Below are 72,089 nucleotides of genomic sequence, written 5' to 3' on the forward strand. Positions count from 1 at the left end.
ACACACAGTCTCACAGAGATCGACACACACACACAGTCTTACAGAGACCATGACACACACACACAGTCTTACAGAGATCGACAGACACACACACACACAGTCTTACAGAGATCGAGACACACACAGTCTTACAGAGATCGACACACACACAGTCTTACAGAGATCGAGACACACACACAGTCATACAGAGATCGTGACACACACACACTGTCTTACAGAGACCGTGACACACACACAGTCTTACAGAGATCGTGACACACACACACAGTCTTACAGAGACCGTGACACACACACAGTCTTACAGAGACCGTGACACACACACATAGTCTTACAGAGACCGTGACACACACACACAGTCTGACAGAGATCGAGACACACACACACAGTCTTACAGAGATCGAGACACACACAGTCTTACAGAGATCGTGACACACACACACACAGTCTTACAGAGATCGAGACACACACACAGTCTTACAGAGATCGACACACACACAGTCTTACAGAGATCGAGTCACACACACACACAGTCTTACAGAGACCAAGACACACACACAGAGTCTTACAGAGATCGACACACACGCACACACACACACAGTCTTACAGAGATCGAGATACACACACAGTCTTACAGAGGTCGAGACACACACATACACACACACAGTCTTACAGAGATCGAGATACACACACAGTCTTACAGAGGTCGAGACACACACATACACACAGTCTTACAGAGATCGACACACACACACAGTCTTTCAGAGATCGAGACACACACACAGTCTTACAGAGATCGAGACACACACACACAGTCTTACACAGATCGTGACACACACACACAGTCTTACAGAGATCGAGACACACACACACAGTCTTACAGAGATCGACACACACACACACACACAGTCTTACAGAGATCGACACACACACACAGTCTTACAGAGATCGAGACACACACACAGTCTTACAGAGGTCGAGACACACACATACACACAGTCTTATAGAGATCGCCACACACAGTCTTTCAGAGATCGAGACACACACACAGTCTTACAGAGATCGAGACACACACACAGTCTTACACAGATCGTAACACACACACACAGTCTTACAGAGATCGAGACACACACACACACAGTCTTACAGAGATCGACACACACACACACACACAGTCTTACAGAGATCGACACACACACAGTCTTACAGAGATCGAGACACACACAGTCTTACAGAGATCGAGACACACGCACAGTCTTACAGAGATCGACACACAAACACAGTCTTACAAACATCGAGACACACACAGTCTTACAGAGATCGAGACACACACGCACAGTCTTACAGAGATCGACACACACACAGTCTTACAGAGATCGACACACACACAGTCTTGCAGAGATCGAGACACACACACAGTCTTACAGAGATCGAGACACACACACAGTCTTACAGAGATCGAGACACACACACACACACAGAGTCTTACAGAGATCGAGACACGCACCGTCTTACAGAGATCGACACACACACACAGTCTTACAGAGATCGTGACACACACACAGTCTTATAGAAATCGTGACAGACACACACACAGTCTTACAGAGATCGACACACACACACAGTCTTGCAGAGATCGAGACACACACAGTCTTACAGAAATCGTGACAGACACACACACAGTCTTACAGAGATCGAGACACACACACAGTCTTACAGAGATCGACACACACACAGTGTTACAGAGACCGTGACACACGCACACACAGTCTTACAGAGATCGTGACACACACACACAGTCTTACAGAGGTCGACACACACAGTCTTACAGAGATCGAGACACACACACACAGTCTTACGGAGATCGTGACACACACACACACAGTCTTACAGAGATCGAGACAAACACACAGTCTTACAGAGGTCGACACACACACACAGTCTTACAGAGATCGACACACACACACAGTCTTACAGAGATCGAGACACACACACACAGTCTTACAGAGATCGTGACACACACACACAGTCTTACAGAGATCGAGACACACACAGTCTTACAGAGATCGAGACACACACAGTCTTACAGAGACCGTAACACACACACAGTCTTACAGAGATCGAGGCACACACAGTCTTACAGAGATCGAGACACACGCACACAGTCTTACGGAGATCGTGACACACACACACACAGTCTTACAGAGATCGAGACAAACACACAGTCTTACAGAGGTCGACACACACACACACACACAGTCTTACGGAGATCGTGACACACACACACAGTCTTACAGAGATCGAGACACACACAGTCTTTCAGAGACCGTGACACACACACACACACACAGTCTTACAGAGACCGTGACACACACACACAGTCTTACAGAGATCGACACACACACAGTCTTACAGAGATCGAGACACACACACACAGTCTTACGGAGATCGTGACACACACACACAGTCTTACAGAGATCGAGACACACACACAGTCTTACAGAGATCGAGACACACACACAGTCTTACAGAGATCGACACACACACAGTGTTACAGAGACCGTGACACACGCACACACAGTCTTACAGAGATCGTGACACACACACACAGTCTTACAGAGGTCGACACACACAGTCTTACAGAGATCGAGACACACACACACAGTCTTACGGAGATCGTGACACACACACACACAGTCTTACAGAGATCGAGACAAACACACAGTCTTACAGAGGTCGACACACACACACAGTCTTACAGAGATCGACACACACACACAGTCTTACAGAGATCGAGACACACACACACAGTCTTACAGAGATCGTGACACACACACACAGTCTTACAGAGATCGAGACACACACAGTCTTACAGAGATCGAGACACACACAGTCTTACAGAGACCGTAACACACACACAGTCTTACAGAGATCGAGGCACACACAGTCTTACAGAGATCGAGACACACGCACACAGTCTTACGGAGATCGTGACACACACACACACAGTCTTACAGAGATCGAGACAAACACACAGTCTTACAGAGGTCGACACACACACACACACAGTCTTACGGAGATCGTGACACACACACACAGTCTTACAGAGATCGAGACACACACAGTCTTTCAGAGACCGTGACACACACACACACACACAGTCTTACAGAGACCGTGACACACACACACAGTCTTACAGAGATCGACACACACACAGTCTTACAGAGATCGAGACACACACACACAGTCTTACGGAGATCGTGACACACACACACAGTCTTACAGAGATCGAGACACACACAGTCTTACAGAGGTCGACACACACACACAGTCTTACAGAGACACACACACACACACACACAGTCTTACAGAGACCGAAACACACACACACAGTCTTTCAGAGACCGTGACACACACACACACAGTCTTACAGAGACCGTGACACACACACACAGTCTTACAGAGATCGACACACACACACAGTCTTACAGAGATCGAGACACACACACACAGTCTTACTGAGATCGTGACACACACACACACAGTCTTACAGAGATAGAGACACACACACAGTCTTACGGAGATCGAGACACACACACAGTCTTACAGAGATCGAGACACACACACACACAGTCTTACAGAGATCGAGACACACACACCGTCTTACAGAGGTCGACACACACACACAGTCTTACAGAAACACACACACACACAGTCTTACAGAGACCCAAACACACACACACAGTCTTTCAGAGACCGTGACACACACACACACACACAGTCTTACAGAGACCGTGACACACACACACACACAGTCTTACAGAGACCGTGACACACACACACAGTCTTACAGAGATCGACACACACACACAGTCTTACAGAGATCGAGACACACACACACAGTCTTACAGAGACCGTGACACACACACACAGTCTTTCAGAGACCGTGACACACACACACACACAGTCTTACAGAGACCGTGACACACACACACACACACAGTCTTACAGAGACCGTGACACACACACACAGTCTTACAGTAGATCGAGACACACACACAGTCTTACAGAGGTCGACACACACACACAGTCTTACAGAAACACACACACACACAGTCTTACAGAGACCCAAACACACACACAGTCTTTCAGAGACCGTGACACACACACACACACAGTCTTACAGAGACCGTGACACACACACACACAGTCTTTCAGAGACCGTGACACACACACACACACACACAGTCTTACAGAGACCGTGACACACACACACAGTCTTACAGAGATCGACACACACACACAGTCTTACAGAGATCGAGACACACACACACAGTCTGACAGAGACCGTGACACACACACACACACAGTCTTACAGAGATCGAGACACACACACAGTCTTACAGAGATCGAGACACACACAGTCTTACAGAGATCGAGACACACACACAGTCTTACAGAGATCGAGACACACACACACAGTCTTACAGAGATCGACACACATACACACAGTCTGACAGAGATCGACACACACACAGTCTTACAGAGACTGTGACACACACACACAGTCTTACAGAGACCGTGACACACACACAGTCTTACAGAGATCGACTCACACACACAGTCTTACAGAGATCGTGACACACACACACACACTCTTACAGAGATTGAGACACACACAGTCTTACAGAGATCGAGACACACACACAGTTTTACAGAGATCGAGACACACACACAGTCTTACAGAGATCGTGACACACACACACAGTCTTACAGAGACCGTGACACACACACAGTCTTACAGAGACCGTGACACACACACACAGTCTTACAGAGACTGTGACACACACACACAGTCTTACAGAGATCGAGACACACACACAGTCTTACAGAGGCCGTGACACACACACACACAGTCTTACAGAGACTGTGACACACACACAGTCTTACAGAGATCGACACACACACACAGTCTTACAGAGATCGAGACACACACATAGTCTTACAGAGATCGAGACACACACAGTCTTACAGAGATAGAGACACACACAGTCTTACAGAGATCGAGACACACACACAGTCTTACAGAGATCGTGACACACACAGTCTTACAGAGATTGAGACACACACACAGTCTTACAGAGATCGTGACACACACACACTGTCTTACCGAGACCGTGACACACACACAGTCTTACAGAGATTGTGACACACACACACTGTCTTACAGAGACCGTGACACACACACAGTCTTACAGAGACCGTGACACACACACATAGTCTTACAGAGACCGTGACACACACACACAGTCTTACAGAGATCGAGATACACACACACAGTCTTACAGAGATCGAGACACACACAGTCTTACAGAGATCGTGACACACACACACAGTCTTACAGAGATCGACACACACACAGACTTACAGAGATCGAGTCACACACACACACAGTCTTACAGAGACCATGACACACACACAGAGTCTTACAGAGATCGACACACACTCACACACACACACACAGAGTCTTACAGAGATCGAGACACACACACAGTCTTACAGAGATCGACACACACAGTCTTACAGAGATCGACACACACACACAGTCTTACAGAGGTCGAGACACACACATACACACAGTCTTATAGAGATCAACACACACACACAGTCTTACAGAGATCGAGACACACACAGTCTTATAGAGATCGAGACACACGCACAGTCTTACAGAGATCGACACACACACACAGTCTTACAGAGATCGTGACACACACAGTCTTACAGAGATTGAGACACACACACAGTCTTACAGAGATCGTGACACACACACACTGTCTTACCGAGACCGTGACACACACACAGTCTTACAGAGATCGTGACACACACACACTGTCTTACAGAGACCGTGACACACACACAGTCTTACAGAGACCGTGACACACACACATAGTCTTACAGAGACCGTGACACACACACACAGTCTTACAGAGATCGAGATACACACACACAGTCTTACAGAGATCGAGACACACACAGTCTTATAGAGATCGTGACACACACACACAGTCTTACAGAGATCGACACACACACAGACTTACAGAGATCGAGTCACACACACACACAGTCTTACAGAGACCATGACACACACACAGAGTCTTACAGAGATCGACACACACTCACACACACACACACAGAGTCTTACAGAGATCGAGACACACACACAGTCTTACAGAGATCGACACACACAGTCTTACAGAGATCGACACACACACACAGTCTTACAGAGGTCGAGACACACACATACACACAGTCTTATAGAGATCGACACACACAGTCTTTCAGAGATCGAGACACACACACAGACTTACAGAGATCGAGACACACACACAGTCTTACACAGATCGTGACACACACACACACACAGTCTTACAGAGATCGAGACACACACACACAGTCTTACAGAGATCGACACACACACACACACAGTCTTACAGAGATCAACACACACACACAGTCTTACAGAGATCGAGACACACACAGTCTTACAGAGATCGAGACACACGCACAGTCTTACAGAGATCGACACACACACACAGTCTTACAGAGATCGACACACACAGTCTTACAGAGATCAAGACACACACACAGTCTTACAGAGGTCGACACACACACAGTCTTGCAGAGATCGAGACACACACAGTCTTACAGAGATCGAGACACACACACAGTCTTACAGAGATCGAGACACACACACAGAGTCTTACAGAGATCGAGACACGCACAGTCTTACAGAGATCGACACACACACACAGTCTTACAGAGATCGAGACACGCAAAGGGACAGTCTTACGGAGACAGAAACATAGACATAGAGACAGACAGACACGCACACAGGTACTGTCTTAAAGAGACTGAGACACAGAGAAACAGAGATAGAGATAGACACATACAGACTCTTACAGAGACCCAGACACGCACACAAACAGAGATAGAGACAAACACATATAGGCTGTTAGAGATGAGGACTCACACAGAGATAGAGACAGACACATACAGATTCTTAGAGAGCGAGACACACAGAGAGACAGACAGATGCACGCAGAGTCTTACAGAGACAGAGAAAGAGAGAGACAGGCACACACCGAGCCTTGCAGAGACTGAGACACACACGGGGACAGAGAGAGAGAGGAGGGGGAACACGCCGAGAAATAAACACAGACAAAAACCGATTTCTTTGGGGGGGGGGGGGGTGTTATGAATGATAAACATTTTGAAACTTCTAGAAACAAGTTAATCGCGTGTCTCCTTCGCCTCAGTGATTGTTTAAATCGTTTCATTTTTTTTTCTCCTCTGGACGTCTCAAAGTCACCCCTTACCCTGAACCCAGCTACCCCTCCCCAGCCTCCACCAAGAAGGAATAAAGGAAGACAAATTAAGAGGGGCATAGGTTTGGGGTGAGAGGGGAAAGATATAAAAGAGACCTCAGGGGCAACTTTTTCACCCAGAGGGCGGTACGTGTATGGAATGTGCTGCCAGAGGAAGTGGTGGAGGCTGGTACAATTGCAACATTTAAGAGGCATCTGGATGGGTGTATGAATAGGAAGGGTTTGGAGGGATATGGGCCGGGTGCTGGCAGGTGGGACTAGATTGAGTTGGGATATCTGGGTCAGCATGGACGGGTTGGACCGAAGGGTCTGTTTCCACGCCGTACATCTCTATGGCTCTAACCGAAGCGAAAATAGAGCAGCGAGGGTGTGTGACCAAGTCCTTTGGTTTGCAGGTGAGAGGCTGCCCATGGGAGGGGACCCGGGCTCAGGGACCCCGGGCTGTCCCTACTCCAAGTGCCAAAACCTGGAGTTGGAGAAACAGTTGCCGTGCAGCCCGTACTTAACGCGGGACCGGCGGGGGGGGGGGGGGGGGGGGGGGGCAGGGGGCGAGGTCGCCCGCTTCCTCAACCTGACCGAGAGGCAGGGGTGAAAATCTGGCTCCAGGACCGGACCATGAAGATGAAGAAGGCGGGCAGAGAGGAGGGAGACCGACCCGAACGGAATTTGGGGGGTGGGGGGGGGGGGGGGGCACTGAGACACAAACGGGTGGTTAGCCTCACAGCGCCGGAGACCCGGGTTCAATTCCCGCCTCGGGAACTGTCTGAATGTCTATTTATCTATCTGCACATGCCTCTGTCGGTCGACTGGTGGCACAGTGGCTAGCCCTGCTGCCTCCCAGCGCCAGCGTCTCAGGTTCGATTCCAATCTGTGTGGATTTTTGCACATCCTGCCTGGGTTCCCTCCCACAATCTAAAAATAAAAAGGGTGAATTGGCCATGTTAGGTTGCCCTTGGTGAAGGGGTAAATGTAGGGGAACGGATCTGGGCGGGTTGCTCTTCGGAGGGTCGGTGTGGACTTGGTGGGCCGAAGGGCCTGTTTCCACACAGGGGAACGAAGAGGCAATGGGAGGGAGGGAGGGAGAGATCTACCCAGTCAAACTAAGACTCGCGAACAACATAGATGTTGGGGGAGGGGATGAGGTGGAAACAGGGGATCTGAGCGGAGGGGTGTGTGTGGGAATTATCCTTGAACGGAGTTATATTACCACAACGGTGAACACGAGCAAATCCCCAACCTACTTGGACTTGGACGCCTCTGTGTTCTCTTTGCCGCTATTAAACCATTCCGGCGCTATCTGAGTTTAGGCCAATACAGATCTCCAGCAAAAACAAAACCAACTTATTTGAATTTCTATTGCTGGATGGTGTGAGGTGTGGAGAGATACCCATTGGCAAAGCTGTTCTAGGGCGCGTTAAGTTAAATATTATGTCTAATTTATGTAAATGTCCGTGTGTGAGATGCATGCTCCTAATTTAAATTCGTGCGATTTACATTCGAGAATGGAAAAAAAGGTTTGTGTGGGCGTGTGTGTGTGTGGGGGGGGGTGTCTAGGAGGGTGTGTGTGTGTGTGTGTAGGAGGGTGGGTGGGTTGGTGTGTGCGGGGTATGTGTGTGTCTAGGAGGGTGTGTGTGTAGGAGGGAGGGTGGGTGTGTCTGTGTCTAGGAGTGTGTGTGTGTAGGAGGGTGGGTGTGTCTGTGTCTAGGAGGGTGTGTGTTTGTAGGTGGGTGGGTGGGTGGGTGTTTGTTGTCTTGGTGTGTGTGTGCGTGCAGGGTATATGTGGGTCTAGGAGGGAGGGTGGGGTTAGTGGGTGTGTCTGTGTCTAGGAAGGAGTGTGTGTAGGAGGGTGGGTGGGTGTGTGTGTGTAGGAGGTTGGGTGGATGTTTGTGTGTCTAGGTGTGTATGTGCGGGGTATGTGTGGGTCTAGGGGTGTGTGTGTGTAGGAGGGAGGGTGGGTGAGTGGGTGTGTCTAGAAGGGTATGGATGTGTGTGTGTCTAGGAGGGTGTGTGTGTGTGTACGAGGGTGCGTGTGTGGGTGTGTAGGAGGGTGGGTGGGTGTGTGTGTCCAGCAGGGTATAGATGTGTGTGTGTCTAGGAGGGTGTGTGTGGGTGTGTGTGTGTTGGTGGTTGGGTATGTGTGTGTGATTGTGTCAGAGGGTGGGTGTGTGTGTGTAGGAGGGTGGGTGGGTGTGTCCAGCAGGGTATGGATATGTGTGTGTGTGTGTAGGAGGGTGTGTGTGTGTGTGTGTAGGAGGGTGGGTGTGTAGGAGGGTGGGTGGGTGTGTGTCCAGCAGGGTATGGATGTGTGTGTGTCTAGGAAGGTGAGTGTGGGTGTGTGTGTGTTGGAGGTTGGGTGTGTGTGTGTGTGTGATTGTGTCAGAGGGAGGGTGGGTGGGTGGGTGTGTGCCCGCTTATGAGATTCAGCGTTTCTTTGTAAAACAGAGAGAGAAAAAACAATCGAATCTCGTTCAACCTGTACTCTGAGGGCGATATTTCATAGAATAAAGTAGATGATAACTGTCAAGTCTCAACTGCGATGTGAAATTTTGATGGCACAAAATTCAAATATACGTGAGATTCAATTGGAGCAATTTTGCATCGCTCTGATTTTTGTGTGTGTGTCAGTGAGTGTGTGTGTCTCTGTGTGTCTCTGTGTGTAAATGTGTGTGTCTCTGTGTGTGCCTGTGAATGTGTATGTGTGTAAATGTGTGTGTGGATGTGAGTGTCTGTGTGTGTGTGTAAACGAGTGTGTCTCTGTGTGTAAATGTGTGTGTCTCTGTGTGTGCCTGTGAATGTGTATGTGTGTAAATGTGTGTGTGGAAGTGAGTGTATCTGTGTGTGTGTAAATGTGTGTGTCTCTGTGTGTAAATGTGTGTGTCTCTGTGTGTGCCTGTGAATGTGTATGTGTGTAAATGTGTGTGTGGATGTGAGTGTCTCTCTGTGTGTGTAAACGTGTGTGTCTCTGTGTGTAAATGTGTGTGTCTCTGTGTGTGCCTGTGAATGTGTATGTGTGTGGATGTGAGTGTCTCTATGTGTGTGTAAACGTGTGTGTCTCTGTGTGTAAATGTGTGTGTCTCTGTGTGTGCCTGTGAATGTGTATGTGTGTAAATGTGTGTGTGGATATGAGTGTCTCTGTGTGTGTGTAAACGTGTGTGTCTCTGCGTGTAAATGTGTGTGTCTCTGTGTGTGCCTGTGAATGTCTATGTGTGTAAATGTGTGTGTGGATGTGAGTGTCTCTATGTGTGTGTAAATGTGTGTGTGGATGTGAGTGTCTCTATGTGTGTGTAAATGTGTGTGTCTCTGTGTGTAAATGTATGTGTCTCTGTGTGTGCCTGTGAATGTCTATGTGTGTAAATGTGTGTGTGGATGTGAGTGTATCTGTGTGTGTGTAAATGTGTGTGTCTCTATGTGTGCCTGTGAATGTGTATGCGTGTAAATGTGTGTGTGGATGTGAGTGTTTCTGTGTGTGCCTGTGAATGTGTATGTGTGTGTCGATATGAGTGTCTCTATGTGTGTGTAAATGTGTGTGTCTCTGTGTGTAAATGTGTGTGTGTGTAAATGTGTGTGTCTCTGTGTGTAAATGTGTGTGTCTGTGTGTGTGTGTAAACGAGTGTGTCTCTGTGTGTAAATGTGTGTGTCTCTGTGTGTGCCTGTGAATGTGTATGTGTGTAAATGTGTGTGTGGAAGTGAGTGTATCTGTGTGTGTGTAAATGTGTGTGTCTCTGTGTGTAAATGTGTGTGTCTCTGTGTGTGCCTGTGAATGTGTATGTGTGTAAATGTGTGTGTGGATGTGAGTGTCTCTCTGTGTGTGTAAACGTGTGTGTCTCTGTGTGTAAATGTGTGTGTCTCTGTGTGTGCCTGTGAATGTGTATGTGTGTGGATGTGAGTGTCTCTATGTGTGTGTAAACGTGTGTGTCTCTGTGTGTAAATGTGTGTGTCTCTGTGTGTGCCTGTGAATGTGTATGTGTGTGTGGATGTGAGTGTCTCTATGTGTGTGTAAATGTGTGTGTGGATGTGAGTGTCTCTATGTGTGTGTAAATGTGTGTGTCTCTGTTTGTAAATGTATGTGTCTCTGTGTGTGCCTGTGAATGTCTATGTGTGTAAATGTGTGTGTGGATGTGAGTGTATCTGTGTGTGTGTAAATGTGTGTGTCTCTGTGTGTAAATGTGTGTGTCTCTATGTGTGCCTGTGAATGTGTATGCGTGTAAATGTGTGTGTGGATGTGAGTGTTTCTGTGTGTGCCTGTGAATGTGTATGTGTGTGTCGATATGAGTGTCTCTATGTGTGTGTAAATGTGTGTGTCTCTGTGTGTAAATGTGTGTGTCTCTGTGTGTGTGTAAATGTGTGTGTCTCTGTGTGTAAATGTGTGTGTCTGTGTGTGTGTGTAAATATGTGTGTCTCTGTGTGTAAATGTGTGTGTCTCTGTGTGTGTGTAAATGTGTGTGTCTATGTGTGTAAATGTGTGTGTCTCTGTGTGTAAATGAGTGTGTCTCTGTGTGTGCCTGTGAATGTGTATGTGTGTAAATGTGTGTGTGGATGTGAGTGTATCTGTGTGTGTGTAAATGTGTGTGTCTCTGTGTGTAAATGTGTGTGGCCTTGTGTGTGCCTGTGAATGTGTATGTGTGTAAATGTGTGTGTGAATGTGAGTGTCTGTGTGTGTGTGTGTAAATGTGTGTGTCTCTGTGTGTAAATGTGTGTGGCTCTGTGTGTAAAAGTGTGTGTCTCTATGTGTGTGTAAATGTGTGTGTCTCTGTGTGTGCCTGTGAATGTGTGTGTCTCTGTGTGTAAATGTGTGTGTCTGTGTAAATGTGTGTGTCTCTGTGTGTGTAATTGTGTGTGTCTCTGTGTGTAAATGTGTGTGTCTCTGTGTGTGTGTGTAAATGTGTGTGTCTCTGTGTGTAAATGTGTATGTGTAAATATGTGTGTCTCTGTGTGTGTGTAAATGTGTGTGTCTCTGTGTGTAAATGTGTGTGTCTCTGTGTGTGTGTAAATGTGTGTGTCTCTGTGTGTGTGTAAATGTGAGTGTCTCTGTGTGTAAATGTGTGTGTCTCTGTGTGTAAATGTGTGTGTCTCTGTGTGTGTGTATCTGTGTGTGTAAATGTGTGTGTCTCTGTGTGTGTGGAAATGTGTGTGTCTCTGTGTGTAAATGTGTGTGTCTCTGTGTGTGTGTAAATGTGTGTGTCTCTGTGTGTAAATGTGTGTGTCTCTGTGTGTGTGTAAATGTGTGTGTCTCTGTGTGTAAATGTGTGTGTTTCTGTGTGTAAATGTGAGTGTCTCTGTGTGTGTGTAAATGTGTGTGTCTCTGTGTGTAAATGTGTGTGTCTCTGTGTGTGCCTGTGAATGTGTCTGTGTGTAAATGTGTGTGTGGATGTGAGTGTATCTGTGTGTGTGTAAATGTGTGTGTCTCTGTGTGTAAATGTGTGTGTCTCTGTGTGTGCATGTGAATGTGTGTGTGTATAAATGTGTGTGTGGATGTGAGTGTCTCTGTGTGTGTGTAAATGTGTGTGTCTCTGTGTGTGCCTGTGAATGTGTATGTGTGTAAATGTGTGTGTGGATGTGAGTGTATCTGTGTGTGTGTAAATATGTGTGTCTCCGTGTGTGTCTGTGAATGTGTATGTGTGTAAATGTGTGTGTGAATGTGAGTGTATCTGTGTGTGTGTAAATGAGTGTGTCTCTGTGTGTAAATGTGTGTGTCTCTATGTGTGCCTGTGAATATGTATATGTGTGTGGATGTGAGTGTCTTTGTGTGTGTAAATGTGTGTGTCTCTGTGTGTAAATGTGTATGTCTCTGTGTGTGCCTGTGAATGTCTATGTGTGTAAATGTGTGTGTGGATGTGAGTGTCTCTGTGTGTGCCTGTGAATGTCTCTGTGTGCGTGTAAATGTGTGTGTCTCTGTGTGTAAATGTGTGTGACTCTGTGTGTGCCTGTGAATGTCTCTGTGTGTAAATGTGTGTGTGGATGTGAGTGTCTGTGTGTGTGTGTAAATGTGTGTGTCTCTCTGTGTGCCTGTGAATGTGTATGTGTGTGGATGTGAGTGTCTGTGTAAATGTGTATGTGTGTGTGGATGTGAGTGTCTCTGCGTGTGCCTGTGAATGTGTATGTGTGTGTGGATGTGAGTGTCTCTGTGTGTGTAAATGTGTGTGTCTCTGTGTGTAAATGTGTGTGTCTCTGTGTGTGCTTGTGAATGTGTATGTGTGTGTGAATGTGAGTGTCTGTGTGTGTGTAAATGTGTGTGTCTCTGTGTGTGCCTGTGAATGTGTATGTGTGTGTGGATGTGAGTGTCTCTGTGTGTGCCTGTGAATGTGTATGTGTGTGTGGATGTGAGTGTCTCTGTGTGTGTAAATGTGTGTGTCTCTGTGTGTAAATGTGTGTGTCTCTGTGTGTGCTTGTGAATGTGTATGTGTGTGTGAATGTGAGTGTCTGTGTGTGTGTAAATGTGTGTGTCTCTGTGTGTGCCTGTGAATGTGTATGTGTGTGTGGGTGTGAGTGTCTCTGTGTGTGCCTGTGAATGTGTATGTGTGTGTGGATGTGAGTGTCTCTGTGTGTGTAAATGTGTGTGTCTCTGTGTGTAAATGTGTGTGTCTCTGTGTGTGCCTGTGAATTTGTATGTGTGTAAATGTGTGTGTGGATATGAGTGTATGTGTGTGTAAATGTGTGTGTCTCTGTGTGTAAATGTGTGTGTGTCTGTGTGTGCTTGTGAATGTGTATGTGTGTGTGGATGTGAGTATCTGTGTGTGTGTAAATGTGTGTGTCTCTGTGTGTGCCTGTGAATGTGTATGTGTGTGTGGATGTGAGTGTCTCTGTGTGTGTAAATGTGTGTGTGTCTCTGTGTGTAAATGTGTGTGTCTCTGTGTGTGCCTGTGAATTTGTATGTGTGTAAATGTGTGTGTGGATGTGAGTGTATGTGTGTGTAAATGGGTGTGTCTCTGTGTGTAAATGTGTGTGTCTCTGTGTGTGCCTGTGAATGTGTATGTGTGTGTGGATGTGAATATCTGTGTGTGTGTGTAAATGTGTGTGTCTCTGTGTGTAAATGTGTGTGTCTCTGTGTGTGCCTGTGAATGTGTATGTGTGTAAATGTGTGTGTGGATGTGACTGCATCTGTGTGTGTGTAAATGTGTGTGTCTCTGTGTGTAAATGTGTGTGTCTCTATGTGTGCCTGTGAATGTGTATGTGTGTAAATGTGTCTGTGGATGTGAGTGTCTGTGTGTATGTGTAAACGTGTGTGTCTCTGTGTGAAAAAGTGTGTGTCTCTGTGTGTAAATGTGTGTGTCTCTGTGTGTGCCTGTGAATGTGTATGTGTGTAAATGTGTGTGTGGATGTGAGTGTATCTGTGTGTGTGTAAATGTGTGTGTCTCTGTGTGTGCTTGTGAATGTGTATGTGTGTGTGGATGTGAGTGTCTGTGTGTGTGTAAATGTGTGTGTCTCTGTGTGTAAATGTGTGTGTCTCTGTGTGTGCTTGTGAATGTGTATGTGTGTGTGAATGTGAGTGTCTGTGTGTGTGTAAATGTGTGTGTCTCTGTGTGTGCCTGTGAATGTGTATGTGTGTGTGGATGTGAGTGTCTCTGTGTGTGCCTGTGAATGTGTATGTGTGTGTGGATGTGAGTGTCTCTGTGTGTGTAAATGTGTGTGTCTCTGTGTGTAAATGTGTGTGTCTCTGTGTGTGCCTGTGAATTTGTATGTGTGTAAATGTGTGTGTGGATATGAGTGTATGTGTGTGTAAATGTGTGTGTCTCTGTGTGTGCTTGTGAATGTGTATGTGTGTGTGGATGTGAGTGTCTGTGTGTGTGTAAATGTGTGTGTCTCTGTGTGCGCCTGTGAATGTGTATGTGTGTGTGGATGTGAGTGTCTCTGTGTGTGTAAATGTGTGTGTCTCTGTGTGTAAATGTGTGTGTCTCTGTGTGTGCCTGTGAATTTGTATGTGTGTAAATGTGTGTGTGGATGTGAGTGTATGTGTGTGTAAATGGGTGTGTCTCTGTGTGTAAATGTGTGTGTCTCTGTGTGTGCCTGTGAATGTGTATGTGTGTGTGGATGTGAATATCTGTGTGTGTGTGTAAATGTGTGTGTCTCTGTGTGTAAATGTGTGTGTCTCTGTGTGTGCCTGTGAATGTGTATGTGTGTAAATGTGTGTGTGGATGTGACTGCATCTGTGTGTGTGTAAATGTGTGTGTCTCTGTGTGTAAATGTGTGTGTCTCTATGTGTGCATGTGAATGTGTATGTGAGTAAATGTGTCTGTGGATGTGAGTGTCTCTGTGTATGTGTAAATGTGTGTGTCTCTGTGTGAAAAAGTGTGTGTCTCTGTGTGTAAATGTGTGTGTCTCTGTGTGTGCCTGTGAATGTGTATGTGTGTAAATGTGTGTGTGGATGTGAGTGTATCTGTGTGTGTGTAAATGTGTGTGTCTCTGTGTGTGCTTGTGAATGTGTATGTGTGTGTGGATGTGAGTGTCTGTGTGTGTGTAAATGTGTGTGTCTCTGTGTGTGCCTGTGAATTTGTATGTGTGTAAATGTGTGTGTGGATGTGAGCGTATGTGTGTGTAAATGGGTGTGTCTCTGTGTGTAAATGTGTGTGTCTCTGTGTGTGCCTGTGAATGTGTATGTGTGTGTGGATGTGAATATCTCTGTGTGTGTGTAACTGTGTGTGTCTCTGTGTGTAAATGCGTGTGTCTCTGTGTGTGCCTGTGAATGTGTATGTGTGTAAATGTGTGTGTGGATGTGACTGTATCTGTGTGTGTGTAAATGTGTGTGTCTCTGTGTGTAAATGTGTGTGTCTCTATGTGTGCCTGTGAATGTGTATGTGTGTAAATGTGTGTGTGGATGTGAGTGTCTGTGTGTGTGTGTAAATGTGTGTGTCTCTGTGTGAAAAAGTGTGTTTCTCTGTGTGTAAATGTGTGTGTCTCTGTGTGTGCCTGTGAATGTGTATGTGTGTAAATGTGTGTGTGGATGTGAGTGTATCTGTGTGTGTAAATGTGTGTGTCTCTGTGTGTGCTTGTGAATGTGTATGTGTGTGTGGATGTGAGTGTCTGTGTGTGTGTAAATGTGTGTGTCTCTGTGTGTAAATGTGTGTGTCTCTGTGTGTGCCTGTGAATGTCTATGTGTGTAAATGTGTGTGTGGATGTGAGTGTCTGTGTGTGTAAACGTGTGTGTCTCTGTGTGTAAATGTGTGTGTCTCTGTGTGTGCCTGTGAATGTGTATGTGTGTAAATGTGTGTGTGGATGTGAGTGTCTCTGTGTGTGTAAATGTGTGTCTCTGTGTGTAAATGTGTGTGTCTCTGTGTGTGTCTGTGAATGTGTATGTGTGTAAATGTGTGTGTGGATGTGAGTGTCTGTGTGTGTGTGTAAATGTGTGTGTCTCTGTGTGTGGGTGTGTGTGAATGTGTGTGGACGTGAATGTCTCTGTGTGTGTAAATGTGTGTGTGTAAATGTGCGTGTGGATGTGTGTGAATGTGTGAGTGTCTCTGTGTGTGAATGTGTGTGTGTGTGTGTGTCTGTGAATGTGTGTCTGTGTGTGTGAATGTGTGTGTCTCAGTGTATGGTTGTGTGCGTCTGTGTCTGTATGTTTCTATGTGTGAGTAATTGTGCATGTTTGTGCACGTGTTTTTTGTGTCTGTGTGTGTGTATATCTTTGTGTGTCAGAATGTGCATATGTGTGAGAGAGAGGGAGCGACTGTGTGAATCTGTTTGGATGTGTTTGTGAGAGTGTGTGTTTATGTACCTGCCTGTGTTCGTGTCTGTGTGTGTGCCTCTGCGTTGTTTGTGTTTCTGTGTGCATGTCCATGCATGTTTGCGTCTATGTGTGTTTGGTTGTATGTATCTTTGTGTGTGTGTGTGTATGTTTGTGTCTGTGAGAGAAAGAGCGATTGCGTCTGTGTGTGTGTGGTCTCTTGAAAGGTGGCGGAGTAAAAGAGCAAATTTATTGCAGCACTTTTAAAAATTACATATGTTTTTACTCTGCAAAAATTTTACATTCAGTGCACACCCCATTTTAGCAGTGCCTGTTAATTCCCCACCCCCCTTGGCATCCAGCACCCCTCCTGCAGAAATATTCCTCACCAATGCACGCAGAATATTGTATATTTTCCATTATTTTTAAAAGCAGTTTTCAAATTCTAGTAATCGAAGCTACCCCAAGCCCCCTTCCTCCAACTCCCCTTCCCACCTCTCCTCAGATACCTATGAAAAGTCGAATTGTTTGTGGTAGACAGACAAACAGACACACACACACACACACACAGACACACATCGACATACATATACTCACAGACACACACCAAAATACATTAATTCACGTGCACACAGGCGCGCACACACGCACACACACAGGCGCGCGCACACACACAGGCGCGCGCGCACACGCACTCACACACAGGTGCGCACACTTGCATTCACACACAGACACACATAGACACACACAGATTCACACACAGACACACACACACATTCACACAGAGACATGCACAATTACAGAGATGCATACATACAGACATACATGCACTCGCTCACTCACACACTCTCACACCAAAACGCACCCACTCACTCATACACAGACACACACACACGCACTCACAGACAGATGTACATAGACACACACAGACACACTCACACCAAAACACATCCATTCTCGCACCCACACAGACGCACACACACTCGCACGCACGCACAGGCGTACGCCCACACACTCACACAGACATATACTCACAGACGCACACACACTCGCACGCACGCACAGGCGTATGCCCACACACTCACACAGACATATACTCACAGACGCACACACTCACACACAGACACACACACAGATACTCAAACACTCACACGACAAGCACACACACAGAAACACACTGACATGCACGCATTGACACACTCACAGACACACTCATACAAACATACACACACAGACACACACGCGCACAGAAACACACACACTTTCGTCCTTTTCCTGTGAGCAGGGCAGTGAAATATCGCGTTCACTTCCGCCTCTCCCGGGCATTAAGACCTCTCAACGCTTACAGAACATTCCAGAAAACACGCTACAAACGGGAGTGGAGGGCGTTGGGGCTGGAGAGGGGATCCAGAGGTGGAGGCCCGCTGTTGCTGCACCCTCTCAGTCGATAGGGTCGTCTGACGAACAGGAATGCGGATGAGCACAGAAACAGATGGAGTGACATCAGATGGGACTGATCTGGAAACAGACCCCACAGACCCCCAACACACACCCACATACAGATAGATGCACACAGGCTGAAATATACGCACAGAGATACACACACACACAGACACTCAGAGACAGACACACCCACATACAGACAGATACGCATAGACTGAAATACAGGCACAGAGATATACATACTGATACACACACAGAGACAGACACACCCATATATAGACAGATATGCATAGACTGAAATACAGGCACAGAGATACACACATAGATACACACACAGACAACACACCCACAAACAGACAGATGCACACAGACTGAAGGACACGCAGAGAGATAAGCGCACTGACACACACACATAGTTACACACACAGATATACACATATTGAAATACACACAGAGATATACACATGGAGATACACACAAAAACATATACACACATTGAGATACATACATACAGATACACACATTGAGACACACGCACACAGGTACACACGCAGACACATGCACACTGAGGTACACACAAAAATATATGGACACAGTCTGTGGTGCAAACAGAAATATACACACAGATGCACACCAAAATACACACACACAAAGATGCACAGAAATATAGACGCACATACATACACACAGAAACATACACACATAGATACACACAAAATATGCACACACTGGGATAAGCAGAAATATACACACAGATACACAGAGAAATATATACACATAGATACACACAGAAATATATGCACACTGATTATCACAGAAATATACACACACATAGATATACACAGAACTACATACACACAGATACACTCAGAAAGATACACACACATAGATACACACAGAAATATACACACACACGTAGATATACACAGAAATATATTCGCCCACAAATACACACAGAAATATAGACACACACGGAAATATATACATACTCAGATACACACAGAAAGATGCACACACATAGAAACATGCAGAAATATATATACAGACAAGAAATATACACACACTGAGATACACAGAAATATACACACAGATACACACAGAACGATAAACACACATAGATATACACAGATATATATATACACACAAAGATACACACAGAAATATATGCACACAGAGATACACGCAGAAATTTACACATTGAGGCATACACACACACAAATATACAAAAAACTGAGAAACACACAGAGAGATGTAGACACATTGAAATACAAACAGATGTACACACAGGTGGGTACACACACTGAGATATACACACACGCAGAGATACACACACACACTGAAAGAGACACACACAAATGCTGAGACATACACCTGAGATACACACACACCCAGATACACACACATTGAGACACATGCGCTGTCAATGCACGTGTCTCTGGGTTTGTGAGGGTATGTGCATGTGTTTTAATGTGAGTGTATGTGGTCACTTTGTGAGTGAGTGCGTGTGTCTGTGTTCTTCATGCATGAATGTGATTGGGGAACTGCGTAAGCATGTGAGAATGTATGTATGCATTAATTGTATGTGAGAGGACACGTGTGTATGAGTGCATGTGAGCTGTACGTAGATGTGTTGCGTGTCAGCAATTGTGTGCAGCATTTGATTTTGAGAGAGCATTAAGCACAATTATGCATTGTGTAGGTGCGTGAGACAGTGAGTATATGTGTGTTTCAGAGTGTGAGAGACTGTGTGTTTCTGCGTGTGTGAGGGAAAGAGAAAGTGTGTCTGCACGGAAATATGTGTGCTTGTAAGTGTGCATGTGATTGTGAGGTATGTGCGAGAGAGGGAGAGTCAGTGACTGTGTGTTAAAAAGAGACAGTGTGTGTGCGTGTGCGTGTTTGTGAGAGTGTGTGATTGTGTGTGTGTGAGAGAGAGAGACAGTGATTGTGTATGCGTGCCTGTGTGTGAGAGAGAGCCGAAGAGAGTAAGTTTATTTTAGAGATAGAGTCTATGTGTGCATGAGAGAGTCAGAGTAAGTGTGTGTTCGTGAGAGAGGGAGACAGACAGACATACTGTGTCAGAGAGAGAGAGAGGCAAAGAGTGTGAGAGTGTGTGTTTGTGAGAAAGAGACATAGAGTGTGTGCGTGCGTGTGTGTGTGAAAGAGAGAAAGTGAGGGTGTCTCTGTGTGTATGTGAGTGAGGGGCAGAGAGAGAGAGTGAATGTGTGTGAGACAGAGAGTAGAGAGAGTGAGGGTGCGTGTTTGCGTGAGAGAGAGACATAGCGAGTGAATGTGCGTGAGTGAGAGAAAAATAAACAGAGAATATGCCTGAGTGTGTATGAGGGAGACAGAACTATATCATTGTGTGTAGTTGGGAGAGAGAGGCAGAAGGAGTGGATGTGTGTGTGTGAGAGAGAGAGACAATGTGCATGTGAAAGAGCAACATAGAGAGTGAGTGCGAGTGAGTGTGTGTATGACAGAAGTAGACAGATACCGAGATGAGCGTATGTGCGAGAGAGAGGTAGACGAGTGGGCATTTGTGTGTGAGAGAGACACAGAGAGTGAACGCGTGAGTGTGGGGTGGTGGTGAACAGAGAGTTAGAGAGAATGTGCGTGCATTTGAGAGAGCAAGGAGAGAGCATGTCTATGTGTGAGCGAGAGGCGTAGAGAGTGAGAGTGCGTGCGTTTGAGAGAGAGACAGAAACTGAGTGTGTGCGTGAGAAATTGACAGACATAGAGAATGAGTATGCGTGTGAGAGACGCATAGAGATTGTGTGTGTGTGTGAGAGAGAGACAGAATGAGTGAGTGTGTATGTGAGAGGCAGAGTGGGCATGTTCGAGAGAGAGTGAATGAGTGTGTGTGCGTGTGAGAGAGAAACATAGAGAGTGTGTGAGGGGGAGAGAGAGAGACAGAGAGAGTGGACGAATGTGCGTGCGTGTGCATGTGTGTTTGTATGAGACTAAGAGAGTGAGTGAGTGTGTGTCTGTGAATGTGAGAGAGACTGAGTGTGAGTGCATGCATGCAAGAGAGTGTGTGTGGGGGGTGTATGCGTGGTGTGTGTCTGTGTGAGTGAGTATGTATGTGGGTCTCTGTGTGTGGTGTGTTTCTGTGTGTGCGAGAGAGAGTGTAAGTGTGTGTATGTGTGTGTCTGTGTGTGGTGTGTGTCTGTGTTTGTGTGAGAGAGAGTGTGAATATGTGTGTGTATGTGTCTGTGTCTGTGTGTGGTGTGTGTCTGTGTGTGTGTGTGTGTGTGTGAGTGTTGTGTGGGTCTGTGTGTGCGAGGGAGTGTTGTGTGGGTCTGTCTTTGTGTGTGTGCGCGCGCGTGGGCCTGTCTGTGCGTGTACGTGTGAGAGAGAGAGTGTGAGTGTGTATGTGTGTATGTGTGTGTCTGTCTGTGTGTGGTGTGTATGTGTGTGTGTGAGAGAGAGTGTGTGTGTGTGTGTATGTGGGTCTGTGTGTGGTGTGTGTCTGTGTGTGAGTGTGAGTGTGTTGTGTATGTGTGTGTGTCTGTGTGTGGTGTGTGTCTGTATTTGTGAGAGAGAGAGAGTGTGAGTGTGTGTGTATGTGGGTCTGTGTGTGGTGTGTGTCTGTGAGTGTGTGTATTGTGTATCTGTGTGTCTGTGTGTGTGTGGTGTCTGTCTGTATTTGTGTGTGAGCGAGAGAGAGTGAGTGTGTGTGCATGTGTGTGTGTCTGTGTCTGTGCGTGTGGTGTGTGTTTGTGTGTGTGTGTGTGAGTGTTGTGTGGGTCTGTGTGTGCGAGGGAGTGTTGTGTGGGTCTGTCTCTGTGTGTGCGCGCGCGTGGGCCTGTCTGTGCGTGTACGTGTGAGAGAGAGAGAGAGTGTGAGTGTGCATGTGTGTATGTGTGTGTCTGTCTGTGTGTGGTGTGTATGTGTGTGTGTGAGAGAGAGTGTGTGTGTGTGTGTGTATGTGGGTCTGTGTGTGGTGTGTGTCTGTGTGTGAGTGTGAGTGTGTTGTGTATGTGTGTGTGTCTGTGTGTGGTGTGTGTCTGTATTTGTGAGAGAGAGAGAGTGTGAGTGTGTGTGTATGTGGGTCTGTGTGTGGTGTGTGTCTGTGAGTGTGTGTATTGTGTATCTGTGTGTCTGTGTGTGTGTGGTGTCTGTCTGTATTTGTGTGTGAGCGAGAGAGAGTGAGTGTGTGTGCATGTGTGTGTGTCTGTGTCTGTGCGTGTGGTGTGTGTTTGTGTGTGTGTGTGAGTGTTGTGTGGGTCTGCCTGTGTGTGTACGTGTGTGTGTGTGAGAGAGAGAGTGTGAGTGTGTGTCCGTCTGTCTGATGCTGATTGGAAATGTGAATTGTTCCGAATGTCGGTGGAAGTTGAGGTGTGATAATGAAACGTCTTTTGTGACTCGCAGAGGGATAGTGTTCGGAGGGCTGTGGGGTGCAGTGGGGAGCGGTGTAGAGGGAGGGGGAATGTGCAGACGAATTACCCTGGGCCGCCGACCCATATATAACTCACAAGGTCGTTAACAGTTGCCTTAATCTGGGTCTCTGCGCGCTTGGGACATCCTTTGATATCCCAGGGTGAAAATTTTTGTTCTATCTTAGAACAGTCGCCTTGGAGTTGAGGCGGTGGGGCTGATTAGGGGGTGGGGGAGAGGAGGTGAACGGCGGAGTGGGATAGGTGGGGGAGGAGAGGGGAGGGGGTGGTGGAGGAGGGGGTTGGTAATAGGGGTTGTGTGGAAGAATGAGGCGTCAATTTTGTTTTGGCCTCAGGGGGTTTTACCAGGACGTGCGCGCTTTCATTCCACCACCATCACCACCCCCCACCCCCCCCCCCCCAAAAAAAAAACTCCCCTTAGAGACCGAGAAAGAGACACCGAGAGGGTGGGAGAGAGACAGGAGGAAAACAGCAAGGTTCCGGAATTAAATTGAAAAGAATTTACAACACCCACCACCCACCCCACCCCACGCAAGTTATAAACCAGTTGTCTGACTTAAATGATTTTATGGTTGGGCAACGATAGAGGACCATTCCCTCAGATTCCCAGTGGGTTTTATTTTAAGAGTTCCTCTGTCATTTCCTTTGTGTGTGTGTTTGAGTCTGCAGACTGGATGAAACGGAAGCGGTCTGACCATACCAGAGAACCATTCCAGGTTCATATATCGGAACTCTGTGTGTGTCTGTGTCTGGGTTTAGATGCGTGTGTGCGAATAAATGTGTGTGAATAAACGTGCATCAATAAATGTGTGCCTGTGTGTGTTTAAATGTGCATCAATAAATGTGTGTGCGAGTGTGTGTTTAAATGCGTGTGTCTGAATAAATGTGGGTGAATAAATGTGTGTGTGTGTGTGTGAATAAATGTGTGTGTGTGTTTAATGCGTGTGTCTGAATAAATGTGGATGAATAAATGTGCGTGTCTGTGTGTGTGTGAATAAATGTGTGTGTGTGTCAATAAATGTGTGTGTGTTTAAATGCGTGTGTCTGAATAAATGTGTGTGTGTGTCAATAAATGTGTGTGAGTGTGTTTAAATGCGTGTGTGTGAATAAATGTGCGTGTCCGTGTGTGTTTAAATGGGTGTGTGAATAAATGTGTGTTTAATTGTGTGTGAATAAATGTGTGTGTGTTTAAATGCGTGTGTGTGAATAAATGTGTGCCGGTGTGTGTTTAAACGTGCGTGTCAATAAATGCGTGTGTTTAAATGTGTGTGTCTGAATAAATGCGTGTGTGCTTGTGTACCAACATAAAACTTTTTCTATGTAGCTACAATCATGGATTCATCAAACAAACCTGGCGCCCATTTATGACTGTGTGTGTGAGAGAGAGAAAGAGAGAGAGAAAGTGTTGGGGGGAGCTCGTATTTGATTGAGTCTGCACGTGTGGCAGTGTGAATGCGAGGCCGAGTGTGTAAGAGAAACTCTTTGTGCGTGGAAGCGTGTGGGAGACTGAGTCAATGTGTGCGTGCGTGTGAAAATGTAAGTGTGAGTCTGTGTGCATGGGAACGATTGTAAAAGACTGAGTCAATGTAAGTGTGTGTGTGAGAGAGAGAGACTGTAAGAGTGATACCCCGTATGAGAGCGAGTGTGAAACGGAGTCAGTGCGTGTCAGTGTAAGAGTGCGAGAGTGAGTGTGAGACTGAGTCAGTCTACGAGAGCGTGCAGCGAGCAAGAGTTTGAATGAATGTAAGACTGCGAGTGCGTGTGGGAGTGGGTGTAAGAGGTTGTGTCTGTGCGTGTGTGTGTGAGAGAGAGAGAGAGAGACAGTATCTGAACGAGTCTAAAAGTACGAATGTGAGAATTGAGTCAACGTGTGTGTGTGTGTGTGTGTGTGTGTGTGGGGGGAGGGGGGTGAGACCGTAAGGGTAGGAAATGACACCAGGTGGCGCTCTTGCTCAAATAGTGGATAGAATCTCTCCACTTCCCGGACCAACCCAGCCCCCTACCTCAAACCACCCGCCATCACCCCATCACCACCCGCACTCCCCAGCCCCCCCACCCCAACACGCACTTCCCCCGCCTCACTGGCAGACATTTCCTTCCTAATCGAATCACCATTTTGTTGAGCTGGGGGTGATTGGGACGCGCCGCCAGTGGACTGGACTAGTGATATTGTTTGCAGACTCTCTGGGGTGGGGTGGGGGGCAGGAGGGGTTTACACTGAGAAACAGGTGGATGGAAGTTTGAGGTAGCGATGGGGAGAGTAAGGGCTGTGGGACTGAAGGTCAGGGAGAGGGTGCGAACACTGCACGCTTCCGGCCTGCGGTTTCGATTTTTGAGGAGCGTTTGCGGTTTCACTGGCGCTTGGGATATTTCAGTCGGCCAAGATTTTACAGAAACGGCAAGTGGGTCGGGAGAGGGAGAAACACAGAGACGTGTGTGTCTGAAATCGCAGCCTCCAAGTGGACATTGGTTTGACCTTAATAAGGAGTCCCGTCAATAGAACACAATCCCCTTTCTTTGTCTCTCTCTCTCTCTCTCTGTTTCTCTTTCGATCTTCCTCTTTTTACCTTGATCTCCAGGTTTCTCTCTATGTGTCTGCCTGTCTTTCTATCTATTTGTCTATCTATCTATATCCATCGATTTTTTTATTTATGTGTTTGAATCAATCCATCCATCCTTTTTTATTTATAAGTTTGTGTCTGTCTGTCCATCTATTTATCTGTCTGCCTATCTATCTGTCGGTCTGTCTGTCGGTCTGTCTATCATCCATCTCTCTTTTTACGTATTCGTTTGCACCTATCCATCCATCCTTTTATTTATCCGTCTGTGTCTGCCTCTATCTTTCTATCTATCTATCTATCTATCTATCTATCTGTCTGTCTGTCTATCTATCTATCTATCTATCTATCTATCTATCTATCTATCTATCTATCTATCTATCTATCTATCTATTTATCTATCTATCTGTCTGTCTGTCTGTTTATCTATCTATCTATCTATCTATCTATCTATCTATCTATCTATCTATCTATCTATCTATCTATCTATCTATCTATCTATCTGTCTATCTATCTATCTATCTTTCTATCTATCTATCTGTCTGTCTGTCTGTCTGTCTGTCTATCTATCTATCTATCTATCTATCTATCTATCTATCTATCTATCTATCTATCTATTTGTCTGTCTGTCTGTCTGTTTATCTATCTATCTATCTATCTATCTATCTATCTATCTATCTATCTATCTATCTATCTATCTATCTATCTTTCTATCTATCTGTCTGTCTGTCTATCTATCTATCTATCTATCTATCTATCTATCTATCTATCTATCTATCTATCTATCAATCTATCTATCTATCTGTCTATCTATCTATCTATCTATCTATCTATCTATCTATCTATCTATCTATCTATCTATCTATCTATCTATCTATCTATCTATCTATCTATCTATCTATCTATCTATCTATCTATCTATCCATCCAACCATTCATCCATCCATTCATCCATCCATCTATCTATCTATCTATCTATCTATCTATCTATCTATCTATCTATCTATCTATCTATCTATCTATCTATCTATCTATCTGCCTGCCTGTCTGTCAGTCTGTCTGTTTGTCTACCTATCGATCTATCTTTTCTTTCTATCTGTATTTTTAACTTATCCATTCACATCAATCCATCCATCCTTTTAAAAAAAATATCTGTTTTTGGCTATCTATCTATCTATCTATCTATCTATCTATCTACCTATCTATCTATCTATCTATCTATCTATCTATCTATCTATCTATCTATCTATCTATCTATCTATCTATCTATCTGTCTGTCTGTCTGTCTATCTATCTATCTATCTATCTATCTATCTATCTATCTATCTGTCTGTCTGTCTGTCTGTCTGTTTATCTATCTATCTATCTATCTATCTATCTATCTATCTATCTATCTATCTATCTATCTATCTATCTATCTATCTGTCTATCTATCTATCTATCTTTCTATCTATCTATCTGTCTGTCTGTCTGTCTGTCTATCTATCTATCTATCTATCTATCTATCTATCTATCTATCTATCTATCTATCTATCTATTTGTCTGTCTGTCTGTCTGTTTATCTATCTATCTATCTATCTATCTATCTATCTATCTATCTATCTATCTATCTATCTATCTATCTTTCTATCTATCTGTCTGTCTGTCTATCTATCTATCTATCTATCTATCTATCTATCTATCTATCTATCTATCTATCTATCTATCTATCTATCTATCTATCTATCTATCAATCTATCTATCTATCTGTCTATCTATCTATCTATCTACCTATCTATCTATCTATCTATCTATCTATCTATCTATCTATCCATCCAACCATTCATCCATCCATTCATCCATCTATCTATCTATCTATCTATCTATCTATCTATCTATCTATCTATCTATCTATCTATCTATCTATCTATCTATCTATCTATCTATCTGCCTGCCTGTCTGTCAGTCTGTCTGTTTGTCTACCTATCGATCTATCTTTTCTTTCTATCTGTATTTTTAACTTATCCATTCACATCAATCCATCCATCCTTTTAAAAAAAATATCTGTTTTTGGCTATCTATCTATCTATCTATCTATCTATCTATCTATCTATCTATCTATCTATCTATCTATCTATCTCTCTCTCTCACTTTATCACCATTTCGCTCAGTCTCTCTCTCTCTCTATCCCCTTAATCTGTGTGTATGTCTGAGAGTAGGAGGAGTGTGTGCGAGTGAGTGCATGCGGGTGACTGTGAGAAAGTGTATGTGTGTGTGAGAGAGAGTGTGTGTGTATGCGCGAGGGAGAGTGTGTGTATGTTCGTGTGTGTATGTGAATATGTGTGTATATGTGAATGTGGGTGTATGTTCGTCTGTGTGGGGGGGGAGAGAGTGTGTCTATGTGAGTATGTGTGTATGTGTGTATGTTCATCTGTGTATGTGTGTGTGTGTGTGCATGTGCATGTTCACGCGTGTATGTGAGTATGTGTGTTTATGTGAGTGTGTGTGCATGTTCATCTCTGTGAGAGAGAGAGACAGAGAGATTGTGTGTGTGTATGCATGCTCGTGTGTGTGTGTGTGTATGTGTATCTGTGTGCGTTACGTACGTGAGTGAGGAAATATACGGGTGCCCATGTGAGTGTGTCAGGAAAGGGAAATTTAAATAAAACACAGAGGAAAATACGTGTCAGGGTTAGCGCAAAAAAATCCACAGGGGTTACCGGGTGAAACCCACACCCACTCCTCGCTGTACCCGGAAATTCGGAGGTTCGCATCGTTAAAATACCTCATATGAATTATTAACTTTTTTAAAAAATCACAGTGGGTCGTGAGAGTGCAGGAGGAGATGGGACATTGTGAGATTACCCCGCTTGTGTTTTCTTTGGCCTGGGGATTATGGAATTTTACTTGTAGACGTGTACGGAGTCAAAAACGATTCGATAAATTAACGAAGGGGGATTTAAATTATCAATTTTACGCAAACATGCATTTTTTTGAAACTGATGGGTCAGAGGTAAGGAGTCAGAGAAAGAGAGAGAAATACATATGGGGGGACAGAGAAGGAGAGAGAGAGTGAGAAGACGGGGAGAGGTGGAGAGAGAGAGACAGAACAAACGAAATACAGAGACATAGAGGGATAAACAGAGAGAGAGAGGCAGGGAGAGACAGAGAGACGGAGACAGGGAGAGAGAACGGCACATAGAGAGAGAGAGAGAGAGACTGAGAGATATGGGGTGGGGGCGAGAAATAGAGAAACAGAAACAAAGAGGGGAGAGAGAGAGAAAGACACACACACACACACACACACAGAAAAGCTGAGACAGAGACAGGGAGAAATGGAGAGCAAGAGACGGGGAGAGACGGGGGGGTGGGCGACAGAAAAGGAGACAGACAGAGAGAAAAGGATGGAGAAAGAGAGACACTGAGAGGGAGAGAGACAGACGGGGTGGAAGAGATAGAGAGAAAGAGAGAGGCAGACAGATAGATACAGAGATAGAAGAACGGAAAGAGAAATAGAGAAAGGGGAGGGAAGGGGGAGGGTGCAGATAGAAAAGTAGAAAGCGTTTACTTTTTTCTGTTAATAGTGAAATTCCCCCTCCTTCCTTCCCGCTTCCCCGAGGTTGAAAGAGGGTTGTGTTTTGTGTGTGTGTGTGTCTGTGTTGGGGGTGTGTTCAGGAATTTTAATCAATCCCACTACAGCCCACGCCCGCACACCTCCCCCCACCAGCCCCTGCCCGACTTCTCTCTCTCTCTGTCCATCCCTGTTCCTGTGATTATCTCTCTCTCTCTGTCCGTCCCTATCCCTGTGATTATCTCTCTCCCTCTCTCTGTCCGTCCCTATCCCTGTGATTATCTCTCTCTCTCTGTCCGTCCCTATCCCTGTGATTATCTCTCTCTCTCTCTCTCTGTCCGTCCCTATCCCTGTGATTATCTCTCTCTCTCTCTCTCTCTGTCCGTCCCTATCCCTGTGATTATCTCTCTCTCTCTCTCTGTCTGTCCCTATCCCTGTGATTATCTCTCTCTCTCTCTCTGTCCGTCCCTATCCCTGTGAATATCTCTCTCTCTCTCTCTCTGTCCGTCCCTATCCCTGTGATTATCTCTCTCTCTCTCTTTCTCTGTCCATCCCTGTCCCTGTGATTATCTCCCTCTCTCTGCCCATCCCTATCCCTGTGATTATCTCTCTCTCTCTCTGTCCGTCCCTATCCCTGTGATTATCTCTCTCTCTCGCTCTCTGTCCGTCCCTATCCCTGTGATTATCTCTCTCTCTCTCTGTCCGTCCCTATCCCTGTGATTATCTTTCTCTCTCTCTCTCTCACTCCCTCTCTCTCTCTGTCCATCCCTGTCCCTGTGATTATCTCTCTCTCTCTGTCCGTCCCTATCCCTGTGATTATCTCTCTCTCTCTCTGTCCGTCCCTATCCCTGTGATTATCTCTCTCTCTCTCTGTCCGTCCCTATCCCTGTGATTATCTCTCTCTCTCTCTCTCTGTCCATCCCTATCCCTGTGAATATCTCTCTCTCTGTCCGTCCCTATTCCTATGAATGTCTCTCTCTCTGTCCATCCCTATCCCTGTGAATATCTCTCTATCTCTCTCTCTGTCTCTCTCTCTCTCTCACTCCCTCTCTCTCTGTCCATCTTTGTCCCTGTGATTATCTCTCTCTCTCTGTCCGTCCCTATCCCTGTGATTATCTCACTCTCTCTCTCTCTCACTCCCTCTCTCTCTCTGTCCATCCCTGTCCCTGTGATTATCTCTCTCTCTCTGTCCATCCCTATCCCTGTGATTATCTCTCTCTCTCTGTCCGTCCCTATCCCTGTGAATATCTCTCTATCTCTCTGTCTCTGTCTCTCTCTCTCACTCTGTCCATCCCTATCCCTGTGAATATCTCTCTCTGTCCATCCCTATCCCTGTGAATATCTCTCTCTCTCTGTGTCCATCCCTATCCCTGTGAATATCTCTCTTTCTCTCTCTCTGTCCATCCCTGTTCCTGTAATTATCTCACTCTCTCTCTCACTCTCTCTCACACTCTCTCTCTCACACTCTCTCTCACTCTCTCTCTCACTCTCTCTCACTCTCTCTCTCTCTCTCACTCTCTCTCTCTCTCTCTCACTCTCTCTCTCACTCTCTCTCACACTCTCTCTCTCACACTCTCTCTCACTCTCTCTCACTCTCTCTCTCACTCTCTCTCACTCTCTCTCTCTCTCTCGCTCTCTCTCACTCTCTCTCTCACTCTCTCTCTCACTCTCTCTCTCACTCTCTCTCACTCTCTCTCACTCTCTCTCTCACTCTCTCTCACTCTCTCTCTCTCACTCTCTCTCTCGATATTTCCCGACTTTTGTAAAATCAAACGCACAGATTCGAGCCCGTCGATTCCTTGCATGTTCTTGCTTTGTTTTAAGGATGTTAATTTTACTCGGGCTGTGAGTGGGAGGGGTATAAATGAGGGAAGCGGTTGGGGGAGAGATTAGATTCCCTACCGCGAGGAAACAGGCCCTTCGGCCCAACCAGTCCACACCGATCCTCCGAAGAGTACCCTAACCTGGCACTATGGGAAAATTTAGCGTGGCCAATCCACCCTGACCTGCACATCTTTTGGACTGTAGGAGGAAACCGGAGCACCCGGAGGAAACTCACGCAGACGCGGGGAAAATGTGCAAACTCCACGCAGACAGTCGCCCCGAGGCTGGAATTGAACCCGGGTCCCTGACGCTGTGAGGCAGCAGTGCTAACCACTGAGCCACCGTGCAGCGTGCAGTGAGGGAGGGAGGGGGCGGGGGAGGGGGTTTCCCGATTGGTTTCCGCTCCTGCGGAGTCTCTCACACACAGACTCTCTCCTCTTCTCTCTCTCCCTCTCTGCCTGTCTCTCTCTTTCTGTCTCTCTCTCGCTCTGTCCCTCCCTCTCTCTTTGTCTCTCTCTCTCTCCATCTCTCTCTGTAACGCTCTCTGTCTCTCTCTCTCCCCCTCTGTCTCACTGTCTCTCTCTGTCTGTCCCTCCCTCCCTCTGTCTGTCTGTCTCTCTCTCTCCATCTCTCTCTGTATCTCTCCCTGTCTCTCTCTCTCTGTCTGTCGCTGTCTCTCCCCCACCCCCGTCTCTCTCTCTCTCTCTGTCTCTGTCTCTCTCCCCATCTGTCTCTGTCTCTCTCTCTCTGTTTCTGTCTCTCTCTCCCCCCTCTCTCTGTCTCTCTCTCTGTCTGTCTCTGTCTCTCCCCCCGCCCCGTTTCTCTCTCTCTCTCTCTGTCTCTGTCTCTCTCTTTCCCTGTCTGTCTGCCTCTGTCTCTCTCTCCCCCCTCTCTCTCTCTCTCTCTGTCTCTGTCTCTCTCTCTCTCTGTGTCTGTCTGTGTCTGTCTCTGTACTCATTCTCTCCCATTTCCCGAACTATCCCTTCCCCAGTAAGAGAGAGAAAAATATTCTGAACGAAACTTGACCACCCTCCCAGCTAAAAATATTTTATTTCTCTCTCTAAGCCACTGCAGGTATTCTGAACATCGCTGTTCTTTCAAGTGAGGTTAGAGGGCTGGTGCGTGTGTGTCTGTCTGTCAGTATAATTTGTGCACGGGTATAGTGGGGGATGGGGGTGCTGGTGAGTGGATGCAGGCGATTAGCCTGTCTGTGCTTTGCCGCAGGTAGACCCTGAGGGACTGTGTCCGTGCAGTGTGATATGAGAGAGAGACAGTGAGGGATAGAGAGAGAAAGCGCGTGTGTCTGTGTGTGTCTGTGTATGTGTGTGTGTGTGAGAGAGAGAGAAAGAGACACAGAGAAAGTGTGTTTCAGTGAGACCGAGTGTTTGAGATGGACAGACAGATTACGTGTGCATGTGAGAGTGTTTGAAAAAGACGGACTGTTAATGTGAGAGAGAGAGAGTTTGAGAGAGATAGATTGTGTGTGTATGTGTGTGAGAGAGCGAGACGTACAGAGTGTGTTTGAGACAGACATTGTGTGTGGTGTGTGTGAGACAGAGAGAGAGAGAGAGAGAGACAGAGTGCGTTTGAGAGAAACAGACAGATTATGCGTGCGTGTGAGAGAGAGTGTGTGTTTGAGAGAGATAGAGACTGCCAGTGCGTGTATGAGAGCGGTTGAGAGAGACATTATGTGTGTGTGTGTGTGTGTGCGACAGAGAGAGAGACAGACAGACAGAATGTGTGTGTGTGTATGTGTGTATATATGTGTGTGTGTGTGGGAGAGAGAGACTGCATGTGTGAGTGAGAAAGGGGAGGGGCCAGAATGAGAGATAGAAAGAGTGTGGATAGAGAGAATATTTGAGAGACAGACTGTGTGTGTGTGTGTATACGTACGTGTGCTTGTACACGCGTATGTGTGTATATATGCACGTGCGTACACGCATATGTGTGTGCACATGTGATTGTGTGTGTGTGCTTGTGAGAGAGAGGGAGGGAGGGGGAGAGAGAGCTCAGTTCTCAGGCTAGATGTTAAACAGTGATGTACTGAAGTACAATAAAGAATTACTAATGTTTGGGATAATGTGGACTGCTGGAAAAGGAGACCACTCAGCCCCTTTGAGCCTGTTCCACCATTCAACAGGGTGGCGTCCAATCTTATGACTCAATAATATCCCTTACCCCCTGTCTCCCTTCCCCCGCCTTGTTGATTGAGAGTCCATCCTTCATTTTAAAAACATGTTCATTTGCTGCCCTTTCCAAGATGAGGTCAAAACACTTCAAGATCTCTGAGAGAAAGAAATAAAAACACACTATCTCAGTGTAAAAAGAGATCTGTGGTCTTAAAATTAAACAGATTTTGGCGTTAGGTCAGCAGTGTTATTTGTGGGTCGCTGCATTTTCCCATTGTCCATGTCTATCTGTGTATGCCTGTCTGTGTGTCTGTTTGTGTATGTCTGTGTGTGTCTATGTGTGTGTGAGTATGTGTGTCTGCCTGTCTGTGTTTGTCTGTCTATTTCTGTGTCTGTGTCTATGTCTGGGTATGTATGTCAGAATGTGTGTATGACTATGTGTGTCTATGTGTGGGTGAGTGTGTATGCGTGTGCGCCTGTCTGTGTTGTCTCTCAGCCTATGTCTGTGTGTCTATGCCCGTGTATGTATGTCTGATTGTGTGCATGAATGTGTGTATCTATGTTTGTGTTTGCATGTCTAAGTGTGTGTCTATGTGTTTGTAGTATGTTATGCCTGACTGTGTGTCTATGTGTGTGTGTTTCTATGTCCATGCATGTATGTCTGGGTGTGTGTCTATGTCTGTCTGAGTGTGTGGCTCTGTGTGTGTGCGTGTATGTCTGTGTATGATGCCTGAGTGTGGGTCTGTGCGTGTGTCTGAGTGTGCGTGTGTATGATGTCTGAGTGTGTCTGTGTGTCTCAGTGTGTCTGTGTATGATGTCTGAGTGTGCGTGTGTATGCATGTGTATGTGTGTGATGTCTGAGCGTGGATCTGTGTGTGTGTCTGAGTGTGCGTGTGTATGATGTCTGAGTGTGTCTGTGTGTCTCAGTGTGTCTGTGTATGATGTCTGAGTGTGCGTGTGTATGCATGTGTATGTGTGTGATGTCTGAGCGTGGATCTGTGTGTGTGTCTGAGTGTGTCTGTGTATGATGTCTGAGTGTGTCTGTGTGTCTCAGTGTGTCTGTGTATGATGTCTGAGTGTGCGTGTGTATGCATGTGTATGTGTGTGATGTCTGAGCGTGGATCTGTGTGTGTGTCTGAGTGTGTCTGTGTATGATGTCTGAGTGTGTCTGTGTGTCTCAGTGTGTCTGTGTATGATGTCTGAGTGTGCGTGTGTATGCATGTGTATGTGTGTGATGTCTGAGCGTGGATCTGTGTGTGTGTCTGAGTGTGTCTGTGTATGATGTCTGAGTGTGTCTGTGTGTCTCAGTGTGTCTGTGTATGATGTCTGAGTGTGCGTGTGTATGCATGTGTATGTGTGTGATGTCTGAGCGTGGATCTGTGTGTGTGTCTGAGTGTGTCTGTGTATGATGTCTGAGTGTGTGCGTGTGGGTGTGTGGGTGTTGCGTGTGTGTCCTGAGTGTGTGTAGATTTTGCAAAGTAAAGGATTTTACTGGGTTGGTTTGCCAGGTGCTGCATTCTGCTGTTTAATTCCCTGCATTTCACATTTCGGTATTTTCCTGCAGGTTTGGGTGGGGGGAGGTGCTGTGGTTGTGTAACAGAAGGACTGACCGCGTGAACCTTCACCCCTGGGCTCCGGGAAAATGACCCCTTCAATGAGCTCCTCATCAGCAGAGGCGAGGGAGGGCTGATTATAAAGCCCCCAACTTCCTATAATTGCCTTCCTTATTCAGCTGTATATGAGTGTGTGTGTATATGTATGTGTGGGAAGGATGGGTGAGGGAGAGGGAGAGAGAGAAACTGACTGTGTGCGTGCGTGAGGGGGCGGAACCGTGAGGGTGAGAGGGAGAGAGAGTGTGTGCATGAGAAAACGTTTGAGAGTGAGAGAGAGAATGTGTGCGTGTGTGAAAGTAACTGTGCGAGAGAGATTGTGTCAGAGAGTACGCGTGAAACCGTAAGTGTGTGAGGGAATGCGTCAGAAAATGTGAGGGCGAGTGTGTGGCCGAGAGAGGGAGTGTGCGTGTGAGTGAGTGTGTGTTTGATCACGTTCCTGAGTACGTGAACGTGTGTGTGTGTGAGAGAGAGAGAGAGAGACGGGTGTGTGGGTGGTTATGTGTCTGTATTTCTGTGTGCGTGAGGAGAGAGACATGGGTGTGTGGTGAATAATAGAATTCCTACAGTGTGGAAACAGGCTATTCGGCCCAACAAGTCTACACTGACCCTCCGAAGAGCATCTCACCCAGAGCCATTCCCTAGCGCTGCATTTGCCACAGACAATACCACCCTAACCTGCACATTCCTGGGCACTATGGGACAATTTAACACGGCCAATCCCACCCTAACCTGCACATCCCTGGGCACTATGGGGACAATTTAGCACGGCCAATCCCACCCTAACCTGCACATCCCTGGGCACTACGGGACAATTTAGCACGGCCAATCCCACCCTAAGCTGCACATCCCTGGGCACTACGGGACAATTTAGCACGGCCAATCCCACCCTAACCTGCACATCCCTGGGCACTACGGGACAATTTAGCACGGCCAATCCCACCCTAACCTGCACATCCCTGGATTGTGGGAGGAAACCGGAGCGCCCTGATGAAACTCACACAGCCGCCCTGGGTGGTTGGGGAATGTGCAAACGGTACACAGACAGAAGCCGCCCGAGGTTCGGATTGAACCCGGGCCCCCGGTGCGTGATGCAGCAGTGTTAACCCTTGAGACACGGCGACGCTCATAGCTGTGCATCTTTCTATTTCTCTGTGTGTGTGTTTGCGAGAGAGAGAGGCTGGTGTGCGTGTCTGTGAGTGTGTGTGTGTGAGAGAGAGAGAGGCTGGTGTGCGTGTCTGTGAGTGTGTGTGTGAGAGAGAGAGAGACTGGTGTGCGTGTCTGTGAGTGTGTGTGTGAGAGAGAGAGAGAGACTGGTGTGCGTGTCTGTGAGTGAGTGTGTGTGTATGTGAGACAGAGAGAGACTGGTGTGCGTGTCTGTGAGTGAGCGTATGTGTGTATGTGAGACAGAGAGAGAGAGACTGGTGTGCGTGTCTGTGAGTGAGTGTGTGTGTGTATGTGAGACAGAGAGAGAGAGACTGGTGTGCGTGTCTGTGAGTGAGTGTGTGTGTGTATGTGAGACAGAGAGAGAGAGACTGGTGTGCGTGTCTGTGAGTGAGTGTGTGTGTGTGTGAGAGAGAGAGAGACTGGTGTGCGTGTCTGTGAGTGAGCGTATGTGTGTATGTGAGACAGAGAGAGTGAGAGACTGGTGTGTGTGTCTGTGAGTGAGTGTGTGTGTATGTGAGACGGAGAGAGAGAGACTGGTGTGCGTGTTTGTGAGTGAGTGTGTGTGTGTATGTGAGACAGAGAGAGAGAGAGAGACTGGTGTGCGTGTCTATGAGTGAGTCTGTGTGTGTATGTGAGACAGAGACAGAGAGAGACTGGTGTGCCTGTCTGTGAGTGAGTGTGTGTGTGTGTATGTGAGACACAGAGAGAGAGAGAGACTGATGTGCATGTCTGAGTGAGTGTGTGTGCGTATGTGAGACAGAGAGAGAGACTGGTGTGCGTGTCTGTGAGTGAGTGTGTGTGTGTATGTGAGACAGAGACAGAGAGAGACTGGTGTGCCTGTCTGTGAGTGAGTGTATGTGAGACACAGAGAGAGAGAGAGACTGATGTGCGTGTCTGTGAGTGAGTGTGTGTGCGTATGTGAGACAGAGAGAGAGACTGGTGTGCGTGTCTGTGAGTGAGTGTGTGTGTGTATGTGAGACAGAGACAGAGAGAGACTGGTGTGCCTGTCTGTGAGTGAGTGTGTGTGTATGTGAGACACAGAGAGAGAGAGAGACTGATGTGCGTGTCTGTGAGTGAGTGTGTGTGCGTATGTGAGACAGAGAGAGAGACTGGTGTGCGTGTCTGTGAGTGAGTGTGTGTGTGTATGTGAGACAGAGACAGAGAGAGACTGGTGTGCCTGTCTGTGAGTGAATGTGTGTGTATGTGAGACACAGAGAGAGAGAGAGACTGATGTGCGTGTCTGTGAGTGAGTGTGTGTGCGTATGTGAGACAGAGAGAGAGACTGGTGTGCGTGTCTGTGAGTGAGTGTGTGTGTGTATGTGAGACAGAGAGAGAGAGAGACTGGTGTGCGTGTCTGTGAGTGAGTGTGTGTGTATGTGAGACAGCGAGAGAGAGAGACTGGTGTGCGTGTCTGTGAATGAGTGTGTGTGTGTATGTGAGACGGCGAGAGAGAGAGACTGGTGTGCGTGTCTGTGAGTGAGTGTGTGTGTATGTGAGACAGAGAGAGAGAGACTGGTGTGCGTGACTGTGAGTGTGTGTGTGTATGTGAGACAGAGAGAGACTGGTGTGCGTGTCTGTGAGTGAGTGTGTGTGTATGTGAGACAGAGAGAGAGAGACTGGTGTGCGTGACTGTGAGTGTGTGTGTGTATGTGAGACAGAGAGAGAGAGATTGGTGTGCGTGACTGTGAGTGTGTGTGTGTATGTGAGACAGAGAGAGACTGGTGTGCGTGTCTGTGAGTGTGTCTGTGTATGTGAGACAGAGAGAGAGAGACTGGTGTGCGTGACTGTGAGTGTGTGTGTGTATGTGAGACAGAGAGAGAGAGACTGGTGTGCGTGTCTGTGAGTGAGTGTGTGTGTGTATGTGAGACAGGAAGGGTGAGAGACGGCTATGTGCGTTTGTTTTGTGTGTGTGTGTGAGAGAGAGAGAGAGAGACGGGTGTGTCAGTGGTTGTGTGTCTGTCTACTTCCGTCTGTGGACTGTGTGTAGATTCGCGCGGACATGTCAGTGTACGGATGTCCATCCTCTCTCTCTCTCTCTCTCTGTCCACTATTTACCACTGGGCACCTTCTGGTACGCGCCCTTTATCTCCCCTCATCCCTCCCTCCCCAACCCCATTCTCCCCCCTCTCTCTGTCTCACCTCTCTCTCTCTCTTTCTCCCCATCCCTCTCTCTATAACTGGCGCGCACACACACATACAACGTAATCTAATGGCTGATCATTTGAGCTTTGGCAACGCTCAGGAAGCATCTTTCGCTCAGGCAAGACGGGAGCTGACGTGAACATTTCCCCTTGCTTCCTCTACCTCTCTCTCTATCTTTCTCTCTCCATCTCTCTCTCTCTCTCTCTCTTTCAATCTCTCATTCTCTCTCTCTTTCTCTCATTTTCTCTATCTCTCACCCTGTATATTTCTCATTTGCTCTCTCTCTCTGTCTGTCTCTCTCTCTCTCCATCTCTTCTCTCTCTCTCTCCGTCTCTCTCTCTCTCTCTATAATTGGAGTTTTCAACCGGGGAAAGCGTTTGTGAGGGAGGGAGGCAGGGAGGGAGGGAGTGGGAGAGAGGGAGAGAGAGAGAGAGAGAGAGAGAGGTTCCGTGCTCTGAGGGATACATAGAGTCGGCTCCCTAATTCTTTAGGACAAAGACGGACGCTCCCTCTTCTCGATTCCCCGGGAGCAGCTTTCAGTGCGACTCCCTATTCGTCTTCCGTGTGTGGGTCTCTCTGTCTCTCTCTCTTTACCTCCTCCTTCTCTCTCTCTCTCTCTCTTCCTCTCCTCGCTCTGTCTCTTAATCTCTCTCTCTCTCTTTGCCTTCTCTTTTGCTCTCTGTATCTACATCTCCCTCTCTCGCTCCTTCTCCTCCCTCCAGCCCTCTCTCTCTGCCTCTCCCTTTACTTTTCACGGCCTCCATACCCCCTTCTCCCTCTGTCTCTCTCAGTCACTCTGTCTCTTTCTCCTCCTCTCTTTCGGGCTCTCTCTCTCTCTCCTCTCTTAGTCTTGATCTTCTCTCTCTCTCTCTTTCTTTCTCTCTATCCTTCTCTTTTCTTTTCCTCAGTCTTTCTCTCCCACTATCTCCTTTTCCTCTATCTCTCTCCCCTCCTCTTTCTCTCTCAATCCGACTCCTTTCCACCCTTCTCTCTATCTCTTCCTCCTCCTCTCTTCCTATCTCGCTCTCTCTTCCTTTTCTATCTTTTTCTATCCCTTTCTTTTCCTCTATATCTCTCTCCCTGCCTCCTCCATCTTCGGTCTATCTCTTCTCTTCTCCTTTCTATATTTCTCCTTCTCCTCACTCTCCTATCTCCTCTTCCTTTTCCATCACTACCTCACTCTCTCTCCCTTTCCTGCTCTCTCTCTCTCCCCTCTCTGTCTATCACCTCCTCCCTCCCCCTTCACTTCTCTCTATCTCCCCCTTCTCTATCTCGCTCTCTCTCTTTCTCCTCTCCGTCTATCACCTCCTCTTTCTCTGACTCCTTCTCCACCTCCCTCTCCACACTCTCTCTTTCGCCTCCTGTTTCTCCTTTTCTTCTCTCCATTTCCTCCTCACTCTCCTTCTCCGCTCTCTCTCTCTCTATTGCCTCCTCTCTCTCTCCTTCGTTTCTCTCTATCTCCTTCCCTGTCTCTCTCACCTCCACTCTCTCCTTCTCTATCTCATCCTCTCCTCTATCTCTCTCGCCTCCACTCTCCCCTTCGCTTCTCTCTGTCTCTATCTCCTCCTCCTGTCTCTCTCTCTCTCGCCTTCACTCTTCCTTTCGCTTCTCTCTCTCTCTCCTTCTCTCTCTCTCTCCTTCTCTATCCCTCTCGCCTCCACTCTCCCCTTCGCTTCTCTCTGTCTCTATCTCCTCCTCCTGTCTCTCTCTCTCCTTCTCTCTCGCCTCCACTCTCCCCTTCGCTTCTCTCTGTCTCTATCTCCTCCTCCTGTCTCTCTCTCTCTCGCCTTCACTCTCCCTTTCGCTTCTCTCTCTCCCTCCTTCTCTCTCTCTCTCCTTCTCTATCCCTCTCGCCTCCACTCTCCCCTTCGCTTCTCTCTATCTCTATCTCCTCCTCCTGTCTTTCTCTCCTTCTCCCTCTCGCCTCCACTCTCCCCTTCGCTTCTCTCTATCTCTATCTCCTCCTCCTGTCTTTCTCTCCTTCTCCCTCTCGCCTCCACTCTCCCCTTCGCTTCTCTCTATCTCTATCTCCTCCTCCTGTCTTTCTCTCCTTCTCCCTCTCGCCTCCACTCTCCCCTTCGCTTCTCTCTATCTCTATCTCCTCCTCCTGTCTTTCTCTCCTTCTCCCTCTCGCCTCCACTCTCCCCTTCGCTTCTCTCTGTCTCTATCTCCTCCTCCTGTCTCTCTCTCCTTCTCTCTCTCGCCTCCACTCTCCCCTTCGCTCCTCTCTGTCTCTCCTTCTCCATCACCCCCACCCCTCCCTTTCCCCTCTCTCTCTCTCTCTCTCTCTCTCTGTCTCCGACATACCACGGCCATGAGCTCCTACTTCGTCAATTCGCTGTTCACCAAGTACAAACCTGAGGACAGCGTGGATCCCAACAGTTACTACGATTGCCGCTTCCCCCATGGGATCAGCCGGAGCCCGGCTCTGATGTACGGGCCCGCTCCCGGGGCCGCTTTCCAGCCTCTCTCGGGTCACGTCCAGGACTATTTCCACACCGGCGGCTCCTCGCTGCCCGCCTCCGGTTACCAGCAAGGCCCGTGCGGACCGTCCTGCCAGGGGGAGGCGGCTAAGTTCTACAGCTACGAGGCGCTGAGCAGGCAGAGCCCCTACGGCGGGGGCCAGGCGGACGGGGCCCCGGTTCTCCAGTATCCCGAGTGTAAGCCGGGGCTCCCCGTACCGGCGGCAGGAGGCGCCGGGAGTGAAGGGGCGGGCAACGTGAATCCCAGCTCAGCCGCCAGTCTCATGTTCCCATGGATGAGACCCCATGGTTAGCGTTCCTCTCTCTCTCTCTCTAAAAGGAGTCTCTGTAATTCCCTTCTTCACCTTCACCTCTCACTCTCTGTTTCTCTCCTTCCATCTCTCTCTCTCTCTCTCTAAAAGGAGGCTCTGTATTTCCCTCCTTCACCTTCACCTCTCTCACTCTCTCTGTTTCTCTCCTTCCATCTCTCTCTCTCTCTAAAAGGAGCCTCTGTATTTCCCTCCTTCACCTTCACCTCCCTCACTCTCTCTGTTTCTCTCCTTCCATCTCTCTCTCTCTCTCTAAAAGGAGCCTCTGTAATTCCCTCCTTCACCTTCACCTCTCTCTCTCTGTTTCTCTCCTTCCATCTCTCTCTCTCTCTCTCTAAAAGGAGCCTCTCCATTTCCCTCCTTCACCTTCACCTCTCTCACTCTGTTTCTCTCCTTCCATCTCTCTCTCTCTCTCTAAAAGGAGCCTCTGTATTTCCCTCCTTCACCTTCACCTCTCTCACTCTCTCTGTTTCTCTCCTTCCATCTCTCTCTCTCTCTCTAAAAGGAGCCTCTCCATTTCCCTCCTTCACCTTCACCTCTCTCACTCTCTCTGTTTCTCTCCTTCCATCTCTCTCTCTCTCTAAAAGGAGCCTCTGTAATTCCCTCCTTCACCTTCACCTCTCTCACTCTCTCTGTTTCTCTCTTTCCATCTCTCTCTCTCTCTCTAAAAGGAGCCTCTGCATTTCCCTCCTTCACCTTCACCTCTCTCTCTGTTTCTCTCCTTCCATCTCTCTCTCTCTCTCTCTCTCTAAAAGGAGCCTCTGTATTTCCCTCCTTCACCTTCACCTCTCTCTCTCTGTTTCTCTCCTTCCATCTCTCTCTCTCTATCTCTAAAAGGAGCCTCTGTAATTCCCTCCTTCACCTTCACCTCTCTTTCTCTCTGTTTCTCTCCTTCCATCTCTCTCTCTCTCTCTAAAAGGAGCCTCTGTATTTCCCTCCTTCGCCTTCACCTCTCTTTCTCTCTGTTTCTCTCCTTCCATCTCTCTCTCTCTCTAAAAGGAGCCTCTGTATTTCCCTCCTTCACCTTCACCTCTCTCTCTCTGTTTCTCTCCTTCCATCTATCTCTCTCTTTCTAAAAAGGAGACACTCCATTTCCCTCCTTCACCTTCACCTCTCTCTCTCTCTCTGTTTCTCTCCCTCCATCTCTCTCTCTCTCTCCATCGCTCACTTCCTCATCTCTTTCTCTCTCCCCACCTCTCTCTCTCTGTTTCTCTCCCTCCAGCTCTCTCTCTCTCTCTCTCTAAAAGGAGCCTGACCAATTCCCTCCTTCACCCTCATCTCTCCTTTTCTCTCAGTTTCTCTCCCTCCATCCCTCTCTCTTTCTAAAGGAGCTGTCCATTTGCCTCTTCACCCTCACCTCTCTTTCTATTTCTCTCACCCCCAATCTCTCTCGCTCTCTCCCCCCATCTCCCTCTCTCTTTCTAAAGGTGCCTCTCCATTTCTCTCCTTACCCTCATTCTCTCTCTTTCTCTCCCTCCATCTCTCGCTCTCTCTCCCCATCTCTCTCTAAAATAGCCTGCCCACTTCCCTCCTTCACCCTCAGCTCTCTCTATCACAGTTTCTCTCCCTCCATCTCTCTTTCTCTATCTCTCTCTTTCCCTCATCTCCCCCTTTCTCTCTCTTTCTAAAGGTGCATCTCCATTTCTCTCCATCACCCTCATCTCTCTCTCTCTTTCTCTCTGATCTTTCCCTCCATCTCTCTCTCATCTCTATCTGTTTCCCCCATCTCTCTCTTTCCCATCTTTCTCTCCCCATTTCTCTCTCTCCCATCTTTCTCTGCCCCATCTCTTTCTCTCCCATCTTTCTCTCCCCATCTCTCTCTCTCCCATCTTTCTCTCCCCATCTCTCTCTCCCATCTTTCTCTCCCCATCTCTCTCTCCCATCTTTCTCTCCCTCATCTCTCTCTCTCCCATCTTTCTCTCCCCATCTCTCTCTCCCATCTTTCTCTCCCTCATCTCTCTCTCCCATCTTTCTCTGCCCCATCTCTCTCTCTCTCCCATCTTTCTCTGCCCCATCTCTCTCTCTCCCATCTTTCTCTGCCCCATCTCTCTCTTTTTCTAGAAGTGGCTCTCCATTTCTCTCCTTCACCCTCATCTCTCTTTCTCTTTCTCTACTTCCAGCTCTCTCTCTCTCCACATCTCTTTGTCTCCTTCCATCTCTTTCTCTCCCCACATTTCTCTCCACCTATCTCTCCCCGCCTCTCTTTCTCTACCCATCTCTCTCCCTCCATCTTTCTATCTTTCTCCCCATCTCTCTCTCTCCTTCGATCTTTCTCTGTCTCTCCATCTCTCTATTTCCCCATCGTTTTCTCTTGCCATCTCTCTCTCTCTCCTTCCATCTCTCTCTCATCTCTTTATCTCTCCCCCCAATCTCTCTCACTCTCACCCTCATGTCCCTTCTCTGTCTAAGATGCCTCTCCATTCCCCCTTCATCCTCATATCTATCTCTCTGTTTCCTCCCATATCTCTCTCCACTATCTCTCTCTCTCTCATTCTCACCCCCTTTTTCTGTCTAACACACCTCACCATTTCCTAACCCTCATCTCTTCCCCTCTCTCTTTCACCCACCTCTGGGTCTCTCTCTACCTCACTCTACTCTCTCCCTTCCACCCTACCCCAACCCTTATCTCTCTCTCTCACTCTCTCTCCCCTTCTCTTTCTCTTCTGCCCACCTCTCTCTCTCTCTAACGCCCCTCCCTTATTTCGTATCTCTCTATTTTCTCTCCAAGTCAAGCTTTCTCTTGCTCCCCACCTCCTGTCTCCCGCGTCACCTCAGTTCCCCTTTCCCCCTCATCTCTCTCTCTCTCTCTGTCTCTTTTCCCCATCTCTGTCTCTCTATCTCTCTGTATCCTTCCCTCTCCCCGTCTCTTCCTCTCCCTCTCTCTGTTTCCCTTTGTCTCCCAGCTCCCACTCTTCTTTTTATCTCTCCCTCTTTCTATCCCACTCTGCCCCTCACCCCAGTCTCTCCCATTTCGTTCTTCCTCTCCCTCTCCCGTTCTCTCCTCACCCTCACACACTGTCTCTCTCTCTCTCTCTCTCTCTCTATTTATCTCTCTCTCTACCCCTCTCTGTCTCTTCCCCCCTCCCTATTCCCGTCCCTCGCTCTTTCTCTCTATGCACACGTATATATACCCTTTCTGTTCCCCTCTCTCTGTTTCACTTTCTCTTTCTCTTCCCCTGTCACTCACTCGATCTTCATCACTCACTCTTTCTCCTTCTAGATCACCCCTCTCTATCTCCATCATTTAATATTTCTCACACTCCCTTCCTTTCCCTCTCCATCACTCTCTTTACCACTTCTGTCTCTATCTATCAATCTCCATCACCCTTTCTCTCTATATCACACTTACTCTCAGTTTCTAATTTTCCCTTTATATGCCACTCTCTCTCTCTCTCTTTCTCGGTCTGTATTACTCTTCCAACACTCTCTCTACAGCTATATCATTCACTCCACTATTTCCTTCCTCTTTCACCTTCCTTTCTCTCTCACCCTATCTCTATCACTCGTGCATTCTCTTTCTCTGTCACTCATTCATGTCGCCTCTCTCTGTTGTTTCTCTGACTCTATTCACTTCTCTCTCCCTCCCTATATCTCGCTGCGTCACGCATTTGTTCTTTCTCTCTTCCCCATGCTCTGTGTGTCTCGCCCCCATCTCAACCCTCTGTCACACACACTTTCTGCATTTTCATCTTCCTCCATGCTTTATGTCATTATTTCTCTCTCTCTCCCACTGTCCCCCTATCTCTCTGTCTGTCACACACTCTTTCTCCCTTTCCCTCTACCTCCGTGCTCTGCGTCACAACTTGTCTCTCTCCCTCTCCCTCACAGTTTTGTCTGTCTTTTCCTCTCCCCCTTTCTCTGTGTCACTATTTGTCTCTGTCTCTCTCACACTCTCCCCATCTCTCTAACCGTCACACTCTCTGTCTTTGTTTCCCTCTGGGTCTTTGTCCATTGTAAAGCTGTGTTTCCTGGATTTGATTTAATTACCTCTGTTGTTTTACAACTGGGAATCTGAGGAGGGTGAAAATTGTGCTCTGCTGTGTTGATTTGCAGCCATTTAGCATCGAAATTGTCTTGTGTTGAAAAGATATGTCTCTTATTCGCTCTCTTTCCCTCTTTGTCTTTCCATCACTCTCTGTCTCTGTCTCTATTTCTGTCACTGACTTGTCACTTTTCCACCGACCTATCCTCTCAATCCCTCTCTGTCATTCTCCATATATCTCTGTCGGTCTGTCTCTCTGTCTCTGTCACTCTCTTCTGTCTCACTCTCTTTAACTTTTATGTCACACTCTGTCTCTCACTCTCTGTCTATTCTTTCTTTCTATCCCTTTGTCGCCCTTTCTATCTATCTCTGCCTCCCTGTCTGTCTCTCGCTCTATCTCTGCCTCTACCTATCTATCTATCTATCTATCTATCTATCTATCTATCTATCTATCTATCTATCTATCTATCTATCTATCTATCTATCTATCTATCTATCTATCTATCTATCTATCTATCTATCTATCTATCTATCTATCTATCTATCTATCTATCTATCTATCTACATGTCTGTCTATATCTACTCTTCCTTTACAAGCCTCTGCCACTCTTTTTATCTTCATCTCTGTCTCTCACCCTATCTCTCTGTCTGCCTATCTCTCTGTCTGCCTATCTCTCTGTCTGTCTGTCTATCTATCTATCTATCTATCTATCTATCTATCTATCTATCTATCTATCTATCTATCTATCTATCTATCTATCTATCTCTCTATCTATCTACACCTCTTTCACTCTTTCCCTATATCGTCTCTCTCGGTCCTCTTTCTATATATATATTATATATATCCCTGTCTCGCTCTTCCCCATCACCCCACCGTCTATCTCTCACTTTCATCCCCCACCCTGACCTGTATCTCTTCCCCTCTCCTTTTCCCTTTAACACTCCCTCTTTCTCTGTTTTCCCCTATTGTTCTCTCTCTCTTCCCTTCACCCTCTCTCTTTCTCTCCATCTGTCTTTACCTCTACCCTCCTCTTTTCTCTCCTCTCTCTTTTTACCTTCAACCCTCTCTCCCATTTTCCTCTGCCACTCTCTCTCTCTTTCTGTTCACCCATCTCTCTGTCTCTCCATCTCTCTCTTTCTTCAATCCTTCCCTTTCTCTCCTTCTTTATCTATCTATTTCCCTTTACCCCTCTCTGTATCTTGGTCACTCGCTCTCTTTCTCCCGTCACCCTTCTATCTCTCTTTCCCTCTATCCTCCCATTTCTCTCCTTTTCTATCTCTCTTTTCCCCTTCAACCCTTTCTATCTCTGTTTTTCTCTGTCACGCTCTCTCTCTCTCTTTCTCCCTTCACTCTATCTCTCTACCCATCCTTCCTTTCTCTCCTCATCTATCTCTCATTTTCCCTTTGCGCCTCCCCCCGTTTTTTTCTCTTTCGCTTTCCCTTCACCCTTCCCTCTATCCATCTCTCTTTTCCCTTCACCCTTCCCACATCTATCTCTCTTTTCCCTTCACCCTTCCCTCTATCCATCTCTCCATTCCCTTCACCCTTCCCTCTTTCCATCTCTCTTTCCCTCACATTTCCCTCTATCCATCTCTCCTTTCCCTACACCCTTCCCTCTATCCATCTCTCCTTTCCCTTCACCCTTCCCTCTATCCATCATTCCTTTCCCTTCACCCTTCCCTCTATCCATCTCTCTTTTCCCTTCACCCTTCCCTCTATCCATCTCTCCATTCCCTTCACCCTTCCCTCTTTCCATCTCTCTTTCCCTCACATTTCCCTCTATCCATCTCTCCTTTCCCTACACCCTTCCCTCTATCCATCTCTCAATTCCTTTCACCCTTCTCTCTATCCATCTCGCGCTCTCTTTTCTTCAACGCCCCCTCCCCCACCTTTCTCTCTTTCCCTTCATCTCCTCCCCTCTTCCCCGCCTCTGTCTCTCTCTCTCTTCCTCCATCTCTCTCCATCCTCTTCCCCCGCCTAACCCCCAATCCTTCCCTCACCTCCCCCACCCCGCTCTGCAGCCCCGGGCCGGCGCAGCGGACGCCAGACCTACAGCCGATTCCAGACCCTGGAGCTGGAGAAAGAGTTCCTCTTCAACCCGTACCTGACCCGGAAGCGGCGGATCGAGGTGTCCCACGCGTTGAGCCTGACCGAGCGCCAGGTCAAGATCTGGTTCCAGAACCGGCGCATGAAGTGGAAGAAGGAGAACAACAAGGAGCGCTTCCCCAACGCGCGGGAGGAGGAAGAGGAGGGGGGAGGGGAATCGCAACCGGCGGGGGCGCCACCGGTTCGACCCCCGGATCCGGGGGCGGCGGCGGGGAGGGAGGAGGAGGAGGAGGAAGAGGAGGACGAGGAGGAGGAGGAGAAAGAGGACGAGGAAGAGAAGGAGGCTGGGGAGAAGGACAAGGGGTGCAAAAACTAACCCTCCCATCTCCTCCCCGCCACTGTCCGGAGGGGGGAGAAGGGGGATGTGGGAGGGAGGTCCTACTCTCCGCTGAGGATTCAGCACATACCTTCCAACCTCCTCCTGCCCCCTTCCCTCCCTCCACAACATCGCCCCTCTGTTTATTTCTTGCTTACACTAACACATGCCCGCTCTGACAATGTCAGTATACTACCTATAAAGCGATGGAGGGCGCCATGTTGGACGTGGCGGAAGGGGTTCCGGCGGGGTAGCGGAGAGGGGAGGATTGGACGTGGCTGGTGGCCGCAAACTCCTTGTCTTCCCCATCCACACCGCGGCCCCACCCCCCCCCCCACCCGAACCCACCTTCCTCCCCCTCCCCCACCCCAGAAAATCCTACATGTGTGGTGTCCAGGGTAACAGGGTACAGATGTTAGAGAGTTGAATGGTGACCTTTGTAGGGAAAAAAAAACTAACAAAGCAAAACCCCAGCTGTTTTCGCTCATGTCCTACAGGGAAGGAAGCTTCCACCCTTACCTGGTCTGGCCTACCCTCTGGCCCATTGGGGATGGGCAATAAATGATGGACAGAATTTTAAAAAAACGAAAAAAGAAAGCAAAAGCAAAAATATAAACAGGGGTAAAACGGGCCTGTTTCCAGACTGTCGGGAATCCAAGCTAAATCTTTAAAATCTAAATATATTTAAATGTGTATATATATATATATATATATATGTGCATCATACCTACTCCGGACATCAGAAACAGGTGAAGAGCTTCCAACTGAACTGGGTCGGTGGCTGGAGCGGGGGTCAGTGGGTCGTGAACTACTCTGGGAGAGGGTAGATAATGGGCAAAATGGGGGGGGGGGGGGTAATCAAACTACCTAGTGGGTGGGGAGCTAGGGAAATGGTAAGTGATGGGAGAACGTGCGGGAGGATGGGTTTGAGGAGAGGGGATGTCGAAGATAACGGGGCAGACCCTAAGGGATTCAAGGGTGGGTAATCAAACTACCTAGTGGGTGGGGAGCTGGAGGTCGTGGGGGATGGGACAACGTGCGACAGGATGGGTTTGAGGACGGGAGGGTGTTGAAGATAAGGGGCAGACTCTGAGGGATTCAAGGGTGGGTAATCAAACTACCTAGTGGGTGGGGAGCTGGAGGTCGTGGGGGATGGGACAACGTGCGACAGGATGGGTTTGAGGACGGGAGGGTGTTGAAGATAAGGGGCAGACTCTGAGGGATTCAAGGGTGGGTAATCAAACTACCTAGTGGGTGGGGAGCTGGAGGTCGTGGGGGATGGGACAACGTGCGACAGGATGGGTTTGAGGACGGGAGGGTGTTGAAGATAAGGGGCAGACTCTGAGGGATTCAAGGGTGGGTAATCAAACTACCTAGTGGGTGGGGAGCTGGAGGTCGTGGGGGATGGGACAACGTGCGACAGGATGGGTTTGAGGACGGGAGGGTGTTGAAGATAAGGGGCAGACTCTGAGGGATTCAAGGGTGGGTCATCAAACTACCTAGTGGGATGGGAACCGGATAGGGGTGAGGGGGAGAGGTTGAGGGGGCTAGGGGTAGGGTGGTGGTGGTGGGGTTGGGGGGGGGGGGGGGGGGGACATTGTTGGGTTTTAAAGAGTCCGGGGAGTAAAAATGCACTTTCTCGCGCGTTTTGCGTACCGTGGGCCGCTATTGGCTTAAAGATACAGCAGCTATTAGGCTCTCTCTCTCGCTGTGTGTCTCTCTGTCTGCCTGCCAACAACTTAGAAACTGCCTATCGAAGACGCACACTGTTTGTTTGTATATTTATTTATTTATTTATTCGCGTCCCGCGTGTGCCGAGACGGTAACTACAGAATTGCTTGTGTTAGATATTCAATGCAATGGGACAGGGTCTCTGTAAATACATGTGATCACAACCACACGCACACACATATACTTCTGGGCTCGGTGACTATAATCTGTTGTGTTTCCTTGTCTTTAACGGGGGAGGGGAGGGGGAGGAGGTGGATGGAGAGGGTTGGGGGCGCGGGGGAGACCATATGGAGAATTTGTTGTAATGGTTGACTTTGTGAGTCCTGCTGTGAGCGGTCCAGGTGACTGGGATTCGCGCGGACATGACACCATCACCGCCGTCCATGTTCAATCAGTAAACTGGTCTGCTTTTGGGGAATTGGAGTTGGCGACGTTGTGTTGTTTTTTTCCAGGTTGGGGGAGGGGGGGGGTCGGAAGGGGAGGGTCCTGAGGGAGGTGGGAGACGGGAAGGTGAGGCGGCTGGTAGGTTTGTATGCGTGAGGCTTGGGGAGAGGGATGTGTGATATCCCTCTAAACCCTTCCTGTTCATGTCCCCCATCCAGGTGCCTTTCAAATGCTGTCATTGTGCATGAAAAAGTTGCCCCTCGGCTCCCTTTTAAATCTTTCACATCTCTCCCTAAACCTATGCCCTCCAATTTGGATGGATAGATAGATAGATACATAGATAGATAGAGAGAGAGATAGATGGATAGATAAATGGACGGACCGACGGATGGATGGATGGATGGATGGATGGATGGATGGATGGATGGATGGATGGATGGATGGATGGATGGATGGATGGATGGATAGATAGATAGATAGATAGATAGATAGATAGATAGATAGATAGATAGATAGATAGATAGATAGATAGATAGATAGATAGATAGATAGATAGATAGATAGATAGATAGATCGACGAGAGACAGACAGACGGATAGATGGATAGACAGATAGATAGATTGATTGATAGACAGACATACATACATGCATATAATCAGATAGATAGATAGACAGACAGACAGTCAGACATACATGCATATAGTCAGATAGACAGATAGATAAGTAGATAGATAGATAGATAGACAGATAGCCATACAGGTACATAGATAGATAGACAGACAGACAGACAGGCACAAAGACAGATAGATGAATGGATAGACAGACAAATAGATAGATAGTCAGACAGATAGATAGATAGATAGACAGACAGAGAGACAGACAGATAGGTAGACAGATAAAGAGATAAATAGACAGAGATAGATACATACAAACCTACATACAGATGTAGAAGAATATGGGCTAAATGGAATGAGAGAGGAGAGAGGTAAGTCAATTTCTAGACAGCTTGGTGGATGGTTAAAAGGGGTCTGCATGAAAAGCAGATACATAGGCAGACGATGGAGAGAGTAATAGACAGAGAAAGAAAGATGAATTAATCATTAGATACATTGAAAGATGGCAAAATTATGTCAATGATTCGCCTCTAACTCTATCAAAGGGGCATGTGCATTATTTCAAAGTACAGTTGTCACACCACCTCATGGATTGTACTGAGATCAATTCTTACCAATTTCCGAACTGACCATCAGAAGATTTCCAAAATCGGTTGGGACAATGTCTGTGTGAGAGAGTGTGACAGGGTGTTGAATGACTGTGAGTGTGTGAGAGAGATTGAGCTTGTTTATGCGTGATTTGAGGGTGAGTCTGTGTGCGAGTTAGTATCTTTCAGGGAGTATGACAGTGTGATTGAGTGTGTGTGTGAGAGAGACAGAGTGTACGAGTGCCAAATTGTCCCGTAGTGCCCAGGGATGTGCAGGTTAGGGTGGGATTGGCCATGCTAAATTGTCCCATAGTGCCCAGGGATGTGCAGGTTAGGGTGGGATTGGCCGTGCTAAATTGTCCCATAGTGCCCAGGGATGTGCGGGTTAGGGTGGGATTGGCCGTGCTAAATTGTTCCGTAGTGCCCAGGGATGTGCAGGTTAGGGTTGGATTGGCCGTGCTAAATTGTCCCATAGTGCCCAGGGATGTGCAGGTTAGGGTGGGATTGGCCGTGCTAAATTGTCCTCGTAGTGCCCAGGGATGTGCAGGTTAGGGTGGGATTGGCCGTGCTAAATTGTCCCGTAGTGCCCAGGGACGTGCGGGTTAGGGTGGGATTGGCCGTGCTAAATTGTCCCATAGTGACCAGGGATGTGCAGGTTAGGGTGGGATTGGCCGTGCTAAATTGTCCTCGTAGTGCCCAGGGATGTGCAGGTTAGGGTGGGATTGGCCGTGCTAAATTGTCCCCGTAGTGCCCAGGGATGTGCAGGTTAGGGTGGGATTGGCCGTGCTAAATTGTCCTCGTAGTGCCCAGGGATGTACAGGTTAGGGTGGGTTGGCCGTGCTAAATTGTCCCGTAGTGCCCAGAGATGTGCAGGTTAGGATGGGATTGGCCGTGCTAAATTGTCCCATAGTGTCCCGGGATGTGCAGGTTAGGGTGGGATTGGCCGTGCTAAATTGTCCCGTAGTGTCCCGGGATGTGCAGGTTAGGGTGGGATTGGCCGTGCTAAATTGTCCCGTAGTGTCCAGGGATGTGCAGGTTAGGGTGGGATTGGCCATGCTAAATTGTCCCCGTAGTGCCCAGGGATGTGCAGGTTAGGGTGGGATTGGCCGTGCTAAATTGTCCCCGTAGTGCCCAGGGATGTGCAGGTTAGGGTGGGATTGGCCGTGCTAAATTGTCCCCGTAGTGCCCAGGGATGTGCAGGTTAGGGTGGGATTGGCCATGCTAAATTGTCCCGTAGTGCCCAGGGATGTGCAGGTTAGGGTGGATTGGCCATGCTAAATTGTCCCGTAGTGCCCAGGGATGTGCAGGTTAGGGTGGGATTGGCCGTGCTAAATTGTCCCGTAGTTCCCAGGGATGTGCAGGTTAGGGTAGGATTGGCCGTGCTAAATTTTCCCGTAGTGCCCAGAGATGTGCAGGTTAGGGTGGGATTGGCCGTGCTAAGTTGTCCCCGTAGTCCCCAGGGATGTGCAAGTTAGGTGGGATTGGCCGAGCTAAATTGTCCCCGTAGTGCCCAGGGATGTGCAGGTTAAGGTGGGATTGGCCGTGCTAAATTGTCCCCGTAGTGCCCAGGGATGTGCAGGTTAGGGTGGGATTGGCCGTGCTAAATTGTCCCCGTAGTGTCCAGGGACGTGCAGGTTAGGGTGGGATTGGCCATGGGAAATTCAGGGTGACAGTGGTGGGGTTAAGTCTGGGTGGGCTGTTCTTGGGAGGGTCGGTAGAGGATTCGATGGGCTGAATGGTCTGTTTCTACACTGGAGGGAGTCCATAACTCTGTGTGTGTGTCTGTGTGTGTGAGAGTGAGGGAGAGAGAGAGTGTGTGTGCTTGTATATGTGTAAGTGAGTCTGTGTGTGTGAGTCTGTGTGTGAGTGACAGTGTGTTTTTGTCTCTGTGTGAGTGCGTGTGTCTGTGTGTGTGTGTCTGTTTGTGTGAGTGAGTGTGTTTGTGTGAACATGCGTGTGTGTCTGAATGTGAATGTGTGTATGTGAGTGTGTGAGAGAGAGAGCACGTGTGAGAGTGTGTGTGTGAGAGAGTGTATGTGAGAGAGAGTGTGTGAGTGTGTGAGAGAGAGAGCGTGTGAGAGTGTGTGTGAGAGTGTCTGTGTGTGAGAGAGTGTGTGAGTGTGTGTGTGAGAGAGTGTGTGTGAGAGAGTGTGTGAGAGTGTGTGTGTGTGAGAGAGAGCGTGTGTGTGAGCGTGTGTGTGTGAGAGAGTGTGTGTGTGTAAGAGAGAGTGTGTGTGAGAGTGTGTGTGTGTGAGAGAGAGCGTGTGAGAGTGTGTGTGTGAGAGAGTGTGTGTGAGAGAGTGTGTGTGAGAGAGAGAGTGTGTGAATGTGTGTGTATGAGAGAGTGTGTGTGTGAGAGTGTGTGTGTGAGAGAGTGTGTGAATGTGTGTGTATGAGAGTGTGTGTGAGAGAGTGTGTGTGTGAGAGAGTGTGTGAGCGTGTGTGTAATTGAGTGTGGTGTGTTCGTGAGTGGCGATGTGGAGGAGGACTTGACTGGGGGCGCGGTGTCGGGTTGAGCGCCGTGAGGGGGGGGGGGGGGGGGGTGCAATTCCAACACTCATTTCCGAATCCCCTCAGAGGGCTGGGGAACACGGTGACGTCTCTGTGAAACGACAGGGCCATTTCGGAATTGGAGATGCGCCGACACAGGGCGGACGGACCATTAAAACAGAAGACCATAAACAGTCAGCGCCGGTCTGGTCTCTAAAGGCGAGCATCAATGAGGGGCTATCAGCAAACGCGAATGTTCCCTCTCTCGTGTTTTTGATGCGCAATTAGTTGCTTTGTCTTCTGCGAGTGAGAGCAAACTGAGAGATACCATTGGCGATTGCATTTGGAAATCCAGATCTCAGTTCCAGGCAAACTTCAACTTTTGATCTGTTCCGCAATATTGCGACCCTCTTGTGTGTGTGTAGGGGGAGGAGGGTGGGGGGTTGGGGAGGTAAGAGACGAAGTGAACAAAGGACACTTATAACACCATCACTGCGTGTCATTCGTCCGATTCCAGAGCCCTTGTGTCGAGAGAGGAAGTGCGAGAGTTGAGAGAGAGAAAGGGAGGGAAGATTAAAGACACACAGAAAAGAGAGGTTATGGGGACTGGGTGGGACAGAGGTTTATTACAGATGATTGAGGTACAGAAGAACAGGGCGGGAGAGGTGGGGGTGGATGGGTGGGGGGGGGTGGGTGTGCGATGGAGTGAATACTGTCATAGGAGGCAGAGAAAGGGACTTACAGGAAAGGGAGTTATTGCAGTGGCTCCAGAGAGAGGAGATACAAGGAGGGGGGGGGTGGAGAGAGTTGAAGAGGACGCAAGTGAAGAGCTAGCATTAGGGGCTTGAGAGAGGGAGAGAAAACAAGGCAAGAGAGAGAGAGAGAGGGAATAGGGAAGAAATTAAACTGTCATTGCAGGACCTTGAGATGGAGAATAGACAGAGGTGGAAGAGGTAAAGCAGGTTAAGGAGTTATAGAAAGAGCTTGAGAGGAGAGAGAAACACAGACGTGGATGTGGCCCGGTGCCTCACGGCGTCAGGGACCCGGGTTCGATCCCACCCTCGGGCGACTGTCTGTCTGCACATTCTCCCCTCCTCCGGGTGCTCCGGTTTCCTCCCACTGTCGGTAGATGTGCGGGCAAGGGTGGGATTGGCCGTGCTAACTTGTCCCCGTAGTGCCCAGGGATGTGCAGGTTAGGGTGGGATTGGCCGTGCTAAATTGTCCCCATAGTGCCCAGGGATGTGCGGGTTAGGGTGGGATTGGCCGTGCTAAATTGTCCCCGTAGTGCCCAGGGATGTGCAGGTTAGGGTGGGATTGGGCGTGCTAAATTGTCCCGTAGTGCCCAGGGATGTGCAGGTTAGGGTGGGGATTGGCCGTGCTAAATTGTCCCCGTAGTGCCCAGAGATGTGCAGGTTAGGGTGGGATTGGCCATGCTAAATTGTCCCGTAGTGCCCAGGGATGTGCAGGTTAGGGTGGGATTGTCCGTGCTAAATTGTCCCCGTAGTGCCCAGGGATGTGCAGGTTAGGGTGGGATTGGGCGTGCTAAATTGTCCCGTAGTGCCCAGGGATGTGCAGGTTAGGGTGGGGATTGGCCGAGCTAAATTGTCCCCGTAGTGCCCAGGGATGTGCAGGTTAGGGTGGATTGGCCGTGCTAAATTGTCCCCGTAGTGCCCAGGGATGTGCAGGTTCGGTTGGGATTGGCCGTGCTAAATTGTCCCCGTAGTGCCCAGGGATGTGCAGGTTAGAGTGCGTTAGCCATGGGAAATGTAGGGTTACAGAGATAGGTTTGGGGCGGAGAGAGATGCTGTTCAGAGTGTCGGTATGGACTAGGTGGGCTGAATGTCCTGTTTCCACACTGTACTGATTTGATGAGAGAGAGAGAGAGGAAGGGTTAATACCGAGGTTTGAAGCCAGGGAGAGAAGGAAGTTATGGGTTTGGGAGAGGGAGGAGTGGGGAAGTTCGCGAGGCTTATTACAGAGGCTTAAGTGAGAGGAAGAGAAGATGGGGTGGGAGGATGTGATGGATTGTTACAGGGGCTGGAGGGAGAGATGCTGGGGGGGGGGGGGGAGGATCTGAAAGATTGTTGCAGAGGCTGGAGGGAGTAGGAGGGGCAGAAGAGGGAGGAGAGATAAAAGAGGGGTTAACGAAGCGGAGGATTATTACAGGCACTCGAGAGAGAGAGAGAGAGAGAGGGAGAGAGAGAAGTTGACCGGCTTTTGCTGAAAATATCCACCGTCCGCTCAGAAAAGTAACACAGCCGCGAGTCAACATTTGACACACACACAAACACTCAAACACTCTCTCTCTCACACACACACACACTCACTCACACATTCACAGGCACTCTCCCTCACGCCCTCACACACACATTCACAGACACACTCTCTCTCGCACACACGCAAACATTCACACTCACACACGCACACAAACATTCACAGACACTCTCTCACACACACGCACACACACATTCACAGACACTCTCTCACACACACACACGCACACACGTTCACAGACACTCTCTCACACACGCACACACACATTCACAGACACTCTCTCACACACACACATTCACAGGCACACTCTCTCACGCACACACGCACCCACACATTCACAGACATACTCTCACACATTCACAGACACACTCTCTCACGCGCACATACATTCACAGACATACTCTCACACACGCACACACACTTTCACAGAACACTCTCTCTCACACACGCACACACATTCACAGACACACTCTCACACACACGCACATACATTCACAGACAGACTCTCTCACACACACGCACACACATTCACAGACACACTCTCACACACACGCACACACATTCACAGACAGACTCTCTCACGCGCACGCACACACATTCACAGACACACTCACACATTCACAGACAGACTCTCTCACGCGCACGCACATTCACAGACACTCTCTCTCGCACACACGCACCCACACATTCACAGACACACTCTCTCACACACGCGGACACACATTCACCGACACACTCTCTCTCACACACACATTCACAGACACGCTGTCTCTGCTATTTCTCTGTTGCTCTCTCGATCACTTTTTGCTTATCTCTCTCTGTCTCTAACTCTCTCTGTCTCTCTCTCTCTCTCCGTCTCTTTCTCTGTCTGTCTTTCTGTCTGTCTCTCACTATCACACTCTCTATCTGCTTATCTCTCTCTCTCTTTAACTCTCTCTGTCTGCCTCTTTAACTCTGTCTGTCTCTCCCTCTGTCGTGTCTGTCTCTGTCTCTGTCTATTTGCCTACACATCCATATGTCTGTCTGTCTTTCTGTCTGTCTCTCCCTATCACGCTCTCTATCTGCTTATCTCTCTGTCTCCGTCACTCTCTCTCTGTCTCGGTCATTCTCTGTCTATCTCTATCGCTCTCTTTGTCTCTCTCTCTGTTTTATCTCGATCTCTCTTTCTCTGCTTGTCTGTCTGTCTCTCTCTCTCTCTGTCGCTCTCTCGATCACTCTCTCTCTCTCTTTCTCTCTGTCGCTCAGTCTATTTCTGTGGTTCACTCGATATCTCTCTTCTGTCTTCTCACCCTCCCTCTTTTTTCTCTATCAGATTTTTACGCCTCAGTATCCACCCCCCTCTCTCCTGCGTGTTCTCGCCCAGCTCTCTCCCCATATCTCCTTGACTCTATCTTTCTTTACTTTTTTTTTGTCGGAGAGACAGAGAAACAGAAAAGGGGGAGGGGAAGGTAAGCAAGCAGCGAGGCTAGGGTTGGAGATAACAGTGACTGTAGCTGATTTTTTATTAAGGAAATAAACCTTTAGCTCTCCGGAGCATATCTCACGTGATACTATGAATTACAAATGTATTTGAATCCTACTCTATGGAAATGCTGAACTAAGTTTCTACCGAGCTGCTATAATGTGTCTTGAAGTTTGTCTGTCTATTTATCTAGCTACCTATCTATTTGTTTATCTACCCATCCATTGAACTGTCTAATTATCTACTCATCTATTTGTTTGTCCGTCTATTTATGTACCCACTTACCTGTCTGTCTCTCTGTCTACCCATTTCTATCTCTCTATCTCTCTAAATATCCATCCTAGCTATCTTTCTATCCATACCTATCTATCTGCATGTCTATTTATCTATCTGTATATATTGCTATCTCTATCACTCTATATCTTTCTCTATATCTCTCTCTCTCTTTATCTCTCTTTATACCTATATAAGTATTTATTTACATATATTCTTATCTCGCTCTACATTTTTCTCTTTATCAATCCATCTCTCTCTATGTCTATCTTTCTATCTACACCTCTCTCCATCTATCTCTCCCCATTTCTTTCTCTTTATCCGTATACTGTATCGCTCTCTCTGTATCTCTCTCTGTATCTCTCTCTCTGTATCTCTCTCTCTGTATCTCTCTCTCTGTATCTCTCTCTCTCTGTATCTCTCTCTCTGTATCTCTCTCTGTATCTCTCTCTGTATCTATCTACATCTATCCCCCTCTCTATTTTTCTATGTATCTTCCTCTGTCTATCCATCTACCTTAACCTACTTCTATCTATCTATATCTCTCTATCTCTCTATTTCTTTCTCTTTATCCGTCTACCTCTCCCTCCATGACTATGTCTCTATATCTCTCTATCTTGCTATCTTTATCCATCTACCTCTTTCCATTTATCTATATCTATCTCTCTATTGTTTTCTCTTTATCCATCTCTCTCTCTCTGTATCTCTCTATATCTATACCTATTCCCCCTCTCTATCTTTCTACATATCTTCCTCTATATATCCATCTATCTCTATCTATACCTCTACTTCCCTCTACCTATATCCATCCATCTCTCTATTTCCTTCTCTGTATCCATCTACCTCTCCCTCTATGACTATGTCTCTATATCTCTCTATATGTCTATCTTTATCTATCTACCTCTTTCCATCTATCTATATCTATCTCTCTATCTTTCTATCTCCATCTATCTCCATCTATCTATCTCCCTCTCTCTGTAAATGTAACTATCAATGTTTGTTCATCCATAGTTTGTCAGCGTTATCTTTTCCTGTCCTGATGAATTGTAAATGTAAGATTTATTTGAACATCACAATTTCACAGCGAGGAACATGTTTGTGGATTACCAGTAAGCATCATGGTGTGTCTTACTGAGACAAAAATAAAGTCCTTTCAACCCCTCGTCGTCAATTCAAAACACCTTTTCCCCTTGGAACAGACCTGTACTCATTTCTATCTGTGTCAGTTGTCAAAGTATATTGAGTGTCAATCTATACACATGTATTTTTAATTACTCATTTGTGTGTTTTATTCAGAAGGAGGTCATTGGTCTACATATGAAGCCAATGTTGCATTAGAACTCAGAGATTCTGACCAATTTGGGACGCTCTTTTCTATTTCTCCTCCCCAACTCTTCCTCCCATTCTTATATTTCCCACAGGAATTTTGGATAAGAGAGAATGCACGTGCGTATGTTGGGGTGGGGAGGTGTGGAGGAGGTTTGTTGGAGGACGGAAAGAGCGAGGGAAAGGAAACAGAAATTGGCGGAGGGCGTCAGGAGAGAGATTGGGAGCGGGATGGAATGGAGTGGAGGGGGAAGAGACCTGGAGAGGGATAGGGAGAGGGAGACTGGGGGAGCGAGAATGGGAGAAGGAGGTAGAGCGAGAGTTTTGTGAAAGGAGGGAGCAAGAGACTGAGGGAGGGAGATAGCGAGAGACTAGAGTCATAGAGATGTACAGCACAGAAACAAACCCTTCGGTCCAACTCGCCCATGCAGACCAGATATCCTAACCTAATCTAGTCCCATTTGGCATCACGTGGACCATATTCCTCTAAACCCTTCCTAATAAAATGCTATAATTGTAACAGCCTCCACCACCTCCCCTGGCAGACCATTTCGTCCAAGCACCACCCTCTGCATGATAAGGTTGCCCCTTAGGTCCCTTTTACATATTTCCCCTCTCACTCTAAACCTATGCCCCTCTAGTTCTGGACTCCCCCACCCCAGGGGGAAAAGACCTTGTCTATTTACCCTATCCATGCCTCCTCATGATTTTATAAACCTCTATAAGGTCACCCCCTCAGCCTCCGATGCTCCAGGGAAAACAGCCCCAGCCTATGCAGCCTCTCCCTGTAGCTCAAACCCTCCAACATCCTTGTCAATCTTTTCTGAGCCCTTCAAGTTTCACAACATCCTTCCGATAGGAAGGAGACCAGAACTGCACACAATATTCCAAAGATGGCCCCTAACCAATGTCTTGTACAGCTGCAACATGACCTTCTAATTCCTGTACTCAATGCGCTGGAAAGCATACCAAATGCCTTCTTCACTCTCCTATCTACCTGCGACTCCACTTTCAAGGAGCTATGAACCTGCGCTCCAAGGTCTCTTTGTTCAGCAACACTCCCCCCAGGACCTTACCATTAAGTGTATAAGCCCTGCTAAGATTTGCTTTCCCAAAATGCAGCCCCCCGCATTTATCTGAATTAAACCCCATCTGCCACACCACGGCCCATTGGCCCATCTGGTCCAGATCCTGTTGTAATCTGAGGTAACCCTCTTCGCTGTCCACTACACCTCCAATTCTGGGGTCACCTGCAAAGAGGGAGAGAGAGATCGTTAAAGTGGGTAGACAGACTGGGAGAGGGAGTTTGAGGGAGTGAGAGACTGGGGGAGGGGGAAGCAAGTGACTGGAGAGGGAGCAATAAAGGGCGAGGGAGGAAAAGAGGGATGGGGAGAAGGTGTGAGAGAGAGAGAGAGAGATGGGGGAGAGAGTGTGCGTGTGAGAGAGAGAGGAGTGAGACTGCGGGAGGGAGTTAGAGATTAAAGAAGTGGAAGAATGAAGTAAGATAGAAATCCCAGCCCCCAGTAGAGTGTTGAAAAAAGAGGGGGCGCAGAAATAGAGAGCGGAAGAATGAGAGAGGGGGGAACGACAGAAAGAGGGAGAGAAAGAAAGAGTAAGGAGAAGTGGGAGTGGAAGAGAGAGAGAGATTGGGAGGGGTAGAGAGTACAAGTGAGAGGGTGAGAGTGGGGAAAAGGGGGAAGAAAGAGAGTGGGGAGCAGTTGGGAGTGGAAGAGAGAAGGGTGAAGAGAGAGGGAGTGAGGGAGAAAGTACAAATGGAAGAGGGAGTGCACGAGGAAGTGAGAGAAAGAGTGAAAAAGTGAGAGTGGGAGAAGGAGAGAGAGCAAGTGAGAAAGTGCGAGAGAGATAGAGAAAGTGAGAGTGAGTAGGAGAGGAAGGGAGCAAGTGGGAGTGATAGAGTGAGAAAGTGAGTGTGGGAGAAAAAAGAGGTGGGAGAAAGGGGAAGACAGAGTGGGAGAGAGAGGTGGGGAGAGAGAATGAGATGGAGAGAGAATGAGGTGGGAGAGAGAGAGAGTTGGGAGGGAGGGAGCGAGTCTGTGAGAGTGGAACATCGAGAGATGAGAGTGAGAAATTGAGAGTTGGAGAGAGAGACGGTGAGAAAGCGAGAGTGGGAGAGGGAAGAGGGAGAGAATGAGAATGTGAGTGGGAGAGAGAGGGTGAGAAGGTGAGAGTGGGAGAGAGAGGGTGAGAAGGTGAGAGTGGGGGAGAGAATGAGAAAATAAGAATGGGAGAGAGTGAGAGCGAGAAAGCTAGAGTGCAAAAGAGAGAGAGAAAGAGAGTGCGAGAGTGAGAAAGTGAGAGTGGGGGAGAGTGAGAAGGTGAGAGAGAAAGAGAAAGTGAGGATGGGAGAGAGTGAGAGTGAGAAGGTGAGAGTGGGAGAAAGACTGAGACTGAGAGTGGAGAGAGAGAGAAAATGAGAGTGGGAAAGAGAGAGTGAGAGTGCACGAGAGAGAAAAAGTGAGAGCGGGAGGGAGAGTTAGAGAGTGAGAGTTTGACAGAGTGAATGAGAAAGTGAGGGTGAGAGAAAGTGAGAGTGAGCGACAGAGTTGACGCGGGAGTTGACAGAAGAAGAGCATGACTCGGTTGGGTCGAGGTCACGGAAACTCCCAGGCTTTTCCCCGGGCCCTCAGCTGGGAGGTAGACAGCCCAGCTTGCTGGCAGTTTGGATTGGTCGCCGCCGATCACGTGGGTCGGGGGCTCGGCTATCCAGTATGTCCCTTGTGTTCAGAGTCTATGTATCCAGAGTCTGACTGGACCCACCGGCGGATCTGACAAGAGAGCTCCAGGGTGCACGGCAGCTGGAGGAAAGGAGCTCCCCACCCCCAAGTTTCTACATCTCATTTTGTTTTGAGGGGGAGGGGAGGCAACTGGGGAAATCCGCGTTTGTGTGTGAGAGGCAGAGTGTGTGTATTTGTGTGTGTGTAAGTATAGAAGAGAGAGAGAAATAGAGTGTATGTGTGAGAAAGTGAGAGAAAGAGGGAGAAAGACAGTGTGTATATGTGAGAGAGAGAAAGAGGGAGAGAAATAGCGTGTATGTGTGTGTGTGAGAAAAAGAGGGAGAGAGACAGTGTGTATGTGTATGAGAGAGAGAGGGAGAGAGACAGTTTGTATGCGTGTGAGAGAGAGAGAGAAAGAGGGAGAGAGACAGTGTGTGTATGAGAGAGAGACTTTGTGTGAGAGAGAGAAAGAGGGAGAGAGAAAGTGTGTGTGTGAGAGAGAGAAAGGGAGAGAGACAATGTGTGTGTATATGAGCGAGCGAGAGTGTGTGTGTATGTGTGTGAGAGAATGTGTGTATGAGAGAGGGAAAGAGAGACTGTGTGTGAGAGAGAGAAAGAGGGAGAGAGACAGTGTGTATGTGTGTGTGAGAGAGAGAAAGAGGGAGAGGGACAGTGTGTATGTGTATGAGAGAGAGAGGGAGAGAGACAGTTTGTATGCGTGTGAGAGAGAGAGAGAAAGAGGGAGAGAGACAGTGTGTGTATGAGAGAGAGACTTTGTGTGAGAGAGAGAAAGAGGGAGAGAGAAAGTGTGTGTGTGAGAGAGAGAAAGGGAGAGAGACAATGTGTGTGTATATGAGCGAGCGAGAGTGTGTGTGTATGTGTGTGAGAGAATGTGTGTATGAGAGAGGGAAAGAGAGACTGTGTGTGAGAGAGAGAAAGAGGGAGAGAGACAGTGTGTATGTGTGTGTGAGAGAGAGAAAGAGGGAGAGGGACAGTGTGTATGTGTATGAGAGAGAGAGGGAGAGAGACAGTTTGTATGCGTGTGAGAGAGAGAAAGAGAGAGAGACAGTGTGTGTATGAGAGAGAGACTTTGTGTGAGAGAGAGAAAGAGGGAGAGAGAAAGTGTGTGTGTGAGAGAGAGAAAGGGAGAGAGACTGTGTGTGTATATGAGCTAGCGAGAGTGTGTGTGTATGTGTGAGAGAATGTGTGTATGAGAGAGGGAAAGAGAGACTGTGTGTGTGAGAGAGAGAGAAAGAGAAAGAGAGAGACAGAATATGCATGTGAGAGACACACAGGGTATGTGAGAGAAAGAGAGAGAGACACCGTATGAGAGAGAGAGGGAGAGAGAAAGAGGGACAGAGACTGTGTGAGTGAATGCACGTGTGTGAGAATGCGTGTGACGGGGAGTGCGTGATAACGTGAGTGTGTGTGAGACAGTGTGTTAGTGTGAGAGAAGAGAGATGTGTCTGAGTGAGTGTGAGTGTATGTGCGTGTGACAGTGTGAATAAGTGCGCGAGTGTATGAATGCTTGTGTGAATATGCGCACGTGTCATTGTGTGTGTGTTTCAGACAGAGAGAACGAGTTTGGGAGAGTGTGTGTTTGGATGCGTGTGTATATGTGTGTGTGTGTGTGTCTATCTTGTGAAGTCTGCCTGTGTATGTGTGTGTGAGTTAGAGGGTGTTCCCCCTCCCCTTCCCCACATTCCCCACCCCTTGTGGGATTGTGCTGGGAGATGGAACGTGCGGCCCAGTTCAACCTCAGGAGCGGGGGAACGCCTTGACATCTTCCGAACCAACGCTCCCCAACCTCAACCACTCATCAAGACCCGGATCTAAGGCAGGGAGCCGCGGGGAGCGCTGCATCCGGGACAGCTGCTCCTGCCTCTACGTCAACCCTCTGGGCAACGTACAAGCCGCGTCCCCTTCCACTGGTGCACCCGTCAGCAATGAACTGGATGTTGGATTGGGAGGTCAGTGGGTTACTCTGACCCTCTCTCTCTGGTCCTGGTGTTGTCTTTGTGTAGGGGAGGAGCTGGGAGATGAATGGGGCGTGCTCTCCCTTTGGACCAATGTGGTTGGTGAACGGCCCGGCATGGGGATGATAGTGCCTTCCCCACCCATGGCGCGGGAGAGGCATTGGATTTCCTTTCGCCCCGCCCACCCACTCCCATGGGGGGGGGGGACGACAGCCAATGAGCGGAGAGGGCGGGCAGGTGCTGACCTTTGACCCCACCCCCCCAACTCCCTTTGGAGCCAATGGCGGGGACCCGCCCAGTCATCTTCGTTATGTGACCTCGTCGTCATCAGGACCCCGCCTGCGTCATATCCCGTTGCGGCCATCGGGTTCCCGCGAACCAATCAGGACAGCCCACTTCCTATTCCCCCCCCCCCCGCACCTCTCTGCCCCCACTGCCCGGTTCCCTACCCATCCACTTCCTTCTCCTCCCAACCCCATCTCTCCTCTCCTCAACCGCCACGCCCGTCCCTCGCCCCTCTCCTCCTTCCCCACCATCTCCACTACCAGCTCTTCCCCTCACACTCTCCCCTCCACTAGGGGTCTGTCCAACAATTACAAATGATAACTGAGAAGCACGTGGCTCAGGGGTTAGCCCTGCTGCCTGGGTTTGGATCCCACCCTCGGGCCACTGTCTGTCTGTGTGGAGTTTGAATATTCTCCCCCTTGAGTCTGCGTGGGTTTCCTCCCAGTGCTCTGGTTTCCTCCCACAGTCCAAAGATGTATAGGTTAGGGTGGGATTGGCCGTGCTAAATTGTCCCGTAGTGCCTGGGGATGTGCAGGTTAGGGTGGGATTCGCCGTGCTAAATTGTCCCGTAGTGCCCAGGGATGTGCAGGTTAGGGTGGGATTGGCCGTGCTAAATTGTCCTGTAGTGCCTGGGGATGTGCAGGTTAGGGTGGATTGGTCGTGCTAAATTGTCCCCGTAGTGCCCATGGATGTTCAGGTTAGGGTGGGGATTGGCCGTGCTAAATTGTCCCCGTAGTGCCCACGGATGTTCAGGTTAGGGTGGGGATTGGCTGTGCTAAATTGTCCCCGAAGTGCCCAGGAATGTGCAGGTTAGGATGGATTGGCCATGCTAAATTGTTTCCGTAATGCCCAGGAATGTGCAGGTTAGGGTGGGTTGGCTGTGGGAAATGCTGGGTTACAGGGATGTGAGGTTAGGATGGATTGGCCATGGGAAATGCTGGGTTACAGGGATGAGGTAGTTGGGTGGGATTGGCCGTGGGAAATGCTGGGTTACAGGGATGTGCGGGTTAGGGTGGGATTGGCTGTGGGAAATGCTAGGTTACAGGGATGAGGTAGTTGGGTGGGATTGGCCGTGGGAAATGCTGGGTTACAGGGATGTGCGGGTTAGGGTGGGATTGGCTGCGGGAAATGCTGGGTTACAGGGATGAGGTAGTTGGGTGGGATTGGCCGTGGGAAATGCTGGGTTACAGGGATGTGCGGGTTAGAGTGGGAGTGGCTGTGGGAAATGCTGGGTTACAGGGATGTGCGGGTTACAGTGGGAGTGGCTGTGGGAAATGCTGGGTTACAGGGATGAGGTACTTGGGTGGGATGCTCATGCGCCAAGTGGCCCACTTCCACACTGTGTGGATTGTATGATGTATGATATAACATAGACCTAGGAAGATAGAGGAAGGGAAGCTCAGTGATCTAAAAGGTAAAGAGACGTACAGATAGTGAGAGAGGCAGGCAGACATACACACAGTGAGAGACAGAGAGTGAAAAAGACACATACATACACAGAGAGAAGAAGAGAAAGACAGAAAGAGGGGCAACGTTTTCACACATGGTTAGGATGAATAGTCAAGGTCTTTTCCCCGGGGTAGGGGAGTCTAAAACTAGAGGGGCATAGGTTTAGGGTGAGGGGGGAAAGATTTAAAAGGGACCTAAGGGGCAACTTTTTCACACAGAGGGTGGTGCGTGTATGGAATGAGCTGCCAGAGGATGTGATGGAGGCTGGTACAATTGCAACATTTAAGAGGCATTTGGATGGGTATATGAATAGGAAGGGTTTGGAGGGATATGGGCCGGGTGCTGGCAGGTGGGGGACTAGATTGGGTTGGGATATCTGGGTCGGCACGGACGGGTTGGACCGAAGGGTGTATCCATGCTGTACCTCTCTATGACTCTATGAAACAAGTGGACAAGAAAACTGTGGATGCTGGAACTCAGAAACAAAAGCACAAGTTGCTGGGAAAACTCTGCAACTCTGGCAACATCTGTGCTGGGTCTCGAGACCCTTCTGCAGAACTGTTCTGAAGTTCTGCACCTGAAAGTTAACTCTGTTTCTCTCTGAAGAAACCAGGGGTGAGGGATGTTTGTAAGAGAGAGTGTGTGTGTGGGGGGGGGGGGGAGGGGGGTGAGAGTGGGACAGAGAAGAGAAAGTCATAGAGAGGTTCAGCACGGAAACAGACCCTTCGGTCCAACTCGTCCGTGCTGACCCAGATATCCTAACCTAATCTAGTCTCCATTTCTCAGCACTTGGCCCTTATCCATCTCAAAACTTGCTATTCGTGTCCCCGTCCAGATGCCTTTTAAATGTTGGAAATGTAGCAACCTCCACCCCTTCCTCTGACAGGTCGTTCCAAACACGCACCACCCTCTGTTCTGAAGAGCCCTTCATCAGGAATGAGGCTTGTGGGCCAGGGGTTGGAGAGATAAATGGGACGGGGTGTGAATCTGGGGTGAAGGGAACTGAGAGTGTGATAGGTAAATGCAGGTGGGGGTAATGATGGTAGGTTGGAGAGCAAATAGGTGGGAAGGAAGATGGACAGGTAGGGTAAGTCTCGACAGTTATAGAATAATAAAATGCCTACAGTATGGGAATAGGCCATTCAGTCCATCTAATCCACACTGAACCTCCAAAGAGCATCCCCACCCAGTCCCAGCCCCTCCCATCATATCCCTGTAACCCTGCCATAAGGGGTCCTGTCAAATGCTTTAGACAAGCCAATGTAGATAACATCCACTGCCTTCCCCTCACCAATCATCTTCATCATCACCTTGAACTCAACCAAGTTTGTGAGACAAGATTCTCCCTGCCTGAAACCATGCGGAATACCCCGCAGTAGGACAGTTCTCCAAATGCAAGTAAATCTTGTCCCTGAGAATCTACCCCAATAATTTCCCTGCACTGACGTAAGGCTCCAGGCTGTGGTAGTGTTTGAGGCTAGGCAAAGGACGTGTGGGGCAGAGGTTGGACAGACGGGTGAGTGCGCACATAAGGGAGTGTGATAGCCATTGGCAGAGCACCAACTGAGGGTGGGCACTTCACGTAGTCAATGGTTTGCCCCGTCTCGGCTTCAGTATCAATTCCGTTTTGCCCTCTGGGGCACGCGGTCTGATGACAGGGTGCTGCAGGGATGTGGTTCCCTTTGGGGTCATGCTGTGACATCCAAGGTGTCCCAACTCCACCTTTTTTCAGAACCCTCAAAGCCCCTCCCTCAATTCACCTCCTCCAAGGATTTGTCTTGGCTTTGAAAGTTATTGTAAAATCTGCTTCTGGGTATAAGGTCACAAACAGCAACACAACTCACTGCTGAAGATGAGATAGATTATATCAGTGATACAGCTCTCGCTATCTGTCACCTAAGGGGTTGATACTGCTTTGGTTCTGTAGACACTATTGAGGAATGCAGGTCCCTCATGGGGTGGTGGTGACATCTGTGTGTGTGTGTGTGTGTGTATATGTGTGTATGTGTCTGTGTGCGCACGCGTGAGAGAGTGCTCAGGTCCTGTCTGTGTATGTATATGTGTAAATGTGAGTTGTGTGAGTGTGCCAAAATCCTGTATTTACATGTATATAAGTGTGAATCTATGTTTAAATGTGTGCGCGCAAATGCCTGAATCCTATCTGTGTGTGTATAATTGTGAATGCGAGTGTAAGAGAGAGTGCCTGAATTGTGTATTTGTGTGAGTGTGTATACATTGGTGTGAATGTGAGAGTGTCTGTATCCTGTAATTGTGTGTCTTTATTACTGTGAATGTGTATGAGTGCGAGAGTACCCAACTCCTGTATTTGTGTGTATGTAAGAGTAAAAGTAAGTGTGTGTGTGTGTGAGAGAGAGAAAGAGAGAGTGAGTGCCTGTGCCCTGTATTTGTGTGTGAGTGCCAGTATCCTGTATTTGAATGAGAGCATTTCTATATCCAGTATTTGTGTGAGACAGTGTCTGTATCCTGCATTTGTGTGTGACAGGGTGCCTGTATCCTGTATTTGTGTGTGTGAGTGTGTTGGTATCCTATATGTGTGTGAGAGTGCATGTATCCTGTATTTGTGTGTGAGAGAATGCCTGTATCCTGTATTTGTGTGTGTGAGTGTCTGTATCCTGTATTTGTGTCTGTGAGAGAGTGTCTGTATCCTGTATTTTTGTGTGTGAGAGAGTGCCTGTATCCTGTATTTGTGTGTGAGAGTGCCTGTATCCTGTACTTGTGTGTGTGAGTGCCTGTATCCTGTATTTGTGTGTGTGAATGTGTCTGTATCCTGTATTTGTGTGTGTGAGAGAGAGTGTCTGTATCCTGTATTTGTGTGTGTGAGAGTGCCTGTATCCTGGTATTTATGTGTGAGAGTGTGTCTGTATCCTGTATTTGTGTGTGTCTGTATCCAGTATTTGTGTGTGAGAGAGTGCCTGTATCCTGTATTTGTGTGTGAGACAGTGCCTGTATCCTGTATTTGTGTGTGAGTGTGTCTGTATCCTGTATTTGTGTGAGTGAGTGCCTGTATCCTGTATTTGTGTATGAGACTGTCTGTATCCTGTAAGTGTGTGTGTGAGAGAGTGCCTGTATCCTGTATTTGTGTGTGTGTCTGTATCCTGTATCTGTGCCTGAGAGAGTGTCTGTATCCTGTATTTGTGTGTGATAGTGTCTGTACCCTGTATTTGTGTGTGTGAGAGTGCCTGTATCCTGTATTTGTGTGTGAGAGAGTGTCTGTATCCTGTATTTGTGTGTGTGAGTGTCTGTATCCTGTATTTGTGTGTGTGATAGTGTCTGTATCCTGAATTTGTGTGTGAGAGAGAGTGTCTGTATCCTGTATTTGTGTGTGTCTGTATCCTGTATTTGTGTGTGAGAGAATGCCTGTATCCTGTATTTGTGTGTGTGAGTGTCTGTATCCTGTATTTGTGTCTGTGAGAGAGTGTCTGTATCCTGTATTTTTGTGTGTGAGAGAGTGCCTGTATCCTGTATTTGTGTGTGAGAGTGCCTGTATCCTGTACTTGTGTGTGTGAGTGCCTGTATCCTGTATTTGTGTGTGTGAATGTGTCTGTATCCTGTATTTGTGTGTGTGAGAGAGAGTGTCTGTATCCTGTATTTGTGTGTGTGAGAGTGCCTGTATCCTGGTATTTATGTGTGAGAGTGTGTCTGTATCCTGTATTTGTGTGTGTCTGTATCCAGTATTTGTGTGTGAGAGAGTGCCTGTATCCTGTATTTGTGTGTGAGACAGTGCCTGTATCCTGTATTTGTGTGTGAGTGTGTCTGTATCCTGTATTTGTGTGAGTGAGTGCCTGTATCCTGTATTTGTGTATGAGACTGTCTGTATCCTGTAAGTGTGTGTGTGAGAGAGTGCCTGTATCCTGTATTTGTGTGTGTGAGAGTGCCTGTATCCTGTATTTGTGTGTGTGTCTGTATCCTGTATCTGTGCCTGAGAGAGTGTCTGTATCCTGTATTTGTGTGTGATAGTGTCTGTACCCTGTATTTGTGTGTGTGAGAGTGCCTGTATCCTGTATTTGTGTGTGAGAGAGTGTCTGTATCCTGTATTTGTGTGTGTGAGTGTCTGTATCCTGTATTTGTGTGTGTGATAGTGTCTGTATCCTGAATTTGTGTGTGAGAGAGAGTGTCTGTATCCTGTATTTGTGTGTGTCTGTATCCTGTATTTGTGTGTGTGTGTCTGTATCCTGTATTTGTGTGTGTGTGTCTGTATCCTGTATTTGTGTGTGTGTGTGTCTGTATCCTGCATTTGTGTGTGAGAGTGCCAGTATCCTGTATTTATGTGTAAGAGAGTATCTGTATCCTGTATTTGTGTGTAAGAGAGTGTCTGCATCCTGTATTTGTGAGTGAGAGGGTGTCTGTATCCTGTATGTATGTGTGTGAGAGTGCCTGTATCTGTATTTGTGTGTGAGAGAGTATCTGTATCCTGTATTTGTGTGTGAGAGTGTGCCTGTATCCTGTATTTTTGTATGACAGAGTGTCTGTATCCTGTATTTTGTATGAGAGAGTGCCTGTATCCTGTATTTGTGTGTGAGAGGGTGTCTGTATCCTGTATTTGTGTGTGAGAGGGTGTCTGTATCCTGTATGTATGTGTGTGAGAGTGCCTGTATCTGTATTTGTGTGTGAGAGAGTGTCTGTATCCTGTATTTGTGTGTGTGAGTGTCTGTATCCTGTATTTGTGTGTGAGAGTGTGCCTGTATTCTGTATTTTTGTATGACAGAGTGTCTGTATCCTGTATTTTGTATGAGAGTGCCTGTATCCTGTATTTGTGTGTGAGAGTGTGTCTGTATCCTGTATTTGTGTGTGTGAGAGTGTCTGTATCCTGTATTTATGTGTGAGAGGGTGTCTGTATCCTGTATTTGTGTGTGAGAGGGTGTCTGTATCCTGTATTTATGTGTGAGAGAGTGCCTGTATTCTGTATTTGCCTGTATGTAAGTGTGAATGACAGTATGTGTGTGCCTGAATTCTGTATTTATGTGTGTTTATACACATGAGTGTGTGTGAGACGGTGCCTGTGTTTGTATGTATTGGATAAGTGTGAATCTGAGTGTTTGTGAGGGAGTGCCTGTGTCCTGTATTGTGTGAGTGTAAGTGTAAATGTGAGTGTGCGAGAGAGGTGGAAAAAACCGTGAGCGTGCCTCCGTCCTGTGTTTGTATCCCTGACATGTACACTCCACACAAACACACACACGTACAGGATGCAGACACTCTCTTTCACCTGAAGGGGCAGCGTTCCGAAAGCTTGTGATTTCAGCTTAACCTATTGGACCAATAACCTGGTGTCCAGTGACTTCTGACTTTGTCCACCCCAGTCCAACACAGGCACCTCCACATCCTCTGTGTGTGTGTGTGTGTATGTGTGTGTGTGTGTGTGTGAGAGAGAGAGAGAGATTGTGTGTGTAAGAGACAGAGAGACACAGAGAAAGATTGTGTGTGTGTGAGAGAGAGAGAGATTGTGTGTGTGTGAGAGAGAGAGATTGTGTGTGTGTGTGTGTGTGTGAGAGAGAGAGAGATTGTGTGTGTGTGTGAGAGAGAGAGAGAGGGAGAGAGAGAGACAGAATGTGCGACCGTAAGGGTGCCTGTGTCCTGTAAGTGCGTGAGAGAGGGAGAGAGAGAATGATGGAGTGGAAATATGAGATTCCTAAACCGTGTGTGTGTGTGAGAGAGAGAGAGAGAGAGAAAGATTGTGTGTGTTGTGTGTGTGTGAGAGAGAGAGAGATTGTGTGTGAGAGAGATACAGAGACAGAGAAAGATCGTGTGTGAGAGAGAGATTGTGTGTGAGAGAGAGACAGAGAAAGAGACAGAGAAAGATTTTGTGTGTGTGTGTGAGAGAGAGATTGTGTGTGAGAGAGACAGAGAATTGTGTGTGAGAGAGAGAGACAGAGAAAGAGACAGAGAAAGATTTTGTGTGTGTGTGTTTGATTCTCAAACGTCTTTATGTGGATAGGGGTGTAAGCTTGAGACTTCATTTCGTTTCGATTAATTAAAGTTGAACAGAAATGCATTCACTTAAAAAGAGAAGGGAAAAAAACGACACTGCAAACACTCGCACTGAGTGTATTAAATGCGAGACGGTACAGGGACACTCCGTGAAATCTTTGCGGAAAGACTTCTCAACTTTAAAAAGAAAAGAACAGAAGTAATTTCCTGCCTCCCCGAGCTAGAGGAAACTGGGATGGGGGCTAATCTGTTTTTTAAAAATGAAGGAAGGTCTGGTTTCAGCTCGCTGGCTCAGATTAACCAGACGCCGAGGAACATAAGCGTGGATCTTATTCCCTGTCTGACACATATACTGCAGACGATTCTCTCTCTCTCTCTCTCTCTTTCTCAATCTCTCTCTCTCTCTCTGTCTCAGCCTCTAATTGCAACCCCCCACCCCCACCCCAGATACCGGAGTCAGCCCGGAAGTCGGGGCTTGTTGCCAGGAAAACAAACCAAAATGATCCTACGACTCACCCAAGTCTCTCTTGCCCCCAGTCCCAACTCAGACGCTGCCAAAATACTGGTCAAACTTCATACGGAGACGGGAAAGGTTAGATTGACGAATTCGTTTATTTCTCTTAAAAATTAAACGTAAAAATTTGAGAAGGGGGGGGGGTGCAGAGTCTATTTGTCCTTTTTTTAAAAAAAAATATACAGGTCGAGTGTGGGTTAGGGGGGGGAATTATCTCCATTTTCATTTTAGCTCTCTCTGACGTTCAGCAACCCTGCAATGCCTCTGAGAACAACAGAAACACGTATATTCTTGCTGTAACTTAAACGACCAGCTTAAACCACTCACCTCCTACACTTTAACTATGTTCAATCGGCTTTAATGACAAATCCGAACCCAGTGATGCCGATTTTTTTTTTAAGGCGGTATGTATGTTTAAAAAATACGACATGAATTAAAAGTTATCGCTTTTACCGAAATCATTAGTTACCGTTTGCTCCTGGGTGATAGATTTTTCTTCCATTTGTACGTTTCCAATTCCAAAAATATGTGAGTTAGAGATTCCTTTTAAAATACAGATATAAATTATTATTTTCGCTAAAAGCGTTAACTCAGAGTGATGCACATTTTAAACAATATGTAGGTTTGTGATAACTAAAATGTCTTGCAGTGAGTAACAAGTTGGATTTAAAATATAAATTATTATTTTAGGTAAAAGCATTAGCTCAGGGTGATGCACATTTTAAACAATATGTAGGTTTGTAATAACTAAAATGTCTTGCAGTGAGTAACAAGTTGGATTTAAAATATAAGTTACTATTTTAGGTAAAAGCATTAGCTCAGGGTGATGCACGTTTTAAACAATATGTAGGTTTGTAATAACTAAAATGTCTTGCAGTGAGTAACAAATTAGATTTAAAATATAAATTATTATTTTAGGTAAAAGCATTAGCTCAGGGTGATGCACATTTTAAACAATATGTAGGTTTGTAATAACTAAAATGTCTTGTAG

At 47.5% G+C, this 72,089-nt stretch overlaps 1 protein-coding gene across 1 annotated transcript; it reads left to right on the forward strand.

Moving 5' to 3' along the window:
* Positions 1-40,170: 40,170 nt before the first annotated feature.
* On the forward strand, positions 40,171-47,052 carry LOC148134626 (homeobox protein Hox-C8-like). Its single transcript, XM_087985667.1, has 2 exons — positions 40,171-40,627; positions 46,652-47,052. Exons 1-2 carry the CDS (start codon positions 40,171-40,173, stop codon positions 47,050-47,052), a joined length of 858 nt encoding a protein of 285 aa, XP_087841793.1.
* The last annotated feature ends 25,037 nt before the right edge of the window (positions 47,053-72,089 follow it).

This window comes from Chiloscyllium plagiosum, unplaced genomic scaffold (assembly GCF_037043375.1).
Source record: "Chiloscyllium plagiosum isolate Xiang-an unplaced genomic scaffold, Cpla_swu_hap1 HiC_scaffold_53Y, whole genome shotgun sequence".
NCBI lineage: Eukaryota > Metazoa > Chordata > Chondrichthyes > Orectolobiformes > Hemiscylliidae > Chiloscyllium > Chiloscyllium plagiosum.

Coding starts and splice junctions, on each gene's coding strand:
- LOC148134626 (XM_087985667.1), top strand. CDS start 40,171: ATGAGCTCCTACTTCGTCAATTCGCTGTTCACCAAGTACAAACCTGAG. Junction 40,628..46,651: donor CCCATGGATGAGACCCCATG/GTTAGCGTTCCT, acceptor CCCGCTCTGCAG/CCCCGGGCCGGCGCAGCGGA.